Here is a 72,089-nt window from a genome sequence, read left to right as displayed (position 1 = left end):
CTGCTTACCTAAAAGGTAAACATGGCAAAGCAAATAGGAAAAAGAAAATACGCGTCATTATAAAACTGAGTACGAAATGTACTAGATAGGTAACACATTTGTTAGTTCGTAAAAAATTACATTTTGAAATCTCCTTAACTTATAATTCAAGAACAACTTATAAGAACAAACTCTTTCCAAACGCTTTAACTAATAATTCAAGAATAACTTTTAAGAACAAACTCTTTCCAAACAATTTAACTAATAATTGAAGAACAATTTTTAAGAACTCTTTCCAAACACGTTAACTAATAATTCAAGAATAACTCTGAAGAAGAAACTCTTTCCAAATAACTTGGATTAAAATAATCTTGAATAATAACTTGCGGCTTTGGCTCAAAACGGCCCACTTTTTTTGGCCAAAGCCCGATCAAGCGTTAACAATAATATGACTTGTCAGTCATGAATAAATCTCCTTTTCTCATATACAACTTTTTGAACATTCAAAGTTTATAAAAACCAATCAAACCATTCCTTATAACAATAATTTAATTTTTCAAAAAGGATAACAAAGCTTTCATATAAAAATAATTGATAAAATCATTCATTCTTTTCACTTCCAAGAGTGAATAATAAAATGTTCTAACCATTTAAACCAAATTTCTAAATCCATTCAACCATTAAATCAATAAACAACTTTTAATATATAAAACCATATTTTCAAAGATCTAGCTACGTAACTTACCTTGATCTTGCACAAAAGTATATTAGTATCTTCACTTAGTCTTATGCTTGAGCGTTCTCCTAACCAACCAGTAATATAGAAATCTAATAAGTAGCTTATCACATGAACATGATTTTAATCATGAATCTTTACATAACATATCATGAGCATAATATTTCTGAGTAAGAAATATGAAAATCTTTTTCTTAAATAAAAGAAAATTGAAACTTGAATAAGAATATAAAACTAGAATACATTAAGAAAATAATAAAAAACCTTGAAGTGAGAGAGTTTGGATTCTTCAAAGTTTTTGTGTGAAAACGATTGCTTAAATATGAGGTATTTAATACTATTTATAGGAGCAGAATAGGTAGTACTTATTTTTTTTAAAATTTTATATTTTATAACCTTCACCATAAATTAGGAGATTAACCAAGATTTGTACCCTTCATCATTAATTTGAAAATTTTTAGGAAATCAAAACACCCCCCCCCCTCTTTAACACAAGGTGGTCGGCCATATGGCTACTTTTTCTTTAAAAGTCCAACATAAATGATTAAAGTTTTAAACTTATCAAATAAAATTTGTGACTAGGATTTAAATCAAAATTTTAACAAATTTAATTTTGGCGTCATATTTCCACCAAAATAATTTTGAACGAGTGAAATTACTAAAATACCCTTTTCTAAAAATATTTATTTAAGAAAATAACTATTTAATTATTAAAACAAAGGATTTTTTAACTAGAATAATACAAACTTTTGCCCGTTCTCTCGCAATAATACAAATTGTTGATTATTTTAAATAATACATACTTTTGCCCAAAATTCCTCCAGTAGGACATGACTGGTTAGTCACTTGTTGGTGTAGATTTTACATGGCACTTATTTCTTCTTCTTCCTTGTTTGCTTTAGTTCTTATCCCTCCATTATTTTTCATTTCATTCTTCTCTCTTGCTGCCCCTCCACTGTCTTTCTCCCTTGCCCACCCTGACCCCACCCCCACCACTGCCCTTTTCCCCTAACAGAGCCGTCTCTTCCCCCCAGACAGCTGCCTCCCCTTCCCCCCTTGCCACCTACCCTTTGACCACCACCAAAACCAAAATCACACCTCATCCAGTCGAATCAACTCCCCTCCACCCCCGAAGTAATCCCTCACTCACCTAGAAACAACCGCAACACCCAAAACAACCCCTCACCTACCCGAAATCAGACCCCCCACCCATTTCCCGCCGCTAGTCCTATTCAATGGTCCGGGTTCAGGTCGGGCTGGGCTGATATTAAATGGGTTGGGCTTATGTGGACTATTAATTGGGTCGGGCCGGGTTTAAGTCGGCTGGGCTGACATAAAATGTAGATTAATATCCTTTGTTACTCATGGGCCTAATGGCAAACCTGGGACAACAATCTCGATACAATTATATTTAGTTTATGCTGTCAGCTAATAAAACTCTACAATTCACTAAGATTAAGGTTAAAAAAATTTCAAAAAAAAAAATGAAACTTTGCTAAAACGAAATCAAGATCGAAAAAAAGAATGGAGAAATTTTGCTGAAATGGAGTTCCTATCATCGATTACTCAAATTTTGAAATCTATTTATCCTTATTACTCTCTCTTCTCTAAGTTCACTCACATCTCCCACACCACCGCATCGCCGCGCCGCCACATCGTTGTTGGTTTCTAGAAGTTGTAAATATAGGGTTTATAGAGGAGAGAGAAATGGATGATTTTAGACATTTGTGTTTTACAAGAGAGAGAGAGAGAGAGAGAGAGAGATGAAGGAGCTTGAAGAAGGTGGACAAAGGCATGAATAACAAGCAATATGTGTAGCTGGTCATTGCATTTACTTCGTAAGTTTACAAAAGAGAGAGATTGAAAATAAGATGAGTAAACATGTATACATACCCATCATAAACCCTCAACAACCCATACTCAGCCCATTTACTTAACAACCCATTTAAAACCCACCTAACTTCAAAAATAAACAGCCCAACCCTTTTTAAGATGGGTTGGGCTCGGGCTACCAATGGGTACCCGGCCCATTGAACAAGTCCACCCGCCGCCCACCCTCGTAACAACCCTTCATCCACAGGACATTAGCTCCTATCTATAACCCACCGCCTTACCCCGAAATTGACCCCAATGATAAATAATGATGGTGATATTTTGCTTTGGCAGTTTATTGGGGCTGGTTTTGGGTTTTTGTTTTGTGGGTGATTTGGTTCGTGGTGGTGAGTGTGGCGTTGATAGGATTTGGTGGGTGGGTTCATGGTGGTTGTGGGTGGGTTTTGTGTATTTCAGGGGTGAGGGAGTGGAGGGGGTGGTTTTTAAGGCTGGTGTGGCTAGGATTGGTGGTTTTCGGGGGTGAGGTGGCTGGGTTGATGGTTTTCCGGGGTGAAGGATTGGAGGGGGTGGTTTTCGAGGGTGAACGAGTGGTGGGGGGTAGTTTTCGGGGGTGGGGGAGAGAGACGTGGTATTTTCGAGGGTGGGGGAGAGGAGCAGTGGTATTTTCGAGGGTGGAGGGGGGAAGACATGGTGTTGCCGGAGGTTGGAGTGGGGGAGAGTCCTGCGGTTTCATGGTGGGGTTTCAGTTGGTAGGGAGAGGGGAGAAGAGAGAAAGAGATTTCAAGTTTTTCAAAATTTTCTTTTACCTGTTTTATAGGTTAAAGGTGACATTGCCCTACTGGAGGAATTTTGGGCAACAGTTTGTATTATTTAAAAATAATCAAAAGTTTGTATTATTGCGAGAGAACGGACAAAAGTTTGTATTATTGTAGTTAAAAGATCCTAAAATAAATACTAAAAAATATAAGGTATTACAATTAAGTAGTGTTTATTTAGTTGGTACTAAAATTGACTAAATGGTACTCTCTACATTCCCATTTGTTCATCTTAATTTGACTTTCTTTCTCTCCAAAAAAAATCTAAAAAGGAAGAACAAATAAGAATAGAGAGAGTATTAAAAAGTTTTTGACTAGTAGTTGTATTCAAGAGAGTTAAGTACACAACTGGATACTAACTTTGCCAAAAGTTTTAGCTTGGGTACTTAAACCAAACTTATGTTACTTTTATTGTTAACTCCAATTAAATAATAAAGAAAGTACTTTTTTTCATTTCTCTTCCTAAAAAATATTATTATGTCTTTCTCTCTCCTTACCCTCAAAATCAGATCCACCACTCCACCTCTTCCTCCCCTTCCCCTAGTTTTTCTCTCTGCTTCGTTCCTACTTCCGTCGCTCCATCGTCTTCCTCTCCTTTTCCAAAAGAACCACCAAACCAAAATGACGGCGAAATCACAATCTCATCCTCATTTTCTTCTGAACTTGACCCCTCAACCTCCCCTATATTTGTTCCCCTTCTCTTACCAAAAAATTTGCAATCCACAAGGATCAACACTCCTTCTCGCCTTTTCTCATTCGCTTTCCTCTTCCTTGGGTCCACTAAATTGGAGTTCTAACTTTGATTATTGTTCCTCCTGGAAGGGGATTGTTTGTGATAACAAGGACAAGGTCACTCATTCATGGCTACCCTCAAGAGGGTTAACAGGCAGAATCTTGTCTTCGCTCACAAACCTTATAAGTCTTTCTAAGCTCAATTCATTTTACAATCACCTTTTAGGGTTTCTCCTAAATGGGATTTTCAGCTCATTGCATAGCCTTGACATAATTGATGTAATCTCTAATTCTTTGCATTGTGTGGTAATCTCTCAACATTTTTTTCCCTTAATTGATAGTTTTCGTTCGATCATTCGAGTTATTATAGATGTTTCAAGCAATCAAATCTATAGAGGGATAGAGCCTTCTTGGTTCTTCCAAGGTTCGAATTTATCAGTCTTAATGCGAGTGACAATAGCTTCACCGGACATATTCCTTCAGGCTTCAGCCATCTGTATTACTTGTCCTCTGCTCAGGAAACTTGATTTCTCTAGTAACGAATCTGGTCGACAAATTTATGTTGGCCTAGGGAGATGCTCGAAACTCAAAGTATTTCGAGTAGGTTACAATTTTTGTTTGGAGTACTTCTTGCTGACATTTATAGGCTAAGGTCACTTGTTGAGTTATCAACGCCTTCAATATATGATAGGTTGCACCATTGAAGAAGAAATTTTAAGACTTATAAACCTCAGTGAGTTAGGGTCGACTGTAGGGGAAGCGGAGCATGAGATTGTGATTTCGTCGTCGTTTTGGTTTGGTGGGTCTTACCGTAGAGGAGAGAAAGGCAGAGGAGCGGTGTAAGCAAGATTGGAGAAGAGAGAAAAACTAGGGGGAATACGAAGGAGGGAAGGGTGCGTGGGGGAGGTGGTGTGGTGGGTGGGTGGGAGGGGGCGGATTTGGTGTTTATGTGGGAGGAGAGAGAAAGAGATATTAAATTTGTGCAAAAATAATTTATTTTTTGTTATTTAATTGGAGTTTATAGGAAAAGTAACAAAAGTTTGGTTTGAGTATCCAAACTAAAACATTTTATAATTTAGTACCCAAATTGAAACTTTAATTGTAGCAAAGTTTAGTACACAGTTGCGTACTTAACTATATTCAAAAAGTATGTGTTTGGTTGTAGTTGGTACCCAAATTGGCCAAATAGTATCATATCACTCCATCTATCCTTAAAATGTTGCTACATTTGCTTTTTTACACAGACCAAGGACGGAGTGGGGGCCCAGTGTACATAGAGTGAATTAAGCAAAAGCAAGTGGGTTTTAATCTCTTCGATTAAAGTAATTACATTCACATTTCACAACAATTACACGGTTCTACCTTCAACGAACAAGATGAATCACAGTATGAAAAGAGGATTAAAATTAAATTATGGAAATAAATGAATTGACAACAAAAATACATAGAATTAGGAAAAAGAACAACATTTTTGCAATTAGGAAGAAGAAGAAACTCAGTGCTTAGAACCGTGAATGGGAACATAAAAAAATAAAATAGGATCTTCATTTCGAAGAAGAAACCCAGATCTTCAATCATCACTCCAAGAATTATTTCAACTTAAAAAAAAAAAGACAAATTTGTTTTATTATAAATATCGTAATAAACTCAAACCATTTCAACCCAAAATCATGTTTAATAAAACATCCCTAAAATCTCAACAACATACCAACCTTCAAAGGAAAACCATACCAAAATTCAAGCAAAAAAAGATAAATAATTAAAAAAAAAAGATTTAAGTTGAGTGGCCTCATATTATTTGGGACTTGCAAACCCTAGAAGTCGACAGATCTGACGAACTTTCTGATTATTTTTCATCAACAGTGGGTTGACCAACCATTATTATTCATGTTCTTCAACGAGGTTGAAATTAAACAGAGGAAGGAATGAAGAGATTGAAATAGAGGAAAAAAAATCAAACGCCACAAAAGTAGGAGAAATGGGTCTCAAAAGAAGAACCACAAGAAAGTCTATATTATTATTTTGGTATTTTTCTTATGGAATTTGAACTAGAAATAACAAGATCTGATTTTTTTGAAGGTGGAAGAGAGAGAAAAGGAGTTGCAGAAGTAGGAGAGAGAGAGAAGAAAATGGGCAGAGATAGAGGAGTAATAAGGGATTAGGGGTTTTGTTAGGAATATTTTATTATTGGAAAATTTCCTCAGGTATCCCTGAGGTTTGGCGTAATTCTTAAATTACACCTCATATTTGGAGAATTCCTCAGATATCCCTAAACTTTGGGTTTGGGCTCAAAATACCCTTATCATACACCGAAATTCAAGTGCATTAATTTTCTAAGGTACCCTTGAAACTTAAACTTCAAAATTCAATAATGGCGTATTTGTATATGAGTATTTCATTTGAAATGCTGAATTTGGACAATCAACATGTTTGGATGGACAAAGAATTTCAATTCTAGAATTACCCCAAATCCCACACAACCAAAAAAAGCCCATACAAGAAAGAATTTGAAATGACATTTGAAACCATGTCATTTGAAATCACAGCACACTACACTACTGTGCTGCACTACTACTCTCTTTCTTTTCTCCTCAAAACGTTTTTTTTTTTCCTTTTTGGTGAACTTCTAATTAATTTTTGTAAATGACATACTCATACTTTCTCTCTCCTTAGCCATAAACGTATGGGTTCCTTGTCCACTCTCTCTCCTCTACCTCACCACCATGGCACCATATTCCATTTTGTATAGTTTGATGAATGATAAACAGAGCAACCATGATTTTTACTTCATCTTTCTCATTCTTAATTTTTTCCTTTATTTTTTTATAATGATAAACAGAGCTTTGTTATAGTTGTTTTTCATTTTAATTTTTGTAGCTATTTTTTCATAACTCTGGTGAAAAACTCGCTTGTAGTGATGAAGTGTGTAATTAGAATTCTAAAGTCTATCCAAACATGCAATGAATTTGAAATAATGGATTTAGAATTTCTGAATTTCTCAAGCAATTGATTTGGAATTCAATATTGGAATTTATAATACCTAAATTCAAATCCAAAAATTCGAATGAAATCAACATTCCCAAACACTACCTAAGGGTATTTTGAGAATTAAGCCAAACCTCAAGGGTACCTCAGAAAATTTTCCTTTATTATTTTATGTATCATTAGTAAATAGAATAAGGACAAAAGTGATGGCAAACTTGTAAATAAAGTGTGAGACCTATGTATTATATATGGAAATATCTGTAAATGTAGCAACTAAATTGAGGCACACCTAAATGGTAAAAATGTACCAATTAGTAAAAGACGGAGGGAGTACTTACTCGTGGTCTTGGATAGATACCAATCATGTCTCCACTAGATAGATGTCGCATGCCTATCACAATTCACAACTCTTCCCCTCTTAAGCCTGTTCTCTTCGACATAAAACAACTGAACTGAATTGAACTGAGATTGCAACTGAACTAAATTGAACTGATTGCAACTGAACTGAACTGAATTAAATTATAACTAATAGAAATGATAATTGGAGCTCAACTGAACTGAATTGAACTGCACGAAACTGAACTGAAAATAAGTTGGGGAGAACAAGCTCTTAGGCCATGTTCTTTTGAACTTATTGTGGCCGAATTGAACTGAATTGAAATAATAATAATAATAATAATAATAATAATAATAATAATAATAATAATAATAATGAATTGAATTGAAAATAAGATAAAAAAAAAGAGCCTTAAATCAACCTTAAAAAAAAAAGAAAAAAAAAGAAAGGGTGTTAGCGGTTACATTCACAATTCACAACTCCCGTCCAAGGCTAAAAAGTAGAAACCAAATTGCTAGAAATATTAACGAAAGTTGCTACTTGCTAGTATAGATATAGTACTAGTGTAAAAACATATCTACACAGAGAAATGAAGACAATCGGAGTGGTGGGTGCCGGGCAAATGGGGTCTGGAATCGCCCAACTTGGCATTGTTCATGGATTTCACGTTTGGCTTTTGGATTCCGACTCTAACGCTCTTACTAGGGCTACCAAATCTATATCCATTTCTCTCCAACGTTTTCTTTCCAAAGGCCAACTTTCCCAGGTTATTTGTGCCACTTTAATACTTTCATTTCTTCATATTGGATTTATTTCTATCTCAAATTATCTGGGTTTAGGACATGTTCTTTTGTATTCAAGTAATGAAAATTTAGTTTGGATAGCTGGAACATACTTGTAATATGCTGGTAAATGAAGAAAGGCTTTTAACTTTTAAAGATTGTGTTGATGAGAAGTAAAAAATAGGGTGCGCTATCTTTACTTGAATTTTGCTGAACTGAATGTGTTACACTCGATTGGACCCGATTGTTACTGAAATTACCTTATATATAATCTTTATTGTACGTGATCAGCTGTGAAACTTATTATTTTCTTATAGGTGAAGAGATTGAAATAGGCTGCGGTTGAATTTTTTCAATTTGCTGTATCTGTTTTCTTTCTCCCTCAATTTGAGCAATATACAAACATTCTTACTCGGGAGGTATTATATCGACATGGGTGTGACAGTGCTATATGGCAAGTCATAGATTGCACAAGCCAATACTAGTTTAACTTAAGGCAAAGTTATGTTGAGTAGTTGTTGGATCAGTTCTCCTTTATGGTGTTGATTGTTGGCTAGTTAAGTAAGCACAAGTCCGAAATCTAACGGTCATGGGGTTGAGGATGCTTTGTTGGATGTCTTACTACACTAGAAGATAGAGGAAAAGAAGGAAGTGATGAAAGACCTTGCGGAAGCGGGTCTGATTGATTTAATGGTAAAATAGGGAAACAACGCTTAGTGGTTCAGACATGTTAAGAAATAACACTTGGATGTGCTAGGTACAAATGCGAGAAAATCATCTAAAGATATGGTAGAAGAGTTATACTCAAGAAGAATTGTTGTGAAGTGATCTGATAGGATATAATGCACATAGAGCTTATTTAGGACTTTAAAGAGTGAAATATCCGAGATCACAACACTGAAATTTATAGCAATATAGGACTAGAACAGAGGGAGGAGAATCAGCAGGATGGAGAGATTCTATTGTCTTTCTCAACCAGAAATTACAGTCAGCTTTCCCTCTATATACTCACATGATCATTAGTGGACCAAAAAGAAAATAATGGCTAGCCACTGGAAATTCAGTGTACTTGGGGAATTCAGAAACGGCAGGAAATAGAATCATAGTGCTAGAATGACAGCTAATCGGAACTATGATATTGATGACTAAGAAAGAAGGAAAAATACTAAAGTAGAATTGCTTTTATTCCTCTATAGACTTGACCCTTGGAAGGAAGTTAATAGTTATGGTGTTCTACTAGAAATAGATATCTTCATAATCATCTATGGGGGCTATGTCTCCCCTCTCTTTCGCAACCTTTTCCTCTGCTTTTGTCTTCGTGTGCGCCTCTAGTTTATTTTAGCATTTTTATTTGACTATGCTACCTCATCTATCTCTATTTTGCTTTTTATGTATCAGTACAGTCTATTACTAGTACTTTTACTACTTTATATCTTTCCTAATATGTTTTCTTATTAGTACTTGAACTCTGAGATCAAATAAACTAAAACAAGCTATCATCTTTGTCTAGAATTTATAGCGGTCTTTTAGATATAGTTCTTTTACCATTTCACACTAGATATGGTTGAGGTTCTCTATGTCTAGACCCCCTTAGTCCCTATCCATAGCTGGCATATTGCTTGTGCTTGATGTCCTTGTTGTGTTTGTGATACGTAATGAGTTGTTTAGGTAAGGAAACTCAAGGATTGAAACATTTTCTTAAGTCCTAAGATAGATGGGATATAAATTAAGGTATCGAATCTAAGAAATCTCTGAAACTAGTGTATGGACAGATTGGTTTTGAGTGGTTTAGGGTGATTAAAGTGTAGCTATCTCAAGGATATGAGACCTTCTTCTCTAAAGAACTAAGCAAAAGCTTAACTTACAAACACCACAGTCAAATCACTTTCACCTTCAAAGATGGCTCATGGATCTTATACTTACCTCAATTTTTCAATTGAAGTGCAACATTGGAGCATGGCACAAGAAATTAGGATAGATGAGAGATATAGAGAGATAAAATGGGATCCCATGTGCTAAGAGATAGAAACAGAGAATATATCGCCAAAGATGTAAACGTTGCAATTAGTATGCAACTTCATAAAATAGGAAATGTAGCAAGTAAAAAAAAGGAGGAAGTATATAACCAGTTTTCCAGTAGTGTAATCCCTTTCCAACTTGATATATTAGGATCTAGGAATTATAAACTAAAATACTGGTAAATCTCTTAGGATTTCCATGCAAGCAACCTAGAAAGGCTAGAATCAAATAAATCCTATGTGTGCTAACTTGGTGTGCAAGCAACAAAGTCTTGCGCACTCTAGTACTTAGCACAGTGTATTGTACTAAAAACTCGTTTATCGACCCCCCAACATGTACAGCCCTCACTCACCTAGGAAGGTTGGATTAAAAAACCATGTGGATCCTAAAAAAAATTCTTAATTGATAAGTAAGACAACATCATCCACCGTGTCATGAGAAAGAGGTCCTCACATCATTTTGGCATAAGAAATGTTTAGCCTTGTCAGAGGCTTTTCCTTTAGTTGTGATTTGGTATCTGTAGAAAGTTTGAAAGAGCCAAGGGTCTGTTTATAAGATAGGCCTATGCCTTCTGTTGTGTGCACCAGTCTTAGTGATTGTGTTCCCTTGTGGTTTATTATGCTCCTTTTATTTTTTCACAAATCTTAATCTTCTTGCCTCATGGTAGGATGTTATCAGTGATGCACTGAAACGGCTACACTGTACCATGAGTTTGGAGGATTTTCATTCTGCAGATTTTGTAATTGAAGCAGTTGCTGAATCAGAAGTGGCTAAAAAAAAGCTATTTGCTGAGCTGGACAAGAAAACCAAATCGTCAGCTATCCTAGCATCGAACACCAGTTCAATCTCCATTACGCGGCTTGCTTCTGTAACAAGTCGACCATCCCAGGTCTGCATTAGGATGTTTTTGTCATTTCTCACATTTGTAACTGCACTGAAAAGTTCACCCCTCTGTATCTCGTTACATCTTTTATAAAACTAAGAGTTACATCAGGGCTCCTTGATATTTGAATGACTGAGGAGCACTTCTAGGTGTGCACTGAAGAATCATGAAAGTGGATAGCATGTCTACCAGTTTTTGAATATTCAGAATCTAGCTTAAAAATTAATTCCTCTCCATTAGCATGGTTATTTGTCCTTCTTAGCTGTTTTTACATTGGTTTGTGGATTGCTTAGATAAAATATATCATGTTGCACGCACAACCTTCGTTTGCTTACCTCGGGAAGATGTTGCATTTTATGCTCTAAACTTATAGATGAAGGCTCCATGTAAAAGCTATGCTGTGGAAAGGGAAGGGAGCTTGAATATAAATCAATACGTATGATATGTTCAATAGCTCAATTATAAAGTTATAGTTGACAATACTGCTAATGTCAATTGTGAATCATGAATTTGAAATTGTCTAGCGTGAATTGTTAATTTCTCGCATTGCTCTGTGGGTTCCTACGTAGCATACAAAAAAGGTGGCTACGGGAAGGGGGGGCAGCGGTTACTGCCAGGGTATTAGTGCATGTGAAGCCTAACCCCCCCCCCCCCCCCCCCCCCCCCCCCCCCGAAGGCCCTGACCCAGCTCTCGCAAGAGCAAACCTGCTCTTACCTGGGCAGGACCTCCCCAAGGAAGGTGGAGATGGTATCAATTGAGCTAAGCTCTTTTGGTATTACCTTTGGTACTTAGTTCCATATCATTTGACGTGTCTTGTTCGTATAAGACAGAGTACTTGAGAAAACGTAGCCACATCAATGTATAAGATATGAGTTTGGGATTTTTGTGTAGTAGCCTGTGAATTTGATATTGAAGCTGGTTCAGTGCAAGTGATTTGCTGCGCTGTAGATTCGTAGTTTCTGACAATGATTCATTTTTCCCTATATATATGTATATGGCGGACTAAAAGGTCACAACAATGAAGTATTAATAAACTAAACAAAGATACAAGGGAGCTCAACGATTCTAGCTTGACCAGCTATGCTATTGGCCATAAAAGCAAGAGATCTAGGAACTCTTTTAATAGCTACGGAAGGATGTGCTAAGATTTTGATCTACTTAACAATCACAACTGCTTTCATTCTGAGAACTAGTATTTCTCTAAAACTGGACCTACGGCAAGCAATTAGAGAAGATCAAGTTCTTGTGATTACCCCTCCCTGGAGCCTGGACCATTTAATAGCCTTCAGCAAGGCTCTAGCTTCCACTTCAGATGCAGACACTGCCTTGACGGGCAGAGCCTTCCCTTTCCTTACACCCTTCTGGCTCCTGCATAGGAGCAAGTTGTACCCATGCTACCCTGGCCTCTAATCATCGCCCTCTTCTCCTGTGCCTTTTTCATCAACTATCCATGGTAATAATTGACATCCTTCTACCAGATTGTAAGCCTCCTATATTCACCTGGAGGAAGAATTAGGATTCGTTAGTTAATACTCCTTTTTTTTTCTCTCTCTCCCATTTGTCTTTATATTTGAACTATCAGGCAAATGGGGTTGCTTAACACATACATTAATCTCGTTCAACATCCTTCTTAGGTCAGCCGGACCATTTCTGAACGTCTTGCTGTTCAGCCAGATCATTTCTGAACATCTTGTTGTTCCTATGGATGAAGATAACCTGCAATGATCCCAGCAGCATAACCAGTTGATTCTCCTGTTCATCACCCATCTTGCAAGCATATTGTTGTTCCTATGGATCAAAGTTAACTTGCAATGATGCCAGTAGCATGACCATTTTATTTTCCCGTTCATCACCCATATTGCAAGCTAACTTCCCTCAGACCATGACCCAGTCTTTGATGGAACATGTATATGTCTCTCAACTATTGAGTGCAGCCTCTCACACTTCCAAACACTCTGAACCTGACTATGCAGCCAAAAACATGAACTTGGGGGTTTGACATCAATTTCCAGAAAAGGGGTCTCAGGATCCCAATGTGCCCTTCTTTTGATAAAGTTTATCTCTTGCACGGTTACACCCAAGGTGTCGATCACACAACCTAAAAAGATGATCCTGAGATTTGACCTTGATCCAGAAGGTTCCACATTCATCCTTCTCTGATAAGACTACCTTTTACGGCCTGGGCTGTATAGGTAAGTCTCCAGGAGAAATTTGCTAACTTCATCCAATGATTACTATTTCTTTTCCAATATTTTCCCCTTCTGCATTTCTGCTGAGAGAAAACAATATATTGGCTTAGTTGTGTATTCTTCACGGCTTCAATGCTCCCAGAGGTAACCATTCTCCGCATCAAAAAGGGGATAGTGATAGTTCTGTAAGCTGAACTTCGTTGGAATCGGGTCCTTATCCACTGAAACATTTTTTCCTTCTGCCTCGAAAGATAAGGTCACTTACCTTTTGAGGCTTTTGAGACTCATAGTGCCTCCCTTGCTTCATCACCATTCTCTCCCCTCACTCTCATCTCATCTCATCTATGGTAAATGTTAGTTTGCCTATCACTACCGATGTCCTCCGAACAGCTCCTCTAATTTGAATCTGCTTGGAATAAGCCCTTAAAAAACAATGAAGCATTGGCCACAGATTTTCCTTCCATAGCTGCTGGCAGAGGGCTGAGCACTTCATTTTCCATCCCCTGCGTAATAAGGATTTCTGATCTTGCCAAAGTCTCCTGGCTTGCCTCATTATTAAGGCCGAATGGAGCAATTCAAGGCTCTTATTCCCTAACCTTCCAGCTGATCTCAAGGCAAGTACCACAATCCTGAGAAGAAGAGGCCCACCAGAATTTCAGAATTATGGAATTTATTGTATCAGTCGTTCTTCGAGACACCTTATATATTGACCTTAGGCGTGAACCGATAGCAGCAAAAATAGAATTTATTTAGGTAGTGTTTGGAAACTTGTATTTCATTTCAAATAATGGAATTGAAATCTGGAATTTAAAGTTTGTATTTCAATTCCTAATCATTGTTTTGTAAAAGGGGTTTGATAGAGGAAAGAGAAATAGAGGTTTAATGGAGGAGAGAGAAAAAGTGTGGGTTTACTAAAGGAGAGAGAAATAAATATTAGAAAAAGAATGAGTGGAGTTGGGATAGAGATACTCATGAAGTTAGGATATGTATGAGGAGAGAATTTCAAATGACAAGGTAATAGCTTGAATTTCAAATTTTACTAATATAGGCTTTTGATAAGAATTTGGACAAATTCCATAATTTCAAATTCCATGCCATCCAAACAATAGATTTCATCCAAATTCAGGATTTGAAATGAAATCTTGCTATCCAAACATAGCATTAGATTAATCTTCCAGCTTTAGATAAATCCAGCACTTCATAACACTCTGGCCATGATTTTATCAATAAAAAAGAAATTTAGAACACTGTCAAATTTACTGATACCCAACTGCACCGGAATATCAATTAAATTTGTATATATTGATATGCTTTTATTCTGTCTTCGCATTATGCAAAAACAATTTTTTTGTTGATTGCAAAGTTGAATTTGTTATAGTTTGTTACGTACGGATCATTCTGAAGATTTTGTTATACTAAAGAGTGATAACAAATTTGCAGGTCATTGGCATGCATTTCATGAACCCTCCTCCTATCATGAAGTTGGTTGAGATTATAAGGGGTGCAGACACATCAGATGAGACTTTCAATGCAACAAAAACTTTGGCAGAGAGGTGATTCATTGAAAGACCTCTGAATTGTTCGACTTCCGACTCTTGTTTATATAATGCATATTTTTCACTTGTGATATCTGTGGTAGCATCTTTTTGCTATTCTTTCTTGTCCGTAGTCTCACTTCTATGTTTCCTAATCGATTAGTTATCCTTGTCTTTCCTGCACACCTTTTTCTTTATTTAAAACTTGATTGCTATGGATTACTCATTTGTTGCATTATTGATTACTCAGGTTTGGTAAAACAGTGGTTTGCTCTCAGGATTACTCAGGATTCATTGTGAACCGAATCCTGATGCCAATGATCAATGAAGCATTTTTCACATTATATACTGGTGTAGCAACCAAGGAAGACATTGACGCAGGAATGAAGCTCGGGACAAACCAGCCAATGGGTCCACTCGAGCTTGCAGATTTCATTGGCTTAGATGTTTGTTTGTCAATACTGAAAGTCCTTCAGGCAGGTCTTGGGGACATTAAGTATGCCCCCTGCCCTCTTCTCGTTCAGTATGTTGATGCTAATCGTCTTGGGAGAAAGTCAGGTGTTGGGGTGTATGACTACCGTGATGTACCAAAATCTACCAAGCGAATAGCAAGACTTTGAATTGTCTTTGTTGTCTGTCAGCGAATGAGGTAAGTCGCCTTTTGTATATTGAAGTATGAAAAGTGAACATATTAAGTATAAGATGTCAGGATCCTCTATAATAGACCATGTTTGAGGATGCTTAAAGATAACGCTTATTGACTACAATTATCAGTGTATTATCAACTTTTGGTTGGTTGCTTGCCCTTGCGGCTTTGTCATAATGCCATGGATACTGAAAAATATGCTGGACCCTTGAAGATGCAAATCAGATGAAGCATCTAGCTAAACAACATATAGAAAGGAAAACGAAACAGAGAGACCCACTTGTTTCTGAAAAGGCCTGTGGGTTTTTTTTCCTTTTCTATCTAATCTTTTCCCATGTTTAGAGGATTCGGATACATTAATGAGTTTTTTGCATGGACCTCATTCACACTAAGGGGGCGTTTGGTTGCAACGGGGTAAAGGGAATGGAATCAAGAAAGGGAGAGGAGAGGAAAGGAAAAGAAAACCCTTAGGTTTAGAGTGGTGTTTGGTTAAGATAATGTTAATTCTCTTTCTTCCTCCTCTTACCCTTCTTCCACCCTAGCACCACCACTCCTCCCTCTGTTGCTATTCCCTACGCCGCCTCTCCCTACCCCAGTAACACCACCTCGGCGGCGTTCTTGTTCCCGCGACGGTTCTCCCCTCCCCTGCGCCGTCACGTCGTCCCCCTCCCCTCCCTGCACCGCCGAGTTCTCCCCCTCCCCTGCGTGTCACGTTGTTTCCCCTACCGTCGCGTTCTCCCCTCCCTTCCCTGCACCGTCGCGGTCTATCCCTCCCTCCCCCTGCGGCGTCGCGGTCTATCCTTCCCTCCCCCTGTTGCGTCGCGGTCTCTCCTTCCCTCCCTCTGCGCCGTTGCAGGTCTCCCCCTCCCCTCCCCTACAGCACCGCGTTCTCTCCCTCCCCTCCCCTGCGTCGTTTAGGTGTTGGATGGTTGGGGTGTTTCTGGCGGCTGGCTGGTTGCGGTGGAGGGAACGGGTTGCGGTGGTAGGGTGCGCAGATGGTGGTGGTTGGGTGGTCGGGTGTGGTTGAATGGTTGGGTCAATGGGTGGTTGGGGTGGTCAAAGAGAAGGTCAATTAGAAGTCAAAGAAAGGGTAAGTGAAACCCTTGGGGGGTAGGGGAATGAAAGTAGAGGACTTTGGGGGTAAGGAGAGGGTAAAGGGTTTCATTGATTTAAGCAAACAAACAACAAGTAAGAGAATCAAGTCTCTTGATTCCCTTACCCTTTCCACAATACCCCCAACCAAACGCCCCCTAATATTATTGTGGACCAAAGTCACTTAATTAACATAGTGATCCTTTTTTTTTTTTTTTTCACATAGTAACATTTTGAAATCTTAAGTTACACTATACCGTTACTATCTACCATAGTGATCGATTTTTTAATATAGTCGCTCTTTCTTTAATTAGTTTATTATAATAAAATTTTCATTTTATGACATAGTAACCTTTTTTTCACATACTCAAACTTCACCATTCATATCTACTCATCTTTTATATCTATTTTTTTTAATATAGTGATATTTTCTTCATAAATCGTATGAATTAGCATTAGGTCCACACTAATTTAGTGTGGATCAAGTCCATATAAGTTTTGTACTACATAAATAGTATGTAAAGAAAATTTTGATAAACAAATTACTAACCCTCCTGCTTTTTATTACTTTACCCATTTTGACTTTTGATACTATTCACATACATGACTTTGATTATCTCTTGTGACTTAAACATAAGGAAAATTATAGTCATATGAGATCTCGTTAGATTCATCACAATGTGTATTGTCCAAATATCGACTCTTTGTAATTTTTAGTTATTGATAATTAGAGATATTAAGGTAGTGCATCGGTAAATGTACCTCAAAGAGAAACGGGTAAACTAATAAAAATCGAAGAAAGTATTAGGTAGAATTGAAGGAGGGTGATTTGGGGGAAAAAGACAGTTTCTGTACATATGTGAGACTTCTAAACCTTTCTCACTAAAATTTAATGGTTTACTGTGTGACGCTAGGGGTGTTAATGAGCTAGGGTGGCTCGCAAACTATTCGAGTTCGGCTCGGTCAAAGCTCGGTCAAAGTTCGGCTCGGGAGGGCTCGGCTCGAGTTCGGGATCGGCTCGAGAACTTAACGAGCCGAGCTGAGCCTCCCTAAGTTCGGCTCGAGAGTTCGTGAACTAGCTCGAAAGTATTTTAGATATTTTTTATATAAGATATTAATATCCCACATCGACATAGAAGGTGAACAACAACCTTATTTTCATTATAAAATCTTACTACCTTTCACTAAACTTCATTTTGAATTATGTCTTATTTGTATTATTGGACTATTTATAAAGTATTTAATTAACTAGTTTAATTATTTTAAAATATTTATATAAACATTTATTTTAAAATATTTATATAAACATTGAATACATCATATCTAAAAAAAATATTACAAAAGGTGGCACTAAGTCAACAACTAACTACATATTACAAAAGAAAAAAATAAATTTGCATACCCCTTGCAAAAAAAAAAAAAAAAAAAAAAAAAAATTGCATGCTAGAGCGGTACAGCTATATCATACGAAATTGCAAGTGTCCCACATCGGTGAAGTGCAGCTTGTGATTGCAAGATTTGTTATATGAAATTTCTAAAGTCCCACATTGGTGAGGAAGGAAAGGAAAGAGTGAACCTTTTGCATTAAAAGGGCATGTGGATAAAGAGCGACAAACTTCAATGGAAGTTGGGCCTATTTACTAAATGGGCATTACCTGACTTTCATATTAGTTTAATCTTAGCAAAAGTATGTTGGGCTATATTTTTATCAAAAGCCTAATGAATAAATTTTTTGCCGATTTTTTTTTTAATATCTGAAATTATTTGTTTTCGAGCTGAATTCGATTTTTAGGCTCGACGAGCTTCGAGCTCGAGCCGAGCTCAATCTCAAACATTTTCGAGCCGAGCGGAGCCTGGACATGTTCGGTCTCGGTTCGGCTCGTTAACACCCCTATGTGATGCTATTAATACTCCCTCCATTTCATTTTAATAGTTACACTTTGATATTTTACACTATTCACAAATTTCACTTTGACCATCATTTGTGATTTATACGCAAATGAAAATATAGTTATGTGGAATCTTTTTAGATTCATCATAACATGTATTTTATTAATATGTACTTTTTATAATTTTTTCAAATACAAAACTAATGATATATGTCGTCAAAGTTTTGCCTTGATATACGTGAAAAGTATAAATATGTAGATTAAAATGAAACATAGGAGTAGTAAATAGTAACTTCAAATCTACCTATCTTCAAATAGTACGAGCTTTGCCTATTTTATATTGGATAAAACTAATTATTGCTCATATCAACAAAATAAGTGGGCATGTTAAATCAAAGATATACCGTATGGAAATGAAAAAAATATCGTCTTAATATAGTTAACAAATGGTAGTTATATGTTGATTTTCATATAATCATATTATGTTACTTTTTGAATTTAATATACAATATTCATGACCCAATATACTACTTTTTGGCTGGCAAAATTGATATGGACAATTAACTTATCAAACATCTCTCAAAATGCATTACTACTTTTTAAAAGAAAAGTTTGTTCTTCATCTTCATTTTTTTCCCTCTTATTCGAAAACGGAATGATGTTCTCAAACAGCTGGCTATAATTAATTGCTGATAAACTGTAGTAACAAGAAAAGTTCATGGATTAAAGTTTCAGTTTTTCTTTCTTACTTAAAAAAAAAAAATGCTCTGTTGTGACATTCAGAACAATTGCCTGACTTCCTGATTACCAAGTGCAATATCTCATATGAACTGCCAAAATAATGGCACTGTGTCAATTTCAATAAATCTAGGACATTTATGATTCCGATGTGGTACAAATATACAATCTAAACTACGTCAACCAATCAAAACAGGAATGATTGCCCAAACTCTTCCAGCTTTGCACCAATGTTGGGGTGCAACCAAATTTTTTATCATACACCCGGATATACTCAAAACTATTTTTTTTGCTCATTGCTGATTTGAAATCATTCAAATGAGCAAAATGTACTTAAAAAAAAATGAGAATTCTAAATGAGCAGAAAAATAGTCTAGGAAGTACGGTACGTATGGTAGATCCTGGTGTATGATGAATGAACTTGTGGTGCAACTGCCGAAAAGTTTTCTGGTGCCAACAAACTAATGGTGGAGAAAATATAGCGTGATTTGCACTAGTACATTTATCCTATCTCGCTACATGAAAAGCACATGCAAAGCTGTCTGCACAAAGTCTTAAATGTATATAGTATATAGCCCACCACAAATGTAAGGTTAGCCTTCTGCTTCAAGACAAAATGATCACTGTAAGAATAAATGACACTACTTCCGTGCATTTCCATCAAATCCTATCCTAAACTCATTCTGTCCATGTATTTCAGAAATTAAAGATGAAGTTGTGTTGATACCTCTGAGCTAAATGACTTCTTTAACAATGTGCGCTTGTTCCGATTGTGAAGTAACAAATCAGTTGTATTACGGATTGACGACTTCTTTAATCCCGATTACAGTGTATCTTCTAATAATTGTAGAAGGCTTGGTTGCATATATCTAAAGCCTGTACCGTGTCACGAGCTAATGTTATTCTTGGACTGGGTAGCTGTGTCAGACACGGGGATATGTGTGTATGTGTCTAAGTGTCTGACTCAACTATTTTTTTTTAAAAGTTTCATGATTTTAGCCTATAAATAAGTACCGAAATGTCCATGTTCATGTCCATGTTGAGTGTCGCGGGTTTGATTTACTTGAGGTAAAATAAAGAGTTCGAACCACATAGGTTACTAGAGCAAATCTTTTGTGACTAAAGTGAATCAAAAGGACCTTCCTTATTGATATTATTGGTCGACATAAATCATAAAAACAGCCTCTATAGTCTTGACTCATGATACATTTAGCCCTACAACTCTACCCCACTTAAGAGCTGGAATTATTGATAGATGACCTTTTTTGTGGGGTTGATAGTGATGGAAATGGGATCCAACGCAATGAGCAATTGGGCAATTTGATGAAGAGAAAAAGCAGGAGTAGAGTAGAAGATTATAATACAAAGAATAGAGCTAAAAGTTGGAACTTTTGACAGGCAGAAAGAATCAGGTTTTAAAGGAGAGACAATTTCAGAGATACTTTGGGAAGACATAGTATATACTAGGCATAATGAAGTTCTTATTCCAGTGTCCTTGTTGTTCATGTTTCTGCTTCATGAAGCCACAAAAAGGAAAGCCGAAGGAAGTGAAAGGTGGTAATGCTGAAGTTGCACCTGCGAAGCCGAAAGAAAAGAAAGGCGGTAATGCTGAAGCAGCACCAGCAGCAGCACCAGCAGCAGCACCAGCAGCAGCACCAGCAGCAGTAGCACCAGCAGCACCAGCAGCTGCAGTAGCACCCGCAGCACCAGCAGCAGCAAGTTAATTGTAATTTCAGCGAATCAGTTGGCTTGAAATCTTTGTGATTAAGGCAATGTGTAAGTGATGATGTTTCATTGTACTATGATATTCTCCATTGATCTGAAATGCAGGTCCATATTTGCTGCTAATAGTACATGTTTCTATTTTTATCTTCTGGATGGTGTCACTTTGAGTCCTTGCAGCTGAGATTCCCAGCTATTAGATCTTGCTGTAAGGTCCATAATTAGGCGCAGTACAGATCTAGGGGCAATAATTTCTCAGATGCAAGTTGGATTGGGTTACACTATATTAATTCTCTTGAGAAGCTGTTTCTTTTTTCTCTTTAAAAAAAAAATGGGGATTTCTTATTGAAGTATATTGTTGTTTCATGACACAGCTATTTCCTTCTACTTGAAGTACGATTTTCTTTTTTTGGTTTGGGGGTGGGGGGGTTTGCCTAACCAAGTAGCACGGGTACGGATACGAATACGGGTACGGGTACCGATACGGATATGGGGACGGGGACGGTACGGGTACAGAAAACGGCAAAATAAATTTTTTGAAAACGAGTACGACTCGGATTCGGAAAAAAAAATTAATAAACAGTTTTTTGACCCGATACCTCCGAGTTTTCAAAAAAATCACCTAGTATTCCCCAAGTTTTCAAAATACACAGGATACCTATAAGTTTCAAACTAATACACTCAGATGCCCTTAATGACCAACGGCGTTAACCGCCGTCGTTAGTCATTAACTCTAATTTTCTGTTTTAAACCTTAATTAATCGTCTAATACTAACCTTAATCCTAACCCTTACGTTTAACCCTAACCCTAACCCATCCTCCCACCACTCACTACCCCACCCTCCTACCACCTCACCACCTAATCCCCCACTCTCCCACCACCCTTGACGCCCTTCCCTATCCCTACCCCCCACTCCGCGCTCCCCACTCCCCACCCAGTTTAGTTCAGCAGGCCAACTCTCCCTCACCATCACGCCCCCCTCCTCGATTTCAGAACAACCTCATGCCCTCCCCCATCCCTGCGCCCTCCCACAGCACCACCCCCTTCCATTTTCGCACCCCACCCCTCCCCCTGTGCCGTGTACAATCCCCAACCACTGTATTTTCTTCTTCCTACTGTATTTTTGCAATCTTTGTACCTTGTGTTTTGCAAAAATTGGAGGAGGGTGGTGCTACTGGGGTGGGGGAGGGGTGCGAAAATGGACGAGGATGGTACTGTGGTGGCGCGAGGGCGGTGGGAAGAGGTGAGATTTCGAAAATCGAATGGGTGGTGGAGGGGGTTGGCGAGGTTGTGTGGGTGGGAGAGGGAGGGTGGGGGCTGGCGAGGTTGCGGGGGTGGGGGAGGGAAGGTGGGGGCTGGCGAGGTTGCAGGGGTGGGGGGCTGCGGTGGGGTGGGGGTAGGGGTAGTTGGGTTAGGGTTAGGGTTAGGTTTGAAATTAGGGGTTAGGGTTAGGATAGGATTAGAAGTTAGATGTTAGGGTTTAGTTAGGTTAGTTAGGTTAATTAGGACTTATTAGGGTTTAATGAGGTTTAAGACTAACATCGTTAACCCCCATTAGTCATTAAGGGCATTTGAGTGTATTATTATAAAACATAGAGGTACCTCGTGAATTTTAAAAATATGGAGGGTACCAGGTGAATTTTTTGAAAACTCGGAGTACTTGATGAAAAAATCGATAAATAAATTTAAATAAATGATATTATACATTTAATGAATAATATTAAATTTGAATTTTGATAAATTAAATGGAAATTATAAACTTATTAATTTACAGTATTTCAGTCATAATTAAAATTAGATTATTAAAAAATAATATTCCATACTTATAACTCAACACATTATACTCTTAAATAGACTAGAGTAGAGTGTACTCTTTTAAAAAAAAGGACTATAGAGATGACAAAATTGACAACTGTCTTCCCCAAAATAAAAAAAAAACTGAAGAAAAGAAACAAGGTGGATGACACCTGTAAAGTGTAAACAACATACTCCCTTTTTCTTATACCGTATTGTAACATCCATACAAACTTGGAAACATCATAATAGTCTTTATGCGTGTCACGGAAACGTACTTAAGTCAAATGAAGATGTCACATGGAACAAGTGCTAAGTTACAACAAAATTACTTCAGATCAAGTAGTTAAAGTTGTTTTAATTACAACACTACCAACCTTTAACTTTAAAAATCCATTCGAAAGTACATATACAATTAATACAGATAATAAATTACTCTCTATAGAGATGGAGATCAACTAAGAGGCAAACATACAAAAGACCCCACAAAGTAATGTCGTTTAACACGACCATAGTAATCAAGGAAGCAATCACCATACTTTTTTGGTTCTTCCTGCAATCAATTACAATCCTGCCTCCACCAGGACAACTTTAAGGACAAATATCAACAACAGCTGAGTACAAAAGTCCACCTCTAAATTTATTTTTAGTGGCTTAAACCTTATGTATGCAAATTATGCTAAAATCAATATGCTTTACAAGTAGAGTGCTTACTATAATATCAGGATTACTATCCTTGCACAATTGATTTAAAATAAGAATTTATATCATGAAGATCACCACTTAGGTCATTCAAAACCCCTTTAGGTCAATAGCATTTAAATACTTAGGTGAAGCAAACACGAATATACATGGACTCCTTACACAAAGAGCCGACTGTCTCTAAACTAATGGAAGTTGTCACCCCCACCGTTTTAAATTTTTATGCTAGCAAGCCGTAATTAGAATATGTCCCATTTTTATTATTTGCTGGACTTCACCCACCTAACGAGGGTTCGGAAGGAGATCACCCATCCTCCAAGAGCTTTTGTTGTTGTTCATACCGTACCCTAATTGGTCTCGGCCTTTACACACTTGTTTCCGTAATTTATTTACACAAATAGTTTACATGTATATTTTATCAATACCGTACCACTCATATTCCAAAGAAAAAATATTCATCCACGGAGATGAAAAAGAATCACGGCTACTGTACTATAGTATTGCTATTGATTGCAAGACTTGCATCTTCTCTTGAAATTTTTAGTTTAACATTAACAATATCACATATTAGTTAGGTATACAAAATGTAAGGAAATAATCAAATCTTTACTGCTGGTGAAAACTTATAAGCTCTTAGTATGCTCTTTTAAAATTTATTAAAAAGATTGAATTGATTTGAACATATGAAACTTTCGTCGGAAAAATTCCAGCACAAACGATGAGTTTAAAAGGCACATAACTTCATGCTCAAAACTCCATATTGGGAAACTTCAAAGCCAATCCTCAAGAATATTTCGTTATGAACATTATCTTGTGAAACAGGAAAGGGCTAAAAATCAAGTTTTGGGGGCTTAAAATGCAATTTACAGTAATTGGTCACACCAAAACCGAGAACAATATTCATCAATTCGCCCCAATTCAAAGAGATTTCTTTTCTAAGAGGATTCCTTCGTAAAATTCAAATAGGAGTAAAGATCTTCCTAACATGACAACAATTCTATTATTTTATAAACATGCATGCATTTACTTATATACTTATAAACATATTTCAAAACCACGCATTAACCAAATCTTCAATTTTTACTATATCGTGTGACTTTCTTCCTTTCTTGGATGGATGAATAACAAATGTTGCTCATAAGTCAAAAAAAATTACATGCAACTATAACCATGGTTCAAAATTTTACATGCATGTATTAATCTCATCAATTTGGTTTATAAAATTATATTTTTGATACAATCCATCATCTTTTCACCAAAATAAAGAAGGTGTAATAGAAAGAGAGTGTTCTTATGTACCTTAATTCCTCCTAGTTCTTACTTGAACCTTTCTCCTATCTTCTTTAATCTTCAAAGACTTAAATACTCAAGTACCTACACAAATTCATCAATACATGTCATCATTTTTATGATCTGAACTTAAATCCTAACTTGAAACATACTCTTTTACTCCTATTGGCCTTCTTACCTTTTTATGCGGATGGTTTACTTTAGATGTTCTTATATTCCTTCAAAAAGCTTTACACCAAGTCTTCTTTTTATGGAAAAATTACATACAAACACTAGATTAAATTTCCTCAGTGATTTAGAAGAATGAACATGGAAGATAAAGAGAAGACGGGAAAAAAAAGAGAGAGGGAGGGATTACCTCAGTCCTCCTGGCGTGCAGCAGCAAGGAGAGGAGAGAGAGTGGGTAATTCCCAAATAGTAAAATTAAAAAGTTTTGAGAGTTGTGTTGTCAACCTAGAGATGTTTACTACATATTTCAATCCTCAAATTTGACTTTTCTCTTAATTTTTAATGGGATAATCTCTTTTCTTTGAGATGATGTCTAGCAGCCCCTAACCCAACTTTATTCCATGTTTGGGCTCTAATAACCCCTTCATAACCCAGCTAAAGGATACATGCATATTCCTAACCCACATATGGAAGGGCTCAATATATTTTTTTTAGATTTTTCTTTCCTTAATCCATGGGCCTTATAGGGTGTATAGTCAAAGGTTTCAAATCTGAAATAAGACTTGGTTTTTCATCAATGTTGTCTTCTAAATTTCCTTCTAAAGTTTAGTTATTCCTCCTATTTCTTCCTAGGAAAATTAGCTACTTCGTAACTTAGGTAGTCCTTCACTCTTCTTTGGCCTACCATGATCATACAATAACTTTAATCCTAACCGAACCATTTTATAGTCATAGTTGACATGCAAGTAGATTTCTTATTCAAAAACAATTTCTACAATGAACATATTAACAATACCTACATGTAATATTTTTGTACTCACATATAGAGTGATTAAAGGGTTTTCTCTAATCTATTGGTTTCGAGCCGTTACACGCTACCCCACTTAAGATAGTTTCGTCCCCAAAACTTGAAATGATAATATTGAAGTCTAACCTTAACTTTCTTCGTGAAATAGTGCAGGATAACGATCTTTCATGTCTGCCTCTTTTTTCCATGTTACTTCCTCAGTGTTGTGGTTTCTCCATAGGATTTTGAGCAATGGTAATTGATTTTCCCTGTAGCTCTTTAACTCGTCGATCTAAAACACGCACGGGTTGCTCTTTGTAGCTTAAATTTTCCTCAATTTGCAGAGGTTGATGCCGTAATATGTGGTAGGGGTCATAGACATATTCTCGGAGTTGTGAAATATGGAACACATTATGCACCTTGGCTAACTCAGGTGGTAGAGCTAGTTCATAAGCCACTTCTCTAACTCTTCTCATAATCTCATATGGCCCCATAAATTTGGGACTTAACTCACCTTATATTCCGAATCTCTTTACTACACGATATGGAGACTTTCGTAAATACTTTATCTCCTTCCTTGAACTCCAACTTTTTTCGTCACCCATCCGCATACTTCTTTTGTGCTCGCATATTGAGTTGTTTTCATCTTTTCCTTAATCATCCGAGTTTGTCCTATGGTTTCTTGAATCATCTCTGGTCCCACAATCGCCCCCTTCCCAAGGTCATCCCAACATACTGGTATTTGACATCGGTGTCCATATAAGGCCTCCTATGGGGTGATATCAATGGTAGCTTGGTAGCTGTTGTTATACGAGAATTTGACAAGCGTCAGCCGGTCTTCCCAAGTTCCATGAAATTCCATTACACAAGCTCTAAGCATATCTTCAAGTACCTGAATGGTCCTCTCAGTCTGTCCATCTGTAACTGGATGGAACAATGTGCTGAATTTTAACTTCGAACCAAACGCCTCCTGTAACCTTTCCCAAATATTCGAGAGGAAAGAAGTATCTCTATCTAATATTATGGTCCTGGGTACTCCATGAAGCTAAATTATTTCTCTAACATTCGCCTCAGCCATTTGCTTCATGCTCCACGTGGTTTTCATTGCGATAAACCGTCTAGTCTTTGTGAGTCGATCAATAATCACCCATATCGAATCATTTTCTTTTCTAGATCTAGGTAGACCAACTACAAAATCCAAATAGACTGGCTTCCACTTCCATTAAGGTATTGACAACGGTTGTAGAAGGCCTGCCATCTTACCTCGGTCAAACTTTGCTAGATGGTATGTTAAGCGACAAACTTAGAAACATCTCTTTTGAGCCCCCTCCACCGGAAATATTCTTTGAGATCATGAAGTAACTTGTCCCTCCCTGAGTGTACCGAATAAGGGCTACTATAAGCCTCCTGTAAGATCTTTTCCTTCAATGCTGAATCCTCAGGTATACACCATCGTCTCTTCAACCTTATGCTTCCATCTTCACCCAAGTAAAATTCGTTAGGCTCCCCCATTTCAATCTTAGTTCGTATCCCTGTCAGAAACTCATCTCGATCCTTTTTCTCCTTGATTTTTTCAAATAGTGATGGTTGTGTAGTTAATACGTTCAGACGCTCTTGCGGAACAGGAACACCCCTCTTGACAACATACAGATTCATCCTTCGAAACTCCTCATACAACTAATGGGGTACATTTTGCAAAGAATTTACCACTCTTCTAGGCCTGAGACTCAAGGCATCTGTCACTTTATTTGCTTTACCGGGGTGATACTGAATCTTTATGTCGTAATCTTTCATTAATTCCAACCATCTCCGTTGTCTCATGTTAAGCTCTTTTTGGGTGAAGATGTATTTCAGACTTTTATGATCCGTGAATATCTTGCAAGGAACCCTATAAATATAACGTCTCCATAATTTTAACAAACACCACTGCTGCCAACTCTAAATCATGCACATGATAGTTCTTTTCGCGCGATCTCAATTGTCTGGATGCATATGCTATCACCTTTCCATTCTGCATGAGTACGCAACCAACCTTTCCAATGATGTGTTACTATAGACCTCATACGGTTCTATGTTGTCGGGTAGGGTCATAACGGGTGCACTTGTCAATCGTCGTTTTAAATCTTGAAAAGCTTCTTCACATTTTGATGTCCATTGGAACTTGACATTCTTCCGTATTAGACTGGTTATGGGTAACTAGTCCTATGAAACTACCGACTTCAGTCATAGAGGTGGGTGCTGGCCATTCCATAATTACCTTGATCGTCTCGGGGTCCACGGTAATTCCTCTCCCAGACACTACATGGCCCAAAAACATAACTTGGTCCAACAAAAACTCACACACTTGCTAAACTTTGCATAGAGTTTCTGTTTTCGTAAAGTTTCCTGAACAATCCTCAAGTGTTCCTCCTGCTCGGAGTGACTCTTCGAATACACCAAAATATCATTAATGCAAACTATCACAAACTGGTCCAGGTATGGCTTAAAGTATCTTTGCAATCCATAAAGGTTGTTAGGGCATTAGTTAACCCAAATGGCATCACTACAAATTCATAATGTCCATATCTAGTCCTTAATGCGGTCTTCGATATGTCTTTCTCCATAATTCTCATCTGATGGTACCCTGACCTAACATCTATTTTTAAAAACACTTCCACTCCCTTAAGCTGATCAAACAAGTCATCAATTTGGGGTAAGGGGAATCTATTCTTATTGGTAGTCTTATTAATCTCACGGTTTTCAATACATAATCTCATGGTCCCATTCTTTTTCCTAACAAACTATACAAGTGCCCTCAAGGTGATCATGCGTTAGGCCTTATGTATCCCTTCGAAAGCAGTTCCTCAAGTTGGGTGTTTAAATCGGCCATTTCTGTTGGGGCCATACGATACAGGGCCCTAGATATAGGAGTTGCTCCTGGCATTAAGTCTATATGGAAATCTACTACTCTTTGAGGGAGTAACCCGGGCAACTCATCAGGAAATATGCCGCAGAAATCCCTAACTATCAGTATATCCTCTAGTTTCATCATAATTTTGGTGGTGTACACCAGTTGACACAAATAACCGACATGCCCCCCTTTTAACTCCTTGATCATCTTTAGAGCAGACACTATTTGTACCTTAGGTCTTACTTTAACCTCTTCATATTTTAGTTGTGTTCATAGGGGTGTTGTAAGTTGTACGGTCCGCTTAGTACACTCTATAACCGCCTTATGATCCCTCAGCCAATCCATCCCTAGTATCATATTTGTAGACCCCTTATTCAAACTGAACAAAATTTGCCATAAATTCCTTCTCAGAAATCTTGACAGGATAATTATTATACATAATGTCACACCGGGACTGGGTTCCATCCAGGACACCTATTAATAAATTTACTATGGACGGGGAAGGAATATTTTTGAATTTTGTTTACAAATGAAGCACAGATGAATGAATTGGCAGCTCTAGAGTCAAACAACACATGAGCATTTATAGAGCATACAGGAAATGTGCCAGAAATAACATTACCTCTAGTTGTAGGAGTCTTTAGATCCGCTTGAGAGCTTTCAGACATAACAAATACTTTGCCAGGGGCTCTCCCGGAATTCCCCTGATTTTCCTAATCGAATCCCATATTCCTACCTTGGAAACCCTCAAGGCTTCCCTTGGTTTGGTTGCACCCAACAAATCCTGTTTGCCTCCCCGAGCCTTCACCACTCCTAAAACTCTAAGGACAATCTCTAAGTCTGTGACCCGACTTCTTGCACCTAAAACATACCTCCTTATCTTAACAACTTCCCCCAATGGTCTTTTCCACACTTAAAACAAGTTTTTCCCTTCTTTGGTGCCTTTTTGCTGACTCTCACATTTTTGTTGCTGCTCCAAGCCACTCCTCACCCGCTTATTTCCTCAATTATTTAATTTTCCTCCATTTCTCCTCCTATTTGACTCTGCCTCCTTTTGATCAATCCGTTCGTGTTCCAGAGCCTGATCATATAATTATTGGTAGTTGGTGTAGTACCCCACTCTCTTATAATCAAGGACAACAGAAGGATTTCGATTTATTAAACGACAACCTGCCTGCATACAATCTCCCCAAAATTTTAAAGGTACGTTAGCCTGAAATCGCAAGGCACGTGCTACATTTAAAATATGTTGATGTTTCCTGTCAACCCTCCCATTTTGTTGTGGAGTTTAAGTAAAAGAAGTTTAAAAAATAATGCCTTGTTGCACAAAATATAGTTTCAGGCAATTAAACACTACAAGAAAAGACGATATCAACGACAGCTAAAAACCGTCGCTAGACCATCAATGACGGTCAACAATCGCTGACAGACATTCATTGCAAATATGGTCACTGATTTAGGAATCAACGACCGTCAAGCCGTCGGTACCGTTATCAACGACGATTTTCTTACTTATCAGCGACCGTTTATTATACCAACGTTGAGGATATGCCACCAACCGTTTAGAGCTGTCGATGAATCAACGACTGCTTTAAGTAATCGTTAAATCAACGACGGTTTAAAACAACCCTTGATTTAACGTCGGCTTTGACCAGTCGTTGATTCTTTTAACGTCTGCTTAAAACGGTCGTTGATTCAAGCCTTTTATAACGCAGGGTGAAGCCTTACAATCTGCACAGAGGAAGAAACTTGAGAATAGAAAAGAATGAGGCATAACAATTGAATACTCAGTCAATTAGAGAATTCAACTCACTGAAATTATTTCAACCAAGAAGAAAAGGATGGAAGAACAAATAAATATCACAAAGCAAAATTGTAGACAAATTTTTTTTTTGCCATTCCACAGAAATGGTCAGAGTACTTTGTAAACTAATTTACACAAAAACTCCCTTAAAATCAGAAGACGCAAGATTGAAGATGACCACAAAGCTTCAAAGTCACATTTCTTTAGATATTCTATATTCTACTCTCGTAAATTACAAAAATGTTTGAAGTAGGGACTAACTTCCCTTGATGGCTGGCTTGCTGCATCATCAGATAAATAACGAGCTTGTGTATGTATAACCTGCCAAAATTGAAATCACCTGATGAGTTAATCGCAAAATTCAAATCATCAATAAATCGATAACAAATCACATTCAAGCACATAACCGAATTTGGGAATTATGACAACACAAGTTAAAATGAGCATAAAAAGTTAATGAGAAAGAACGTAAAATAAGCAAAAATGTTGTCAAATGAACATAAAAATGTGAAATGTGGCAAGTACTAATGTTAACAACTTCATAACAGAGGTTCTTATATGAGGGTAATGTTAATTATAGTATCATTTCATTAATTGAACCACAAGGCTACATAATATTCTACTACCGGGTAAGAACAGAGATAGCTCCATGATTCAAGCTCCAGCTAGCGACAAACTTGAAGCAACTAGAAATATCATTCAAGTTGTCAAATCAAACATAATACAACAATACATTACAATCATTCGATCGGTAACGAATGATTCCACAAGAATAACAAAAAGAACATGAAACGAATAACAACTGCATGATCAAACGAATACATTAGCCACCACTAGCAGCTGATAAGCCGCAAACAGAAGCCGTAGTAGCGCGCAACTAACCACCACAACCAGAGCCGGCTATGAGCCTGTGCAATCAGGCCTACATCACAGGGCCCCATAAATTTGAGGGCCAAATATTCTGGTGCCCTTCTTTTCTTGGTAAAGAAAAAACGCAAATCACTACCCCCCTCTAGTTACCGAAGTAGGGAGCTCTTTCTCTCTCTTCTATCAAAGCAATTGACTGTGAATATACTCCGCAATTTTCTCTTCCTCTAATTATACTTGCAATTCCCATAAAATTTGAAGCTTTCCATACTTTCTTCTCGAATATCTAAGTTTTTCATTAATTTTCTTGTTTTAACAAAGTTTCCATTAAACTTTCTCATTTTCCTCTCCTAATCAACGTGTATGAAGCACTTGGATTACTGTCAAAGTGTTAATGGAAGATATAATTTTAGGTTCTTCTTCATCGAATCACTACCAATCAACCAAATTTTTTACCGCCTATATGTTGCCATTCGATTTCACTATTTTTTCAAAGACCAACAATATCATTTTTTTCAAATCTTTTTTTAAGTGGAAAAGAAATCAGCTTGTGTATGTTTCATGTTTCTACGTACTTCCCACAACTAGAGGTATTCTCCAATTCTAAACTAGCAGTTCAACGTGATAGAGACATTGAGCGTGAGGTTCTTCTAATTTCAATACCATAAAACAGAGTATTTATCAATTTGTAGATTATACATATGCACTAATCACTTGAAACATAAGTAACGATAATTTGTTTGAATTTTGGATTCGAAGAAGAATGAAATAAGTTGACAACAAGAACAAGTGAGTAAATATAATCTAAAATTATAGGAACAAATGAATTAACAAAAGAGATATAAATTTAGTGTATTTTCTCTAAGTAACGATAATTTGTTTGAATCACAATTCAAAGTGGGAGATATGGATACAAGAGAAAGAAAAGAATTTCTTGGTGAGATGGTCAGGTGGTGTTGTCGATGAAGAACATAGATAAGAAGACATAAAACATTGCAGAGTTCGGCGAATCGAGCTTCGATTTCACAATCTCACTGTTCAAATTTGCAGGCTTTGATTCCTCCATTTTTACAGCCGATGGACTCATGGATTTCCCACCTAAACCCTGAAAAAATAAACAATTAAAAAATTTCTAAAAAAAGAAATCAAAACTAAACGTAAACAAACATGATAAAATAACAACCAGAAAATCAAATTAGTGAAAAAACAAAAACACACTACAATTTCAACTCAAGAACAAGAGTAGATCTCTTCGATTTCTTCGTCGACAATGTGACAGATTTTCAGATCAGTACCTCCAAAAAAATCGAAAATTGTAAACCCTAGATTTCGATAAATAGAGAAAAAAGAAGAAGAACAAAAAAAGATAAAAACTTGAAATCAAAATCTCTTACCTTAGATTCTTAGAGATGGAGTTGAAGAAACCCTTTTTTTAGATTCTCTTTTTTTTTTCCTGTTTCACTTTCTCTCTCCTCATTCTCTATCTCTTCAATAAGCGTCCGATACTCCGGTGGATTGAGAGGGAGGAGGAAGGAGCAGATCTGAAGAGGAGAGAGATGAGGAATTAAGGTTGTCCGGTTGAGTAAGGAGAGGGAGGAATGAGGAGAGAGCGGAGTGAGAAAAGGCAACTTTATTTTGTCTTTTTTTTTTGTCATCAGCGACCGTTTAACACAATCGCTTAAATTGAAATAATCTAAAAATCTAAAATAATAAAAACAACGACTGTTTTGAACGGTCGCTGATCAACAACGATTGTTTATCCGTCGCTGACCACTCTAAAAGCAGTCGGTGGCAACAACAGTTTTAAACAGTCGCTGAGTATAAGAATAAGACCGTTTTTGGAACCGTTGAACTGAAGCCGTCGTTGTTTTGGCCTTTTCTTGTAGTGAACTTCAGTGCCATCATCACTGTGCACATGTTTGATTTTCGGTTCAAATTGACGATCAATCAACACCACAAAATGCATAAATATAGTCTCAACTTCGAATTTATTATATAATAAATAGGTCCAAACAATGCAAGAAAAAACATCTACTATTGTTAAAAAATAGGAAGCACCACAACTTGATAGCCCCCCCCATAAATCACAATGAATTAATTCAAATATCCTACTAGCTCTACTATTACTCTAAGGAAAACTAGTTCGAGGTTGATGGGCACGAAAACAAATGTCGCACCCATCTTTATTGCAATTACTAGTACTAGAAAGACTCATATAGGGTAAATAACGTAAAACTTTCTTCGAAGGGTGACCCAAACATTTATGCCAAATATCAACAGATGCCATGTCCAAAACATTGATCTTCACCTTGGGAACGCCCCGAAAAAAGAAAAATCCATCTTCCCGTTCACTCGCTCCAATCAGCGTCCTCGTTCTGCAGTTCTGTAATACACATAATGTTTTAGTGAAGTGAATAATACAATTCGTGGAATCATATAACTGCGGAATAGAAATAAGATTTCAATCAAGATTAGGGACAAATAAAATCAAATATTATAGAGTTTTAGATTTCGAGAAAGAATCACATCTCCCTCATGGGTAGCTTCTGCAGAACTACCATCCGACAAACTCACCGGACATCCTTTAATTTTGAGCGCATCACACAACAACGAGAATTTTTCTATCACATGATGTGTAGCACATGTATTAACAATCCACAAAGACTCGCCGTTCAACCGATCTTTTGGTTTAGGCAAGTTCACTGAGTCTAAGAGATCCTGCCACTGTTTTGTAGTGATGCCTGCGAGTCCCACACTTACTACATCACGCGGAAGAGGAGTCGATGCCCCCCCTTGACAGGTCCGACGAGCCGCCACCAGCCACGACTTTGTTTGCGCGTGGTTGGTACGCCTCCTTATTACCGCCGCGACCAGATCTACCACCACGGGCCACTACACCACCACGTCGACCACGGGGTCGGTCCCCCCACTACTCAGGGTACCCAATCAATTCAAAACATCCCGAAACAATGTGTCCTTCCAGTTGACAGTTAGTGCAAACCACAGAGTCATTAAAAGAACGAGTTTTTGTTTAGATTCTACCTTGAACACCATATTCTCACTCGACAAAAGGCAAGGAGGTCGCGCTAGCTCCCCGCAAACGTTCTCCTTGAGAAATTATTTGACAAGCGTGAGCCACAGTAGGCAAAGGGGTTTGCGTAAGAAGATGAGATCGAACAGGTTCATATGCATAATCAAGGCCAATCAGGAAACGATGCAAACGATCATCTAAGCGTTGTTGTTCAAGAAATTGCATGACATCGCAATATGCGCTCCCAGTCGCGCATGTGGGCGCCACTTCCAACGAGGACAACTCATCCCACAATCAAGTCAAACGACAAAAATACTCGGCCAAAGATTCATCTTTTTCCTGCTTACAATCACTAAGCTACAATTTAAGTTGACAGATGCGGGTTCAATTAGAAACATAATACCTCTCCTTCTGATGAGACCATAATCATAAGCGTAGTCAAAATAAGACGCTGATCAACGCAGAGAAATAGAATTCAACAACCACGAACACAACATCGATTGAACCGTGCGCCAATCGTCTTAACTTTTCTGCCATAGTAGGCTTAGGAATAGTCCAATCCAAGTTTCCTTTTTTGATCAAAGACATGCGAATCGCGCGTGCCCATTCATCGAAATTATCATCCTTTAACTGAATCAGAGTGATAATGTTGCCAGGATTATCGTTTGAGCGTAGATAGTAGGCTGGGTCGGGTTTTGGGGGGGGGGGGTTTGATCGAATCTTTCTGTCATAATTACGCGTCTAGATCCACGTGAATAAGTTCTAAGGGGAGAATCTATGATGATGGAGTAAAGGGGAGTGGAGAAAATGAAAGGAATCGAAGCTTAGGGTAAAAGCAATCTCGGTTTGTGGTGCAATTAACTCGAAAATTGGCGAGTCTGGGTTCGAGCAAAGAAGACGAGAAAAAAAATCGAAGGTTAGGGTAGGAATTAAGTGGTTAGGGTAGGAACTTGAAAATTAACTTTTTTTTTTGAATTTCTTTCATAATCTCTTCCATTTTCTTGCAAGATCTATTGTAAAATGTGTTTTTCTCTCTTTATCTTTTTTTATTTGGATTTTGATGTTAGTTTTATTGAAAAAAATAATGTGTTGGTGGTTATTGTGGTTGTGATCAAGTGGCGATGGTCAAGTGGTGGTGGTGATTAGGCTGAGTGTGGATAGTGGGTGTAGGTAAGGGTGGAATTCGCGAGGATAAGAAATGGGAAAGTAAGTCAGGGAACAAAAATGTAACTCAGTGGTGGTGGTTGTGACGGTGATATTGGTGGTAGTGACATCAATGCTCTATTTCTGATGATGGTAGTGGTGATTTATTTACTGATAGGGATGAAGTTAAAATTTGGGATAAGTAACTAACTTGGTTAAGTAAGGGACACATGTCCCTTTTGCTTTTTCTTCTGTTTTTTAAATACCATGTAAACTCTTTAGTTGCAAGTATAAAGAAATGAAGGAATTACGTTTTTATCTAATGTTCGGGGAAGTATATTTTTCTTTGGCTTTTTGGGGGATATTCAAAGAGAGAGAAAGTTATATATTATTAGTGTAATAAAGTTTTTGACAAATAGTAGTCATTTTACTTCCCTCGTCTTTTTTTAACACAAACTAGAGATTATGTTAATAAAACAGTAGCTTACAACATAGCATCGTAGCAAAACCTAAACTGGAAAACAAGTTAGCAAAATTATCCAGTTGATAAAAGTTTAGGAAATAACTTAAGTAGAACTTGCTAATGTCTAAGCCATTGGAGGACCAGCTCCTGCATGTATTCCTGCAAAACGCACTGTGGTGGAGCAGTGTGAGTGACCTTGTCCATCTCCATATCCATACCAAACCTAGCCAGTTTGTGGGCTATCATGTTGGCATCCCTTTTCGCGTGAAGAAATATAACCACCCAGTTGGTTTTCAAAAGCTTAACTATATCACATATAATCGCGTTGAGCTGATGATGTGGAATTTTCTCAGCTCTATCCATCATAATTTTGAAAGCTTGGGCGTCAGTTTCAACCTCCAATCTGCTGATGTTATGATCTTTAGCCAGTGACAAGCCTTCTCTAATAGTTGCTAACTCAGCTGCTGCAGGATTAATGGCATCAAACTTGATTGAGAAGCCCATGAACCAAGACCCATGTGTTCTCCTTATAATGCCACCTCCACTCGCCTTATTATTTGTTTTTCAAGCACCATCAGTACTCAGCTTCAGGTAACCATGAACTGGTGGCTTCCAAAAAGTAGTTTGATTGATCTTTGGCTTAGTCACGTTCTGTTTTAGGAAAGCATAATTGTTATGCAAATGGTCAATAAGAAAATGGTTATATTGAGTAGAAGATCTTGACATGGCTCCATCAAAAACCGCTTTGTTCCTATTCTTCCAAATATGCCATATAGCAATAACAAAGATTTCAAGCCAACCTTTTGGTTGCATGAAGTTAAACAGAGTCCATTCATTCCAGTCACTATTAAAAAAACTTGCTACATCCACCTGTTTGGCTAAGTTTAAAAACTGAAAAATGCGCTTCCAAAGGATGCTTGCATGAAAACAATTTTTGAAGAGATGGAGGTGAGTTTCAATTTGATTGTAACATCATTGGCATTGAGGATTAAAATGATGAATTTTCTTTTGTAAATTTTCAGCAGTAGGAAGAATTTCATGAACAACATTCCACAACAACATTTTATATTTAAAAGGCACCACTAGTAGAAAAAGGACGATTTGCGTCCCCTCAATTGCGTCGCACTTAAACGGAAACGACGCACAGTTAGGATTTGCATCGCATGTGGGGAGCTGTGCGACGCAAATCACAAAAATATGCGTCCCACCCTCCTCACATGCGACGCAAATTAACAATGTGCGTCGTTTGTTGCGAAGGTGCGACACATATTCCACGCACCAGTTGGAGAGATTGGTTCCTGATGTGCGTCGCACAGTATAAATGTGCGTTGCAAAAGGCTAATGTGCGTCGGACCCCTTGGCCCATCCGACGCACATCAGCCCAAAAGAACTCTCTATAACCTCTCCTTCTCCTTTTAATTTTCCCAAACCCTAAAAATACTCTCAACCTAAACTTGGCCGCGTCTCTCTCTCTCTCTCCCCCTCTCCCTCTCTCTCTCTTTCCCTCTCTTTCACTCGCCGAAATTTAACGTTCGTCGAAATTCTTTTCGTTTCATTTCATTCGTTTTCCTTCTCTCGTTTCACTCGTCGAAATTTTCCCACAATTCGTTCGTCGAAATTCTTTTCGTTTCATTCGTTTCATTCGTTTACAGATCTGAAGGGGTTTCGTTTCATTCGAACTATTGGCCGTTGTGAAGGGGTTTCGTTTCACCTCAAACTCAAACGCAATCGAAGGTATTCTTTCTTTTTCTTTATATCTGATTTTTTTTATTTATTTTTATGGCATTTACCTTCTCTCGTTTTCAGATCTGGTGAAACGAAGAACACCAAATATAAATAAAACTGAAGGGATTCTTAAGTCTTAACGCGGATGAATAGCCAAAGCAAATGGTCGTACGCCATTTAGCCACCTTTTATTTTTATATTTATATTGGGACTGCAAAATCACATTCCTCCTCTGTTTCTCCTTTATTTGTTGCTCAAAACTAAAGCCTCAAGGAATCGAAAAAGAAGAAAGGAAAAAAAATAAAAAATAAAAATGCCGCTGATATTCACATGAGACTTACATATAACATATCCGAAAAGTCACCAAATTCTAGAATTCTTTTTGTGTTTGCTGACCAAAGACTCTTCTCCTCTTCAATTTCTGGTTGAATTCCAAAATCTCAACAAAATCTCTTTTTTCTCATTTGTTTTGTGTTTCTTATATTCTTTGATAACTTCAAGTTGGGGTTTTTATTTCAGTGATTTGGGTTTTATCAGGAAGATCTCACAAAAATGGCAGGTCGTTACGATCCCAACCCTTTTGAGGAAGAAGAAGTTAATCCCTTTTCTGTAAGTTCCTTCACTTATATAACCTTTCACCCTTTTTCTTTTTCTTCTTTTGATTTCGGTTATTTCGTTCTTCCCAGATCTGGTGAGTGAATATTTTTTGATTTCGGTTATTTGGTTTTTTTTACAGATTTTGTTTATTTTGATTTCGTTCTTTCATCTCACTCCCTCTCTTTTGGTTTTGATTTTGATTTCGATTTTTTTTTGTCTTAATTTGGGTTATTTTACAGATTTTGTATAACTGTTTATTCTGGGTTTTTTCAGTTCAATCCCAGATCTGGAGAATTCTTCCTCAAACGCCGAAGTTGATGACGTGAGAGATCAAATATAGAGACGATGGTTGATTATTTAATTTTAATTTAAGCAAATATGTATACAATTTGTAATTTGAAGCAATAAAACGAATATAATTGTTTGTATACAATTTGATTTTAAGGGAATTCGCACATTCAACTGAATGCAAGAAATCGTGTATATAAATAAGATTAGTTGAACTCTTACTGTGATCGTAACCGGTGCCGCTGTTCTTAGTCTCGATATGTAATTTTATTTGATTGATTTTTTGTAATTTATGTATTCTTTTTATGTAATTATTTCTCTTTCTTTATTTTCTGTAATTTATTATAATAAATCTACGATTTTTTTTTGTGAAGAAATCAAAATCTTTATTGCGTTTGTAACAACCTCATTCTTAGTTCATAAAATTATTATTTTTCCTCAAAAAAAAAAAAAAAGAATTTTTTTTTTAAAAAATTTGCAATTTGCGTCGCACGTAGCCCAAGGTGCGACGCAAATCACTCATCTGCGTCGCACCCTAGGCGATGTGCGACGCACATTACCCTTTGAGCTTGGTGTTGGGCTAGGTAGCCATTTGCGTCGCACCGTATACAACGTGCGACGCAAATAGCTAACTAATCTGCGTCGTTTTCGCATACGACGCAGATCGTTTCTGAGTCATTTGCGTCGAGGGCTTTGGCGTCGCACCATAGTCCGACGCAAATAGGCGCCTCACATCCGACGCAAATTGCCTTTTCTGTACTAGTGCACATTGATTTTCCAAAGTTTAGACCAAAGACTAGGAATGGGCAAAATGGAATGAACACTATGCTCAGTACTATGATAAGCAAATTTAATATCAAAGAGACCATCTTTAGAAAAAGCCCATCTTATTCCATCATGTACCACAACAATTTTGGGGAGAGGGATAGCTTTGATTGAAATTACAATTTCATGAGGAAGCAAAGAAACAATGGAATCCAAATGCCAAGACCCATTACGAATAATGTGAGCAACTCTCCAATGAGCCTTAGAATCTGGGATAATAATGTCTCGATGTTTGTATAGAGGTTAATCACCAACCCAGTGATGATACCATAGAGAAATGTCTTCCCCATCCCCAACATTATAGACTAGCCCCTGATTTAAAAGCTCCCTCCCTTTCAAAATGTCCCTCCAAATACCGGACTGAGATTGATTAGGCATAACATCTAGAAAGTTAGAACCTTTACAATATTTTGCCTTCAAAATTTGAACCCAAAGTTTAGAGGGTTGAGTGAGAAATTTCCACCTCAGTTTAGCCATAAAACAGGTATTCCATCTTCTTAAATCCCTAATTCCAACCCCCCCTGCCATCATGGGATTACAGACTTGATTCCACGAGGTTCTAGAAATATTGTGTCTTTGACCTACCTTGTTCCACAAGAAACGTTTAATATCTTTTTGTAGATCATCAAGAACACTTATAGGAACAATGTTTGTTTGCATATCATAAAGAGGGTAGGTATTAAGAACAGATTTAATTAGAGTACATCTGCCTGCCATGTTTAAGAGCTTTGCCTGCCATTCCCGAATTCTATCCTTAGTTTTATCTAAAAGGCCTAAGTAATCAGTTTTCCTAAGTTTATTAGGGGATATTTTGATCCCCAAATAATTCCCAAAGTCCGAGGAAACACGAAGATTACAGTGACCAGAAATAGATTGTCTGACATTATGATCCATCTTTCTTGGAACAATAATTGTTGATTTTGAGGCATTAAGAAATAATCCTGAAAGCTCTCCAAAATCTTTCAAAACCCCTAGAATCACATCCAAGTTTGCCCATGACGCTTTCCCAAAAAGAAAAACATCATCAGCATAGAAAAGGTGAGAGAGACCAATATCTTTAGCAATCATCAGGGGTTTCCATAATTTGAGATTAAGCTTTTCCTGGATTAATTGGCTAAGTCTTTCCATGCATAAAATAGAAATATAGGGGGAAAGAGGATCACCCTGGCGAATTCCCCTTGATGGAAGAAAATCACTTGTTATTTCACCATTCCACAAAACAGAAATTGAAGGAGAAGTGATAACACTCATGATGATATTAACAAGCTTAACAGGAAACCTAAAACCAAGTAAAGTTTCTCTAATAAAGGCCCATTCCAGGCTATCAAAAGCTTTAGTGAGATCAATTGTAAGAGCCATGACATTCCTACCCCTTTTAGCTACTTCTTTAATAATAATGATATTCTAAACTAGTGTATGTGATGTTTTGGGCTTAATTTTACTTTACTAACCAAAAAAAATAAAATTATATTTTCATCAATGGTCTTGTCCATAACGAAGCTAGTTTGTAAAGGATTTATCAACTTGGGCATGAGGCCACGAATTCTAGAAGCAATGGACTTAGTTAAGAGTTTGAGAATAGTATTACAAAGACCTATTGGACGAAAATCATTAATAGAAGAAGGGGCCTCTTTTTTAGGAATGAGACAAAGGTAAGACTTGTTAATGGCTTCCGGCACTATACCCTCATCTAGACATTTATTTAAAAAGGAGACTAAATGATCATTGAGAGTGCTCCAGAATTGCTGGTAAAAAATGGGCTGGATACCATCTGGTCCCGGACTTTTCAGGGGGGCCATGGATTTGACTATGATACCTATTTACTCATTAGAAAAAAGAATTTATCAACTCATGACTATCCTCATGCAAAATAAATACTTGAGAAACAAAGGAAGAGATGCGTTTACTAAAGGTATGCTTTGTAGAAAAGATGTTAATGAAGGTATTTCTAGCCAAGTTTTTCAAAAGCAAGTCATCATAAATCCAGTTTCCATCCGAATCTTGAAGCGCATGAATTTTTCCTTTAGATTTTTTAATCTTAGCCAAAACATGGAAATAGCGGGTATTATAATCCCCGAATTTCCGCCAGTAAATCCCCGCTTTTTGAGCCCAGATTCTTCTTTCAATGTGATGAATGTTATTTAAGTCCAAAAGAAGATCTTTTTCCAGCTGAATTAAAAAATCCGAATTACGAAATGAAAGAGAGATTTGAATCCCATTAAGTCTTGCATGAATTCTCTTTTTTTTTGCAAAGCAAGATTACCAAACACATGCCCATCCCAGGATCGAATTTTACTTAGGAATTTTTTTCTTCCGGATAAGAAATCCACCCTAGGCTGTAACCAATTATTAACAAAAAAATCTTTAAAATCAGGATGTGCCCTAACCAAGCTTCTTTACAAGTTAAATTTTTAAAGGAGGAGTTGGAAGTGTTTAAGTTAATAGAGAGAGGACAATGATCAGAATAAGTTCTTGGTAGATGACTTACCTGCGTTCCCGGAAATTCTGTGATCCAAGTATGGTTAGCCAATGCCCTATCCAAACGCTCCCCAATCAAAGCAGTACCCTCTCTTGCATTTGTCCATGTAAAAGAATTACCATCAAACCCAAGATCCACCAGACATGTAGCGTCCATAAAGGAGTTGAGGTCTCTGCATTGTGTAGAGCGAAATGCTCTACCACCAGATTTTTCACCTTGACTCCTAACTTCTTTTACTTCCCTCGTCAAGTGTAATAAAGTTTTACCTTTTACGCCAATTTTCCTGAGTTGGGCATTTCTGCTTTTGACGCCAATTTACGAATTTGCCCTGGACATTGGATAGTTGGGCATATATCCATTAGCCGTTTATCATTGCTGACTCATCAAATGATGGAGGATCATTGTCAAAATCAAACAACATTTACTTTCAAGTTTCCTTGGCTTACTTCATAGCGCTGGTCTAAATAAATGTATATATATGTATATATGTTGGATTCCAAATTAGCTAACAATAGGACACATATTTTTCATATAACACGAATATATCTCAATGCTTTCTTTCATGGCTTCCTATCTCCCACATAGGAGACTAATGTTCAAATCTTGGTGGAAGCAAAATTTCAATATTGTTGGAGGGGGGAGTTTGGGACTTGTTGGGCCTTTAGGTGAATGATCTGTGCGAGGGTAGTTTAGGGGAAATTCATCAAAAAAATAATGATAAGATTAGCATAGCAATATATGATATTTTATAAAATAATTTTATGAAATCGAAACTTATTGAAAGTAATAGAATTATATTGGAACCGATATGAATCAATTTTAAACTTATTCGACTTGAATCATACTTGAAAGTTAAGCTAATAACACCCTCTTATTTTGGCCCCACTCATATACAAAGTTTATGTCCCTCACTAAATTTAAATTCGCTAAATTAAGTATATTGAAATATCTAAATTAAATGTAAATCCACGTATGTGAATCGAGTTTAAAATCCATTGTCATTCAGCCATAAAAAAAGAATAACCAAAGATATTTTGCCTGAGTGGCCAAGATTGAGGTGCTGAGAATGATAGGTTACATATGTTCGACTCCCCCTCCCGTTCTCTATACTTTATACGACATTCGTGACTCATGGATAAAAAAAAAAAAAAAAAAAAGTTGCTTCACGAATTAAATTAATGCACGGCTCAGAATTTGACCAATATGCATAACATTTAAGTTGCATGGACCTCGCATCCTCAGACATATCCAACCACCCACACACATAAATATTGTAGATCATGTGATAATACCCAAAACATAATTCAATCTTTAGTTGTAGCCTACAAGTAAACTAAAATATGAGGAAAAACAACCGCAACAGTGGAGCTGCGACACCGCTATTGATGGCAGGAGACGACGGTTGGTCCGGCCGGACAGAGAACAACGAGCAAAAATGGTTGGAGAAGGTGGTGGATATGAAAGAGGCCAAAGAGCAGATTTTATTCTCACTGCCCATGATTCTTATCAACATCTGTTACTATCTAATTCCACTAGTCTCAGTTATGTTTGCTGGTCATCTTGGTCAGCTACAACTTGCTGGCGCTAATCTAGCAAATTCTTGGGCTACTGTCACTGGTTTCGCTTTCATGGTCAGACTCTTTTCTCTCTTATTCTTCCTACTTTGCTTCTATAATTTTCCTTTTAATTTTCTTTTTCTTCTTGGCAATACAATTCTATATTTCTATTAATAACCAACTAGAAAAATTACACCTTATTATTTTTTTTTTTTTGGGAAAAATTGCATTTTTCCATTCATTAACTAATATTGTTAAACATATTATAATCCGAGAGTAGTTATTTGAGGGGAGGGGGAAAATCCTAGTTACAACACTATCTCCATCCATGGTCCTACACGATTTTGCCATCTGGTCCGCCACTCGGTTGAACTGTCTGCTACAATGTTTAACATCAATGCACCAAAACCAGCTTACAAAATATGCAGAAAATGTCCCTTGCAATTGTTGTAAATCCTACGTGGTACAACCAAATCTTTTTTTTAGACAAATGTGGTACAGCTAGCCAAATTTTTCTTCACCAGCTGAATTTTTTTTTTTTTTTAACCCACCTTCTGCGAAGGGTTGCCTACTTGCCCGGCCAAGGGACCTTAACAAAACAAGGCATTAAGCACAAGTGCACAACTATCTGATGTGAAATAAATTTTGTATTGGAAGACAATTACTATATGGCATATGCAACCTTAAAAACAACCATTCAGAACACATTGGCCAAACAAACACATTGGCCAAACAATAAATATATAAACAATGAACAAACTGCGAGGACTGGTAGGTTTTACAGTACACAGATAACCCTACACTAATGTACTTTCTCTTTTTCCCTTTCCCCACTTAGCTTCTAATAGAAATTCATAATAGCAAACTTATATTTCTTCCGTTTCTTAATAATTGCAATAGTATTTCGATTATTCATCAATTAACATTGACATACGTTATCAATAATGTTTTTGGATGAGTGTCAATCCAATACGTATCTTTCAAATATCAAATTTTATAACTGATTGATAATTAGAGATGTTGATAATCAGAATTGTGTATCGACAAGCATAAAAGTCAAACGACTGTAAGTATTATAATACAAAGGAAGTATTTAATCGACTATGTGATTGTAGAAAATCAAACTTGACTCTACTTTCAAGTAGTTTTATTAAAGAATAATTTATCTCACGATAAATATAACTTCAGAATAAAATGTTTATTAAAAAGTAGTATTAGGATTACCTTTGGAATTGTGAGAATGTAATTAACACTGTAAAATATACTTTCCTGGACAATATATTTTCTCTTCATCTTTGGAATTAACAATTTAATTTCTTCTCCTACAGTGATTAACACCATGGACCAGAACTTACGGTCAGGGTCCACTAGGCTACTAGTTAGTGCAAAAAAATGCAAAATGATTTTTTTTTTTTGACTTTTGAGGGGTAAAATGATTTTTATTTATTTACTGAGGATATTTTATCTTACTAAAAAAATATACTTTCAAAAATTAAAAATAATCTTACTAAGAATAAAAATCTTCGGGATCCTTATCAAACAAAATAAATATCTTCTGAAAGTCGGTTATTTGCGTCATCTGAAAAAAAAAGTCGGTAACTAATTATGACCTGTGAGGCTGTGATTCTGTGAATTGCATAAGCTGCACCTATATTCTTAAGTACTCCATATATATACCTAACAACTTTACATCATTAATATCAACGGTAATTTTAGTTTCTTTTGTACCCAAAAAAAAAAAAAAAAATCAGCGGTAATTTTAATATATGCAGCTAGCTTGTTAACTTCATACTTATTATCAACTTTACATAAATTTATTAATGGTAATATTGGTATATGCAGTTATAATACCTAGCAATTATACATTTTTTCCTGTAGTATCATCAATTAGTTTGATATTTTTGACAAAATTACTGTCAATCTTTTGAAACCTTGAAGTTAACTTTTGCTGGAAAACACCACACTTATAACGATATTATAAAATACTTTTTATGATTGATTTATTTATATATATTTTACATGATAACTAAAGAGTACATTTTTGGAGAGAAGGTTTCACATTAGTGTTAACGTGAGACTGCTGATGTCATGCTGACATCACTCGCGGGCATCAAACCGGCAGTAGTTATAGTTAAGCGCTTACACCTATTAGTTATGCTAATCTTATATGTTATAATTATAATCTTTCTTATTTTCTAGAATAAAACTATTAGGCATAAAACCGGAACAAAAAAAAGTCATAACTAATGTAAAAACAATATTAACTAAATATCCAAATATCATAACTATTTATCAGAAACAATAACTAATGGCCAGAATCACAACTATCGAACCATAAAACCATAATTAAAGGCCGAAGCTGAGAATTGGAGGAAAAACATACTTGTCTCACGTTAGTGTTAACGTGAGATGTTCTTTTATACGACTTTGTGATAACTAAATTCTAGTTTTGACATTGTAGTAGTTTGATCTCCATATATGTTATAGGAGTTTGTCTTATAAAAGATCGCCTACTTTTTAATTAAAATTAGGCAATGATAAGCTTAATATTAACAAGAAAATTTGTCTAATAAAGACTACATTAATTTCTTCTGTGAATACATTAAAATTAAATATCTCTTTTAATAATTTTTGTACGTTATTAGATCTTGATCACGTAATACTCCAAAAGATAGCGTTGCTAGGCAGGTGGAACTTGTAATATGCTGCGGTGGTAAGGTCCGACTAGACTATTAGAATAGCTATGCGACTACCTAATAACCCATATGTTTCTAAGAGATTGCCTCAATTTCATTTTTAGTTTTTCTTCAGAAGTAGCCCTATTTCATACTTAGATGACATGCTTCTTACAATTTCTTTTTACTAGGGATCAAATTTTATGGGACTCATTTGAGGATTTTCCCTTATCCCTCCTCAAGTGAGTCTCCTTTATCTTACCTTAAAAAAATTTCTTTCTACTTTTTCTTCGATCCTACCTGTTCAGGGACAATTTCACACCAAGACTAATTAATTTGCTTGGAGAGGGGGTTGATAATTAACTTGCGAAAATGGAAACTAATTGCACGAAATAAATTAAAGTTGCAAGAAATAAAAGGATGAATATAGCAAGTTTTACGTGGAAAACCCTTTGTAAATGAGGGAAAAACCACTGGAGGATTGATATTATGCAAATTCACTGAGTTGCTTGAGTTTGCAAGAGAGTACAAGTATTAGCTAGAGTGAGAGACTAGAGAGTAGTGAGTGAGTTACAATATTCAAACTAACAAACTATTTATACTAGAATCCACAAAATGATGTTGGAGTATAGCCGTTTTTGTCCTCACTTCCTATTGACCAAGATCCTATATTTTTGGGAGGAGATGAGAACGTTGGTTTGTAGCAGTTAGAGGCCTCCCCATATCTCTCTCCATATCGCGCATATCTCACTAAGAAATAGGGGACCTCAACTATTTTGCCACGTCCTTGCCAATTGAATGCTGCCACTTGGTTGAGCATAATAACACATCTTCAGCATGCATCTTGGTGCCACGCAGGAATAATCCGATCCTAACAATAACCCCAAATTTTTGCTATTTGAGCGGAAAACCAAAGAAGGAAAAATTTCAAGATTTAAAAGAAAACTGCCTTGGAGAAGGCGCGCAATTATGACGGTTACTTGCATGGCTTGATTGGACATATAACTTCTTCGTTCTTCTATAAATGTAGGACATCGTTTCAAGCTAAAGTTCTTCGGGTTTCTTGCACAATTCAACTTTTCTCTTCACCTACGTAAACTCTCATCTTCCCTTCTGATTTCCGTTGCGTTTTTTCGATCCCTTCAAGTTATTTTCCGATTTTGTATGATTTCGCCTTTGTTGTACGTTTCTTTCTTCAAGTCAAACCCTAGGTCTTCTTTAAGAAACAATTCCTCCCATGAGGGAGCAAATATCTTTGGCACCTTAGAAAATTTAGAGGATAAGAATCTTTACCGTAGCGTGCTAACTGCGGCCGATTTGCAAACCGTCAAGAAGAATTACGGTTTTCCACTAGGTGTTGTGATAAGGTTGCCAATTGATCAAGAAAGGATGAACTAGGTTTGCCCGGGTTCGTTAGTTTTCTATGACTACCATTTCGCCAAATTAGGACACAAATTCCCTTTTTCATCCTTTATCTGTTAGTTTTTTGCTGCAACTGACATGACACCTTGCCAACTTCTTCTGGGCATGGAGGGTTTTGTCGATTGTAGAAACTCTAAGCAAGAATTTGAGTATTTATTTTTTCAGTAGATTATCTAGCGTTTACCTACCAATTCAAAACTTTTGGACAAGGGAGATTTACTCGCAAAACTATCGAAACTCTGAGCGCGAACAATTAGCTGGGTTTGCAAATATAATTTTGGCTACTTTTGGCGCTGGAGACAGAACCTTTCACATAATTCCTTCGCATCCTAGCGATAACTCGCCTGTAAAAGCAGATTCCTTTAACTCTCTAAGAAGAAGAAGCACCATAACTTGCTCAACCAAAAACATGTCTTCTGGTATGCATGCATTTTTCCGCCGCCTTTTAAACTTTCATTATACAATGCTCCCTTATAAGTTGCTTATTCTCCTTTATTGTTGGTAGAAACTTCTGCATCCTAGCGCACTACTTCAATTTCGAACTTTTAACTGATTTCCAGACTGCGCAATAGAAGTGGGGTTTTCACGACTCCTCCTGCATATTCTGCAGCGATCCGCACTCCTATTCCTCAGCCTTTTCGCTCAATCGCAACGCCTGCAGCTTCTACTTTGGCTGGGCGATTCTTCAGGACTTTCAATCTATTCCTTCTGAAGCGACTCCAATACGACCAAGCGCCAAAAAACTTGTGGTTTCGTGCTACCAAGTTGCGCCATGAGACCATGACACCTGCTGCTATCGCATCTTTGTCTGTCCAGGTTTGTCTTACCTCCTTCGTCAATCATCTCCTTACTCTCACACATACTGACCTCTGGCGCATTTTTATTTTTAGTACTTGGCAAGCTTTCATTGCTACGCACCAGAACTTATCCGAATTGACCACTAAAGTTGACATGCTTGCCAAGGAGAAGAAGAAGATGAGGCAAGATGCCAACGTTGGTTGGAACAGCTGAAGATGGAGACAGAAGACGTGCAACATTTGAAGGGAGAGGTAGAAAAGGTCGTTGAGGAGACTGAGGCGAAATGTAATGAGTTTCTTGACAACACTGGCATGCAAGTCTAGTTAGCCAGGAGAAAAGCTATGGAGGAGTATGCTACTGGCAAGCATTTGGAGTGGGATCATGCTGCAAAGAGGTTGGCCTATGAGAGGCTAAGAAGAGCCAAAACATGAATGCTACAACTACGTTGGCAGATGTCGTTGATGATGCGTCTACTCATGCTGCAACTTCTTGTAACGCCCCGAGAATTCATAACCTTAATTACTCATGATTGACAGTGGAAACAGATCTTAAGTTGTGGGTCATGGGCCCATAAATAAAATAATAGCCTTAAAATGGTCTCTAAAAGTATATATACATACTCTCAACTAGAGTAATAATGATTACTCATAATACATTCTAAATATCCCAAATATATGTAGAGTCACTTCAACGTAATCCCTAATATCACCCTTGCATATGCTTTGCCATACCTAAAACAGAAAACAAAACGTCATGAGCCGAGGCTCAGTAACATACTACTCTAACAACGTAAATTCATTTCAACTCATTTTATTTGAAAATAGGGAGAGGAGAATATCGCAAACATCATTTCATAAACATATAACTTGATAATAGAAAACCAACAATTTTGAGATATTATCCTTTATAATCTTACATCATTTTTAATGGTAACTTGGCAAGTACAACATCATAACATCATAATCATTAATCCGAAAGGCGGTCACAACAAAGGTGATACTTGCGGTGCCCATAACATTAATCCGAAAGGCGGTCACAACAAAGGTGACACTTGCGGTGCCCATAACATATACATATCCGAAAGGCGGTCACAACAAAGGTGACACTTGCGGTGCCCATATCCGAAAGGTGGTCACAACAAAGGTGACACTTGCGGTGCCCATAAAGTACTGCTAAGAACTGTCTTTCACTTTCATTTATCATGTTTCGTTATTTTTATATTTATGTGATAAACATCTCTTAAGCATCATGAAAAACCAATTCATCAGCATCATAAACATCATTTAGCAAAACATTTCATATCCTGCAATCCATAAACACATATCATCAAAACATTATGTAAAAGCGTCATAAAACATAGTTGGAAGGGGAGTGCGGGTGTTAGCAGTAGACGTTACCTCGAGTCGCGATCATTATATTTGATAGCCGGAGGAGGCTTGTAATGTCCCTTTTTCCTTTCTAATCTATTTAAGAATTAATAAAGGACGACTTATTAATATATTTAATTCTAGATCTTTAAGCTCTACGATCCATTTTCATCATGTGCCCATTATAGGAACGACTTTAATATAACTTAATAGTGAGTTTCTAAAATTAATAGTTATGAAACCCCATTATCACCATTTATTACTTAAACTATAATTCTTGACTTTATTAACTTGGTCACTAACTTATGTAAAACTATTTATTTAGTAACAACCACTACTTATAAGATTCATGAAAATTCATGTTTAATGACTTGAAGGTATGATTATAGAACTTTCACACTTTAGTTAGACTTTTAATAGTAAAGTGATATCTAACTCATTGTTAAACTCTAACTTGTATTAGTGATATTTCATACTAACTGATACTCATGTATAAGTGACTTATTTAATTTACAACTTAAGAAGTGATAGTCATATCATTAAGCTAAAAGTGGGACTATAGTCATTTAAGCTTACTAACATTATACTTATAATCCAAGTGTACTTAATTAGTACTTATAATACATAAACTTAAGTAATAACTATGTGAGCATGAAACTATAATTTTATTAATCAAAAACACCATTCGAGTAGTTAAGGTGTAGTAATAATGACTATGTCAATCTCTTTTAAACTATAATTAGGTTGTATGATTATTTTATGAAGTAAAATGGACCTTAGAACAATATAAACTTACAGAGGGTCTAACTCTTTACTCCGAACTCCGAATCAGATGATTTTTGGGTTTAAATTCAATAATTTTTCACGATCTACAACTTTCATGAAGGAAGTATATGCAGATTCTGACTTTAAGAAAACGATATTGGGGAAAAACAATACGACAACCTAAAATTAAAGGAGAAAGAGAGTGGGTATTTAGGGCCATTCATGGGTACTCAAAATGAATAAGACACATCAATGGAAATTCAGATTTTTATTTGATGGTGTAAATGGAGGTTTTGGTTATAGTTTGAAATTTTCGAGTGGATGAAAAATGGTGAAATTAACCCACTATTTATAGTAATTTTAGGAAGAAAAACTCCATTAAACTAATGAAGACTTAATGGTGAATAATACTTGGGGAGCAAGGTCTTCTAGAAGCCTTGGGGAGCAAGGACATGAAGCTTGAGGAAGAAGATGAGTTGTGTGGTCATGGTGATTTTCCATTTTTAGGAAAATATTAAAACTATATACTATATTATAATAAGTATTGCCACAACAAACATTGCTTCTAAAGTAATTAAAGTAACCATCTTTTGGAAAATAATCTTAACCATGATAGTTATGAAAAAGTTTAGGACACAATTAAGCTAATAAACATAATTAGTAAATAATAAAATTAGTTAAAAGTTCGGGGTATTACACTTCTGTTGTTGCTTCCCACTCCCAGCCTATTAATGTTGATGGTGAAAAGCCCTAGAATGATGTTGTTTAATATTTATGGCTTTTGCCTAGGATTTAAAACAGTATTTTACTTTGTGTTTGCTTTACTTGCTCATGGGAGCAAGATTTAAGATATTAGTGTGTTTACGTATTTGCTCATAGGAGCGACTTGAACTTATACGCTTATTCTGCTTGCTAGGAGTAGAATGTTAGGGACTGATTTCCTGCTTCCCCTAAGGGAGGTAGTTTTTATGAAATTTGCTTACTTTGCTTTCCACCATTCCCTTTTTTGAGAATAGCTTATGTTTTGCGATTTTGTCTCATGCATGCATGTTGTAGCAAACGAAAACATTGATTCGTTTTGAAGTTGCTTTTTGATACCGTTTGTTTTGCAACTACTATGTTATGGTCTTTTAGACAATTGGCATAACTCGCAAGAATGTGATAGTTTGTCTCGTGATATTTTGAATGAATTGCATGTTTTATTAATGAATTATTCGAAAATTACAAGTAATAAATGGGAAGAATAACTTGCTTACAAAAAACACTCTTCAAAAGTAATGGTGAGGTGCTTCAGTTAGGGACCCTGATCTAGCCAATCTTGCGTTTTGCTCCTCAAGTTGCCATTTGGAAGTTGCTTGACCTTTGATTGCACATATTCGGTTAAAATTTAGTCCAAATTGCCTCCTTCGTAGATGCATCCTTGTTTACCCAAAGGGTTGCTTGTAAATTTGCCAAGGAGGTTGTTGTTGAGAATGTTCCTGAAAATGTTGAGGGACTTCACATAGGAAGGGATTTCGCCTGGGAAGTTGCTGAAGAAGTTGCCTACAAAGTTATTGGAGAAGTTGCCAAGAAAGTTGCTGGCCGGAGAAGTTGCCAGGTCTTCCAAAACGCGTGTTAGAGATTTTCTTTTATCTTTTAGTTCCGAAAATCTGATTTTACGGGATAAAATATGATTTTAACTAAAAAAAATATCTTTGAAAATATTTATTTTATTGAAATAAAAAAATTAATTATCAATGAATAAGAAATGGGCTTTTTAAAGAGTTGGGGTTGAAATATTCCTTATGGGCGTTAATATACGATTTTAACACTTTTCGAAATAATTTCGGGATGGCTCTCGGACTGCTCTGTCCTTGGATCAGACCAATTAAGACCACGACATGTTACATCATCGGATGCTTAAATGGGGAGACACGATTATATGTCTAAACCTTACTTTCTCTCTTAGCGCCATTTTAACCATCACCTTGATCATGCCCTATTATCTTGGGATAACTTCATTATGAGGATTACTTTCGCATAAAAACAAACTACCTTGTTCCTTGATTCCAACTGTCTTTAGAAGAAGCCAACTATAATGAATTGTACTAGTGTGAGTAAGTTTGACTAACACTTTTTGTTGACCTGTTGACTTTTGCTTCTTTGACTTATGTTGACAATTTTCTTGAGTCGATATAATAAAAGGGTATATCCATTCACCTACGGGATTACTAGAAATTTATGCACGCTATACGTGCCTCACTTTTTTTAAACATAATTTATAACTTTTTTGGGCATAAAAAAAGGTAAAATTTGAACAATAGACATGTTGATTAAGCCTATATCACTTGACCAAATCCGACTTTTATTATTTATTTTATTTATACTTTCTTTAAGATTTTTAAAATTAAAACTGATAAACGATAAAAGAATATTACGTAGATTTATTAAGGATTTGTTATATTTTTTTCAACAAAGTATTTTGTTTTGATTAAATCATTTCACTTTGTTAATTGATTGTATTTTCCTTTTTGATTTACTATTTGATTGTGTATTGATTGATTAAATATTTGATTGATATCATTTTCTTTGTTAATTTTTTTAATGCTATATTTGAGTTTGATTTTCTTTCATCTTTTTCTATTATATGATAGAGATAAGACCAATTTGGAGTAATAGTTGCGGGTGTTCATAAACAAGTAGTAGATGCAGGTGTTCATAATATGCCATCTCTCTCTAATCCTTGAGTTACACGCCGATTCTCCCGTGGTTTTCTCCCCATCCAGAGGGTTTTCATGTAAAATTGCATTGTGTTATTTCTTTATTTCTGCATTATATTTCGCCCATTTATTTTGCTCTTATTGCGAATTCAGAGGGGAGAGAAAGGTACTTGTGTGCGAGGAGGAAGCAAGATCGCTCGACATTAATGGTGATGCAGGGCCATGACAGGAGAAGATAAATCGAGGGAAAATCGAAGCGAAGAGAGTAAAGATAGGGTGAAAGTGTCAGGTGTTGGGAGTAATGGAAACCCTAAGACTAAATAATATCTCTATCATTCTATTTGAGACTCGAGAGAATGAGAGTTGAGAGTAGCGAGCCACTGAAGTAGAAGAATTTTTTTTTTACTTTTACCGGGTGATCAGGTACTCGCATAGCTATAACAAGAGACCTATTACTTGATGTGCTTCTTTCCCCTTCTCCCAGATCAAATACCCTAAATTGGAAATTTTAGAATGATTAAATATTTACATGGTCTTTTTTATTGCGGGGCAATGGATTGGGTTTCTATGAAGACCCCTAGTAATAATTATGAGTGCTTTTTGGGCGCAACATGTTATACCATAACTATTTATTGTGTAACAAAATCTCATACGTAGAAAATGACATAGACTACAAAAAAAAGGACATGGACTATGCCAATAATAACGTGAATTTAATATCATTTTGTCATTTCTTTTATGTCATTTGAGTTTCTTTACAAAAGAAGCAGCGATTTTTTATTGTTACACCACAAGTTATACTGTAACCATTTACACCCAAGAATTTGTGAATAACTACACGAGAGAAAGTAAAAAAGCAATCTCGATCATTTGAAGTCCATTTCATCCCAAAATTTAGACTAAATCATATAAAGAAAGGTTCTTTCACTAATATTAATCTTATTTCAATAATTATTGGGAGTAGAGAACCGCATTCTTCTTTGTAATTACTGAATTCATCATGTGATTCTTAGTCTTTAGACTTCATTAATGAGCTCCTTTTCATCTGCAAACTTGTAGGTTGGTCTGAGTGGTTCGCTTGAGACATTATGTGGGCAAGGATTTGGTGCAAAATTGTACGAAATGCTAGGAATTTATCTCCAAACATCATGTATAGTCTCGTTGAGTTTCTCCATAATCATATCCATAATATGGTGGTTTACAGAACCCATCCTATTATTACTACATCAAAGCCCTAACGTATCGAAAGAAGCAGCCATCTACATGAGATTTCTAATACCAGGAATTTTTGCTTATGGAATTTTACAAAACATCTTAAGGTTCCTCCAAACACAATCTGTAGTTTTACCCTTAGTTATATTGTCAATCGTGTCATTGCTCTTACATTGTGGCCTCAGTTATTTGTTGGTTCATTGCACTAGTCTTGGTTATAATGGAGCAGCATTGGCTACTTCAATGTCATTTTGGTTATCAGTTATAATTTTGCTGATCTACGTGAGTAATGCTAAAAAATTTGAGCACACTTGGAGAGGGTTATCCAAGGAATCATTTTCTTATGTTTTCATCAACATGAAATTGGCATTGCCTTCTGCTGCTATGGTTTGGTAAGTACATTTTTCTTGCATTGTCAATTTTAACAAGTATTGTTTTTGGCAAATATTTTAAACAAGTATTCCCCCATAATCAGAGAAGACATATATAGTTGATTCATTGATGTGGTGTGTTTCTTTTTAATTTTGTTTTGCTTGTGATATTCTTTGTTGAGGTGCCTTAAATTGGTGAAGGGTCCAATGATAGTGTATGGTGTTTAACTAGTTCCAATTTGTTTTGTCCTTATATTTTGGGATAGCTTGTTCATGTATTTAGGAAATACTAATAAGTTATGTGCTATATAATTTTTCCAAAAAAGCCTAATATTTTTTTCTCCCTCTGCTTGTAACTAGCCAACACATTGTTGATGAATCATATATATCTAAATGTCGATGTATATAACTTTTTTCCTTGTTTGCTTTGCTCATAATATGTTCCTCTCAGTTTGGAGTACTGGGCATTTGAGATCCTGGTGTTGTTGGCTGGCCTCATGCCAAATTCTGAAAGAAATACTTCTCTTATTGCAATGTGGTAAGATTTACTTTTTTTTTCTTCATATGGACTCATATTATGTTAGTGAATATTATTCAAAGGTGATGTACTGAAAACATATACCTCGAGTCATGATATCTTTTTTTAAATATTAGCTAAAAGATAGCAAGATATGTGAGAAGTACAAAAGTCAAAATGTTATAAAAAAGAACAGAAAAAGTAAGCTATGTCCTAATATCTCATAAAAATATATGCTAATCCCGAACTTATTTTTTAACAGTGTTAATACGGAAGCAATTGCCTATATGTCTGCTTATGGCTTAAGTGCTGCAGCAAGGTATTTATAATTTATGTAACAGTTTTTTTTATTTTAACTTTTGACTTATTTAGATAAATAAACCTTTGATTTTCATCTCCATATGATAGCACAAGAGTTTCAAATGAGCTTGGAGCTGGGAAAGTAAATGAAGCAAAGCATGCAATGGGAGTAACATTAAAGCTATCAATTCTCCTAGCAGCTATTGTTCTTCTTGCTCTAGGATTAGGACATAATATTTGGGCAGGCTTGTTTAGTGGAAGTGCCACTATTATCAAAGCATATGCTTCGATGACTTTTTTACTTAGTATTTCAACATTCCTCGACACGGTTCAAGGCATTTTATCAGGTGCAACATTACCATATAATCAGATACATTGGCGCTATTGCAATTTTTCTTTGTGGTTGATCATTTATTATGTTGTTTGGGCATGAAACAGGGGTATGCAGGGGAATCGGTTGGCAGCACTTGGCTATGTACATAAATTTGGGAACATTTTATCTCATTGGTATGCCCATTGCATGCTTACTCGCCTTCAAGTTTCATTTTTATGTCAAGGTAATAATTTTGATCATGTCAATTTACATTTTATATTAGGATTGGGATTATTTGTGACAAACTATTTTATGCAATACATTCATTAGAGCAAACCATTTTATAATATTATGTAGGAACTTAGATGCGTAATGCGGAAAACCAAGTATCATATACTTGAACATCTATCCCAAGATCATTGCATAAACTAACATGAATCAAATAATATATAACATTATATATCTTTGATGCGTGAATCCTCAAATGTACTAACTTCCAAGTGAGATCTTATGAGAATGTCAAGCGCCGTTCCTCTAGTATTGGTCCACGAATAACACTTGGATCACCACGTATGCTAGTACGGAAGAGAGAAAAACACTCTATTACTTTTGAGGTGAGGGCCGAAATGAGTGTGAAAAGACTAAGGGAAAAATCAGATTTTTCACTCTAGAAGTTGGAAAAAGTATGTAGTACTTTGTAACCCCTATATCATTATATAAGGCGGTTACAAAAGAGGTGTTTCATGAGGTTCTATTTTGCCTCATAATGTCATACATTATGAGCCTAATAAACTCATGAGTTACAACTCTTCCCACCCATTATAAAACCGCCTAACCCATTTCACAAATGGATTTGGGTAAATATCCAAGTGTCATTACTTGTGTGACCTCATAGGACTCAATGATACTAGTAGTTGGCCCCAATCATATTAGTCCAACAAACCACAGCAAAACGTTGTGATCATCTAATATTATTGAAGATATTATCTCCATAATTTATCCTAATATTATTTAGTTTATTACACTTGATCGAGGACAAAATTCTTTAATCTCCCACTTGTCTAAGAACAAGTGTGTAACCTTCAAACTTCTTATGTCGCTTAATGTCTAACTTGATGATATGATAACATCATATGTCCATCATACCAATATTCAAGTCGTTCCTTGAAATCTGAGTTCGAACTGTCGAAACAAATGATTAACTCCTTAATCCATTTGAGCACGGCCATACATTTACCAGTTCTTGCTCTTCAAGGGGCTAAGACACCAATCCTAACTCTTAGGAGGACTTATCAAATCTTGTATGACCAAAGCTCCCACTCAATTCATAGCAGTTCTGATCGCTGCTTCTATAACCTCCTTTTACGGCACAACGTTTTGTAGTGTCAAAAACATACTAATCCTTAAGTAAGAACAATGTCATACTCATGTCAAAGGAATCCACTAAACATATTAATAAGAGTCTCATAAACCTTTTAGAGAACCCCCACTAGGTCTGCCCAGCGTGTATCAACTATACAAGCCTATGCAAATGACTAGACATCTCCATGTCCCTATAGCCCATGAAACTGCGCTATCAATCAACTTGCAATCTAGTCCATGAAACTGAATCATTTACGTTCAACTTAATGATTCGAACTAGGGACTAAGGTATATTATAACTCCTGTTCACTTGATAGAGTTCCATTTGTCAAATCACGTATTTGACAATCCTATCAAACGTTATAAAATACTTTGAACGTTTTATTTAATACTAAACCAAGATTAAATAAGAACAAAACTTTTATTGATAAACATAAACATAACATATCAAAGCGAGTAATTATAATTGTGGACTAATTAAAAGTAAATAGTACACAATTAAACCCACTCTCCTATATGCTTAAGCCCTATAGCCCTAGTATGACTCTCATGCTTGGGCCGTGGCAATGGTTTAGTCAAAGGATCAGCAACATTGCTATCTGTATTAACCTTGCAAACTATTACATCCTTTCTCTCAACGATTTCTCGAATGAGATGAAATTTTCTAAGTACATGTTTACATCTTTGATGTGATCTTGGTTCCTTAGATTGAGCTATGGCACCATTGTTATCACAATGTAAAACAATACCATCTCCAACACTAGGTACTACTCCTAGCTCCAGAATGAACTTCTTCATCCAAACGGCTTCCTTTGCTGCAGCAATATACTCAGCTTCCATTGTAGAATCAGCGACAGTGCTTTGCTTTGAACTTTTCCAGCTCACTGCCCCTCCATTTAGACAAAAGATGAAACCTGATTGGGATCGGAAATCATCTTTGTCAGTTTGGAAACTTGCATCTGTGTAACCCTCAACAATTAACTTACTTTCACCTCCATACACTAAGAAATTATCCTTAGTCCTTCTCAAGTACTTTAGGATATTCTTAGCTGCAATTCAGTGTGCATCACCTGGATTTGATTGGAATTTGCTACACATGCTCAAGGCATATGAAACATCTGGACGAGTACAAATCATAGAGTACATAATGGACCCTATAGCTGATGCATAAGGAACATTACTCATTCGCTTAATCTCACATCATGTCCAGAAGGACACCGAGTCTTGCTAAGCGACACGCCATGTTGCATGAGTAGGAAACCTCTCTTAGAGTTTTCCATGTTGAACTTAGTGACGATCTTGTCTATATAAGTTCGTTGGCTAAGCGCGATCATCCTCTTAGACCTATCTCTATAGATCTTGATCCCCAAAATGTACTCAGCGTTTCCAAGGTCTTTCATAGAGAAACAACTTTTTAACCATTCCTTGACTGACTCAAGCATGGAATGTCGTTTCCTGTGAGAAATATATCATCTACATACAAGACCAAGAAGACTATGTTGCTCCCACTTTCCTTCTTGTAAACACAATACTCTTCTCCGTTTTTCTTTGAGAAAACCAAACTGTTTGATTGTCTCATCAAAACGAAGATTCCAATTTCGAGATGCTTGCTTCAATCCATAAATGGATTTTTGAAGCTTACATACGCTCCTAGGATTTTCTGGATCCACAAAACCCTCCGGCTGTGTCATATACACATCCTCTTTCAAGAACCCATTCAAGAAAGCGATTTTGACATCCATTTGTCAAATCTCGTAATTAAGCATGGCTACCGGTTGAAAAGGTTTCGTCATAGTCTATACCATGAACTTGCTTGAACCCTTTTTCAACCAACCTTGCTTTGTAAACCTGAATATTACCATCATTGTCTGTTTTCACTTTGAAAACCCATTTGCAACCAATAGGTGTAATCCCATCGGGCAAATCTACCAAGTTCCATACTTGATGCCATTTAGGACCTCATGGCTTCAAGCCATTTTTCGAAGTCTTCACTCATCAAAGCTTGCTTGTAAGTAGTAGGTTCCTCAAATTCTAAAATCATTATCTCAGAATTTTCGGTTAACAAAAAATCAACAAACCTCTTGGTTGGTATTCTTGTTCTACTAGACTTACGAGGGGTGCAACAGGAGAAATTTTCTTCTCAACAATTTGAGAATTTTGCACGAATTAGATTCGAGTGGGACAATAGGATTCGTGTACGGATGCACGTCCTCCAACACTTGGTCAGTTATGGGAGAAGATTCTCCAAAGGAGGAACTACTTCAGCCCAACATTGGCTCTTGTGTCTGTCTCTAACATAGGATGAACTATGTCCATTTGTTGCTCTTCTCGAACTTCTTCGAGAAATACATTACTCCCACTTGCCTTTTTGGAAATAAAATCTTTTTCCAAAAAGACACCACGACGAGCAACAAACACTTTCCCTCAGTGCGATTGTAGAAGTAATAGCCCTTGGTTTCTTGGGATAACCCACGAAGAAAACTTATCTATTTAGGGGCGAGTTTGTCTGAAAGTAAACGCTTTACATAAACCTCACATCCCCAAATACGTAGAAAAGACAAGCTTGGAACTTTTCCACTCCATATCTCATATGGTGTCTGTTCTACTGCCTTTGATGGAGTTCTATTAAGTGTGAAAGTAGCAGTTTCGAGAGCATATCCCAGAAGGATATTGGAAGATCAGCAAAACTCATCATAGACCGAACCATATCAAGTAGAGTTCGGTTCCTCCTTTCGAAACACCATTCAACTGAGGTGTTCAGGCGGAGTGAGTTGTGAAAGAATTCCACAACCTTCAAGTGATCACTAAACTCTTGGCTCAAATATTCACCACCACGATCGGATCGCATGCTTTGATTGTTTTGCCAAGCTGGTTTTGGACTTCATTCTGGAATTCTTTGAACTTTTCAAATGATTTCGACTTATGCTTCATTAAATAGACATATCCATATCTACTTAAATCGTCCGTAAAAGTAATGAAGTATCCAAACCCTCCCCTAGCTTTTGTGCTCATTGGTCCACATACATCAGTATGTATTAGGCCCAATAGATCACTGGCTCTTTCACCCTTTCCAGTAAAAGGTGACTTTGTCATTTACCCATTAAACATGATTCACACACATCAAATGGCTCAAAGTCAAAGGATGTTAGAAGTCCATCTTTATGTAACTTCTGAATGCGTTTCGCGTTTATGTGTCCTAAACGACAATGCCATAAGTAAGTAGGATTAGTATCGCTTGATCTATGTTTTTTGCTGTCTATGTTAAGGACATCTTTGTCTAAGTCTAGGAAATATAGACCATTAGACCTTTTAGCAGTGGCATAAAACATTGAATTCAAATAAACAGAGAAACAACCTTTCTCAATTGTAAATGAAAACCCTTCATTATCCAAAAAGGGATAGACATAATGTTTTTGGTAATAGCAGGAACATAATAACAGTTATTAAGCTCTAATATTAATCCGAAAGGAAAAGATAGACTATAAGTCCCAACTGCAACGGCCGCAACTCTTGCACCATTTCCAACTCGCAGTTCCACCTCTCCTTCAGCCAAGGTTCTACTCCTTCTTAGTCCCTACACATTCGAAGTAATGTGAGAAACACAACCGATATCAAATACCCAAGAAGTAGAGGTTGCTAAATTAATGTCAATGACATAGATACCTGAAGAAGAAGCCCCAGACTTCTTATCCTTCAAGTACTTCGGGCATTACGCTTCCAATGACCTATTTATCACAATAGAAGCACTTGGCATTTGCGGCCACCTTTGCTTTGCCTTTACCTGTGGCTTAACAGCAATCTTAGTGGCAAACTGGCAACTTGCTTGCCCTTATCTTGCTTTTTCTTGCCAGCCCATTCCTTCTTAAAACCCTTTCCCTTTTGAACCATAAGAACTTCCTTCTTAGGTCAACAGGATGTTTTGCTCGCAGTCATAAGCATCCCATGTAACTCAGCAAGGGTTTTCGACACCCCATTCATATTGAAGTTCGAAACGTATTGAACCCATCATGAAGTGAGTGTAGAATGATGTCAGTAGCCAACTCTTGGCTATAAGGAAAGCCCAACCTCTCCATGGCTTCGAAATAACCAATCATTTCGAAGATGAGTGGCGACCGGCTTGCCTCAACTAACGCAACTCAAGAATAGCCTTGTGAGTTTCATACCTCTCTATCCGAGCTTGTTGTTGAAACATGGTTTTCAACTGTCGGATAATGCTATAGGCATCCAAGCTTGCAAATCCTCTTTTGAAGGCTTGGTTCCATATCCGCTAGCATAAGGCAAGTAACAATTACTGACCTTTCTACAACGGCCTTATGGGCCTCTTTATCAGCATCAGTAGAGGTAGTAGTTAAAACTGGGATCGGGGTTTCAAGAACATCCTCTCGACCTTCGGACCTAAGAACAATTCTTAGATTCCTTTCCCAATCAAGGAAGTTGTTCCCGTTCAATTATCCTTCTCAAGGATTGAACGTAAGTTAAAAGGTGAATTATTGTTGTTACCAGACATGATATCTACATGAAGATGCAAAAAGTATAAGTATGTTTATCATAATAGCTTTTAACAAATTTTAAACACTTTAAAATATAAGCTATGCACTTGACCAATTTTAACGTGTCCCTTTTTTTTTTGAATCAAGTGGTTCTAAGATCCTATCAAACATGATTTATAAGTGGACTTTGGCCTCAACTTAAAACCAAGTTTTAAAGGTAAGTAAACTCTTTTACTAATTACAACATTTGTAATTCTTAGTTAATGGGTGTTTGCTAAGGTGATTACGCTCCCAGGTAAGGAAGTTACCCACAATGTTGGGGAGAGCCTTCCTAATCCTAGACAGGCTTGTCACCCAAACACAAAACCCAAAAACTTTGCTACAAAATCCAAAACCGTTTTGATGATTTTGTTGGGCCAAACCAAACTAAACTTGCAAATTTCGGAAATTTACTCTACTTAGCCCAAGATTGAAAGTAATACTCTGCTTTGGCAGAACCTATTACTAACGATCAAGTTTTAGTAGGTGTTTATTTGGAATAGCAAAAACCCAATATTTTATTTAAGGGACCTAAGTAAATTATTATGTTGATTTAATTACTAGTGAAATTTAAATAATTAAATCACAAGCATAATAAACTTAGAAAGCATTTAAAGCAATATTTAAATGCATAAAATAAAATGTGATCCTAGTATGGCCCCTAAACCTAAAGACTACTCTTTATGGCTCCCTTGTTGAATCACCATGGATCTCCATCCTTGTGCTTCATAGGATAAGATTGAATCACCATTCTTCTTATTAATACTTGAATAAATATTTTTGGAATTATAAACTAAAATATTACAAAAATCTAACGATGCGTAGATCGTATTTAGATTACAAAAATACATTAACTATAAGCAGATCATATTTTCTATCCATGTTTTGGGCCATACTAGTCACAGCATGCATTCATAATATTATATATATAAAACATGCATTTTAGTCAACTATTAAAATAAATTATCATGTTTTAACAACTTTAAAACATAATAATACCATGAAGATTTAATCTCACATTAATTCTTATGGTTGGTACCTTAAGACAAAATTTAATCATATTAGAATTTCGTCTTACAAAGGCTTTAAAATATTAATCTAATAAATTTAATCACATTAAACTTAAAGATAAAAGTTAAAGCAATTCTAGCCACCACATATAATTTAATCACATTAAAAAAAAACTTAACATGATTACACATAAATAGGCATGGAAGAATTAATCAACTATTAATACTAACAACCTAACATGTAATTAACATCATAAAAATAAGGAAAAATTGTTTTAATTAAGTCAACCTTTGCGTGGTCTTCCAATTTCAAGTCTAACTTTTGATTATTCCTAGTCAAGTCAACTTTGTAGCACCATTAACTTTAATTAGGTTAAATGACCGGTAACCTGATAAATTGGTAAATAAAAAAATTTACCAATTAACCCACCCATTAACCCACCCAAAACTAAAAACCCACCCATTAACCCACCCAAAATTGAAAACCCACGCATTAACCCACCCAAAAAATGAAAACCACCCATTAACCCACAATAACACCATCCCTACCCCACCCACAACAACAACAGCCCAACCACCCCCTCCCTTTCCTCCTTCGAATCCTGCGCCACCCCGTCTCCTGCCGGAAAATGGCTCCCCCTCCCCGTCCCCTTCGAATCCCGCGGCTCCTCCTCCCCCTCCCTGCCGGAAAATCTCTCCCCCTCCCCGTCCTCCTTTGAATCCCACACCTCCCCTCCCTTGCCGGAAAATGTCTCTCCCTCCCCTTCCCCCTTCGAATCTCGCGCCCCCCATCCCTCGCCGGAAAATCGCTTCCCCTCCATCACCCCTCCGACTGCGCATCCACCATCTTACCCCTTCGAATTGAATCTCGCGTCTCCCCACCTTCGTTTCTGCCCAGAAAGAAACCGATGCGGCTGATCTGAAGGACTACGCGGCTGCGGACTTCCGGCGAAAGTGAGGGAGGACGACAGAGACGAGTGCGCCGGCGAGAGTGATGTGGGGGGAGGGGCGGAGTTGCGTGGGGATGAGGAAGGGTGGGGGCGGAGGTGGTGGGGGGAGGCGAAGGGTGGGGGTTGGGGTGGGGGTGCTGCTGATGGAAAGGAAACAGGGGCAGGGGAGGGGAAGAGTGGGGGTGGGGGACGTTGTTGATGGGGGTGCAGGGGAGGGGAGGGAAGGGGTTGGGGGTGGGTGGGGGTGGTCTAAGGAAGAGGGAAGAGAAAGATGGCAGGAGGAGGGATTAGTAGAAAATAAAAAAAAAATTACAAACCAGTCATTTGGCAACACGTGGCACATGTAACCTGTTAAATAGGTCACAAACAGGTTAAAACTCAATAGAAGAAAATAGCCCTACAAGCCTAACTTGACTAGGAATAATCAAAAGTTAGACCTGAAATTGGAATACCACGCAAAGGTTGACTTATTTAAAACAATTTTTCCTAACAATAATAATAACAATAGTAGTTACTAACTCTTTAGTAAACCCCTTTAAAATTAACTAGTCAATTATCACATATAATTAACTAATAAAATTAAAGCTCATTATTTTAATTCAATCATGACTTAAATATGAAATTAATCACCATTAATTAATCAATTTCCAATATTGGAATATACTCAAAAAAAAAACTTTTTTTTTTTTAGAAAAAAGGAAGCTGCCAAGGCAGCAGTGCATCACCACTGCCACCTCAGCAGCGGCCCACCACCGCGCGAACCAGCCTCGGCAGAACCAGCCACTGCGTCGCTGGCAACAACGACCACCACCGAAAACCGGCGACAGCCTGTGCTGGGCAGCGCAGGACGCGCGGCAAGCATCAACAGCCCAGCGCACGAAGCTAAGCCCGCGCGAGCCACCATGACGCCGGCCACAGTCTGGCGGCACGCCTGCCACCATGTCGGTCGAATTCCGGCGGCCCTTCCCCCTTTCCCTCTCAATTATCAACAACTCTTGTGCATAATTGAAGGAAGTTACAACAAATTGATTTGGGGAAAAACTTAGGGTTCATATCAATTTTGTTTAACAAAAGCCAAAAAAAAAAAAAATTAAATAAACTAATACACAAAATCTGATATTTTGTGATGTGAGTTTTGAATTTGAGTATAATATATATTTATATATTCATAAAAATCAAATTTTTATGTTTCCAATCAATTAATATTACAATGTTGATCATGCAAATAAACTCATATATAAAGCCTTCCCTTAATTGAATTAAAAAATGAAATAAAACATGCATCAACATGTTTACATGATCATAGTAATTTATGTAAGAGGCTAACTGATACCACTGTAGGAACTTAGATGCGTAATGCGGAAAACCAAGTATCATATACTTGAACATCTATCCCAAAATCATTGCATAAACTAACATGAATCAAATAATATATAACATTATATACCTTTGATGCGTGAATCCTCAAATGTACTAACTTCCAAGTGAGATCTTGTGAGAACGTCAAGCGTCGTTCCTCTACTATTGGTTCACGAATAAGACTTGGATCACCACGTATGCTAGTACGGAAGAGAGACAAACACTCTCTTACTTTTGAGGTGAGGGCCGAAATGAGTGTGAAAAGACTAAGGGAAAAATCAGATTTTTCACTCTAGAAGTTGTAAAAAGTATGTACTCCTTTGCAACCCCTATATCATTATATAAGGTGGTTACAAAAGAGGTGTTTCATGAGGTTTTATTTTGCCTCATAATGTCATACATTATGAGCCTAATAAACTCATGAGTTACAACTCTTCCCACCCATTATAAACCGCCCAACCCATTTCACAAATGGATTTGGGTAAATATCCAAGTGTCATTACTTGTGTGACCTCATAGGACTCAATGATACTAGTAGTTGGCCCCAATCATATTAGTCCAACAAACCACAATTATCTTCTAGCAAAACGTTGTGATCATCTAATATTATTGAATATATTATCTCCATAATTTATCCTAATATTATATAGTTTATTACACTTGATCGAGGACAAAATCCTTCATATTATACACTTCTCTTATTGATTTTTTTTTTTTTTTGATATTGCCTTTAAGATTAAGACTTAAGAGTGATATATACTAACTTAACCCCTGCTTCAAATTCATATGGTTCTAAATTGCCTACACACAATAGGAATTATTATACTTTTGCCATGACTTGAGAACATGGTATAGAAATAAACATCTAATAATCAAATTATATAATTTGTATCTAAAGATGTTGTCTTACAAAGTAAATGGTATCAGATTATTTTTGACAAAAATAAATAATTATAAGGCAAGTTCGCTATAAAATATTAATTTTATTACAATCTTGTTTATATGCTAACATTGTTTATGTTATTTTGATTCAGGGTCTTTGGATTGGCTTGATTTGCGGCCTCATCGCTCAATCTAGTTCGCTTTTTTTGATTACTCGACTTCATGAATGGACAAAACTTGAGCCCTCCGCTAGTGCCAATGAAAGATTTGTATAGTCTAAGCTTTGATGATAGGAAGGTTATGTATCAACCTAAAAAATATTTAGTACAACAATGTCAAATATAGACCATTAATTTTTAATATTCTAAAGCATGAGTTATCTAAAAATAATTCTACCTTTGGTAAAGAAATTCGCAAGACTCAAACTTTGGTTTTTTTTGTGGTGCTAAACTTGCACACAGTATTCTTGTTTAGTACTACCTCCGGTCTTTATTAATTTATCCGTGTTTCTTTTTATGATGATTCTTATTAGTAAATTCATTTCTTTTGTTTCTATTTTTGGAATGAGACCATTAACTTTCCATCACACATACATTCAACTTTAACATAAAATAATAATGTCTCTTTCCTTTTATATCCCACAACATTGTTTCTCCTAAAACTTTGTGCAAAAGAAACGGGTAAACTATTAAAGATCGGATGGAGTATTACTCTATCACTAGTACAATAAATGCTTATTGCCGCGGTCATTAAGTGGCCGATTGCGGCAGTTTTGGCTGCGCAACAATTAAGGGGGCAGCAATAGGTAATTAAACTATTGGTGCTGTTTTTAACCGCAACAATATTACAACGTACTAGAAAACCGCAGCAATATGGTTATTTTTTATTAAAAAATACAACGTATTGCTGCGGTTTCTAGCATAAACCGCAGCAATATATTTAACGTATTGTTGCGGTTGTATCCCAAGACCACTGCAATAGGTACACGTAAAAAACAAAAAAAAAATTAGTTTTTTTTGGCATAGTAAAATTGACTCTAATAACTTATATATTGTTATACTACAATTTTTTAATTTCACGGGAGAAAGATTCAAAACTAATACATAATAATAAATTACAAATCAGCAACAACTTGAAGCAATCAAAATTCTCGATCTAAAAATGAAAAAAGAAAATGTTCAATATTCAGAAATTTGAGAAAACTACCATGTTAAAATTCTAATTAAAATCTAAAAATTCAGTAAGAACCCAAATTGAAATCTAAGTAAAATCTAAAACAGATCTTGAGAGCCGGTGTGTTTCGGTGGCTGTAATAGGCGGCGTGTTTCGGTGGCTGCGATGGGTGGCGTCAACCCGACGTGAGCGGTTGCTGCGATGGGCGGCGTGTTACAGGTGAGGAACACCAACAATCCGGCGAGTTCTAGTGCGGCGACGCCACGAACGTCTCTCGTCGTTTCTCATGGGGTCTCGGCATGCCCATAATCGCAAATCTTTCCACTGGTAACTTTGTCCACGCTTCTTATCTCCTTCATCCGGCGAACTTCATTTCCTCTTCATTTCCCCTTACTCTCCTTCTCTCTCATCCATTTCTTCCGAAACCATCCCCACCTTCTCTTTTTCTCGCATCACCTCCTTCCTCACCTCCCACGGCCTCGCGCTCTCCGCGCCGTTGTTGTTGAAGTCCACGACGTGGAGGCCGCCTTTCACATTAGTGTCTCCAATGGAGCTTCCCAGTTTCAGGCAACAAACAGGAGAAGAGAGAGGATGAGAGGGTTTAGAGGAAGAGAGAAGATGAGGGGAGGAGAAGGAGAGAGGCGTGAAACTGATGAGGGGAGGAGAGAGAGTGAGATGAGGCGTTAAACTGCTGAGAGAAAGAGGAGTGAAACCCTAGAAAGGTCTTCTTATATTAATTTTAAAAGCCTATTACTGCGGGTTTTAGTAAGAACCGCAGCAATAGGTCCAAATAATATTTTTTTATATTATTTTATTATATTGCTGCGATTTTTGCCATAAATCGCAGCAATATGTTTGGTCATATAGTCAAAAAATTTCAAAAAATTTCTGTTGAAATCATTTTGTTGTGATTTTTGGCCGAAACCGCAACAATATGGTTATTTGATATTTTTTCTTTTTTTTACATGATATATTGCTGCGTATGGGTAAAACCACAGCAATATCACCGCAACAATAAGCAATTATTCTACTAGTGTATCAAACTTTGTATTACAAAAGCTTAGAAAACGGCAGAGAGAGGGGACATCTCTTATATACAAAGAGAGCTAATGAAACCTAGAGCCTTAGCTGTACACAAAGACAAGACTGGCTAGTATCTATCTAGGATCAATAAGAAAGGTTATTACATGAAAGTTAGTATATCTAGCTAACTATGCACTACATCAGCAACAACACATGAAGAGTTTTTTATTTTTTGTCCCATATTGAAAGAATAGAAGGGAAGAGTAAGGTTTATTACATTACTCTTCCTCTACCCTTTAAATTGAGTAGCAATGAGGTTTTTAGTGGGTATGTGGTGATGTGTGGTTACCACACACGAGAGCGCACCGCCTGGTTCGGGTCAAGGGTCATGGGCCTTGGACCTTTGGGAATAAACTTAACTTAACTATATTTGTCAGCATTTAATGATCGTTTTTATCAGTGTTAAGTTACCGTTTTTTTTTTTCCTAACCTCTCTCTTAATACTATGGTTTTTCCCTAATTTCTCTCCTGATCTGCTGCCATTATCTTTCCTATTTATTGACCATTTTCCCCACGATTTCAGCCATGTTATGATCTCGTTTAGTTTTCCTCTCCTAATAAATACTAGCTGTCTGGTATTCATTGGGATAAAAAAACGCACAATCACTTCTTCTCTTCTCTTTCTTTCTCCTCTATTATTTAGGGCAATATTCAAGATCGTTCTCAATTTGCTTTTCTGTCAACACCGAAAACGAAAAAACCGTATATCCCTGGAGGTTGATTGCTGTGAGTCTGTGTGTTGTTGCGGGGCAAATTCAACTTTAAGGCAGTTATCTTTTCATAACACAGTTGTCAAATTAATTTGTTTTAGTTGTTACCAGTTTACATTCCTACGTGTACATGAAACAAAACAGCATATCTTCCACATTTTAGCTCACAATTCTCAATATCCTTCCCCTAAGGTGGAGCTGGTGAAACAAGCCCCAAAACAGGATGAAAAATGATTATGATACTGCTCACTGAGAGAGACTTAGTCATTAATTCTACCAATTGCAGAAACGACTTGATGTTTAGCACATTCAAAAGACCATGTTGAATGTGTGCTCTCAAATAGTGGCAATCCAACTTTTAAGTGCTTAGTAAAAAGCTGGACTATAAGCAAGGTGATTGGTAGAATTGTTATAACAAAAGAGTTCAATATGCTTAGGTATATTAAAGCCAAGATCTTCAAGAATTTGAACTAGCTAAATAATATCTCCCTAGTAGTGTGAGACATACATCTATACTCAACTTATGTAGAGGATTTAGAGGCAATTTTTTTGTTTTTTTTTTTTGTCTTCCAAGACACTAGTGTATTCCCAGGAAAAACACAACAACCAGTAAGAGATTTGGCTTGTAAAGATTATCCTCATTTCTTCCAAACTCCTTCTGTCAGTAGTAAGGTTCTGTAATGAGCATCCATTCATTTGTTTTCAGTAGTTTGCTTACAGAAATCAAATTATGTTTCAAAAAAAAAAATCATAAACAGAACATCAAGCAGATCAATCCTCTAAGTTATTCTTAACATTCCGTACATCTTTCACAACCTTCATACGTCCATCAAGTTACCCTACTCTATGTTCTTAGTATGATTCTTAAATTTGTAAGAGTGGTTTTATTTCCTATCATATGGTCACTTGCTGCAGAATTTATGAGCCAAGTATGACAATTATGATCTCTAACATAGTTAGCAGCATTAGAGTGAACTCCTTTACCAACAAAGTTGCTTTGAGAAGTGTTCTTTGAGGCACTTTGCTCTCCCCATTGCCTTCTAAACTTCCTTAACAACATAAAAATAAATTTGCTGTCAGTTCTAGCAACATTACCTTTCATATGGGAAGAACTGTCCAGATGACTATTCCCAACATAGCTCATGATTAGCCACATCCTTACTGTATATACATAATCGTGTATGCCCAACATATTATCCAATGATGAACAAACCTTCGTCCTAATTGGCTCGGACCAAAGAAAGAGCAATCCAACAAGCTGAGTCCAAAACCGTCTTTAAGGACATAAATTCTATTTATTTATTCAAAGCCCAATTAATTATTCTTCATAATTAATTGTATTTTTAATAAATATTTTCTAAATCAAAAGATACTACAAAAATTAGATTTTTATTCTTATAGATAATCAATTTATGAATCCAAAAGATATTACTTAATGTAAGATAGAAAGAATATTTTAATTTCAAATAACCAAATTAAATTCCATCAGATATGCGGTTGCAGCCGGATGCGTCACACGCACCCGAATGCAAGCGTGCAAGATCGAGACAGTCAGCAAAATACAAAATCGCAAAAATCAAATGTGCTAATGCAGGAAGCTTGCGCGAGGCGCACAACGGTGCGTGGAGCGCCTGCTCCGTGTGCCAAGCATACATGTGTTCTTTTATCCTCCACCAATTTTCAAAATTGTTTTCCTATAAATAGCCTCGTGTTCTACTTAGTTTTCATACTTTTTCTATACTTTTCTACACACTTTCTTACACCCGCATAATACTCTCAAAGACTTGAAATATATTCCAAAACACAATCAAATATATAATTCATGCTCTTCTATAATCTACGTCTCTCATCTATTTTTATAATTATATCTACTATATTATATTTATATGCATGTCAATATGTTTAATGCTTTCATCACCATTCACATACTTATTTTTGCTAATCAAGACCTAAATAAATATTATAACGCTTAACAAGATAATTTGGAAAATTGATTTAGGATCCCTCTAATTTGATTGCATAAATAACATATCTCTAAAATTTAGTCTGTTGTATTTAATGAACTAGGATAATTTAATTCTTGATCATATTATTCGTGTCCTTTTTCCCGAACTCTATCTTTGATTCATTGAACAATTATGAAGTCATGACGGGAAACCTACATTAGATTAGTCCTTTAATCGTCTCTACATGTTTCCAATATCCAATTAGGTTTATGAGTCTTCCTTAAAATACTTGTTCACGACTTGTTTTTTAAAATGTATTTCAAAAACTAAAAACTTTTACAATGAGGTAGTCAAATTCATGCTCATCCCGCATGACAATAAAATTATGCCTACACTTAAATTTTTCCATCCCTTTGGATGCTTAAACCATTCAGGATACCCATTTATCTGAAAGCATTCCTTCTTCAGCTGACCTTTCATCCCACAATGATCACGTTTCTCCCTTATTTTATTAGCCTTTCTCGCCTCATTTTCTTGGAATCTTTCTTCTGAAAGTATTCAAGTGGACCAAAGTCTCTCACTTGTCTGTTTGCAGCCACAACACTCATTTCTTGGACTGTGCTATTTCCTTCTCCAACAACCTATTTTTGTCTTTCAACTTGCATTATTAAGTTGTAAGCTTTTTTCACAAGTAACAAAGGGTCCATACTCAGGAACTTTATCTTCACCTGGTTGTATATTGTAGGAATATATAGATGCAAATAGCGAAATTTTGACAATCTCCTAATATATATCATACAATCGCAAACATAATCAAACACATGAATAATTCAATATAGGGATTAAATATCAAAACTTTGTAGCGTGATTTCCCTGTTGTATGCGAACTTTGAAGATCCGAGAGACCCAAGTGTTGCTCCTCTAATAAGTCCAGAGGCAACCAGTTGAACACCAACGTTTGCTGATATGTCTATTTTATATAGAGATTCTAACTCCGTCCCTCATTCATTATTGGTCTTAATTGCACTTTTCGGAGCCATTTTTACTACTAATGTGCTCCTTGTAATGTGTTTGTATTTTCAGATTGATCATTGTAGGAATTTGCACGTTTTAGTGCATTTCCTACTCATTTATATCACTACAAGAGATGATGTACTTTCGAGAGCACGATCATTGAGTTGGAAGAGTTTTGAAGCAAAGCGAATAATAAAAGAAGTAGAAAAATGACTCCAGTCCACTCTTTTGATTATATCTCAAGTTATACAAATCCAAATAGAGTGATTTCAACTGTATTAGATTCTACATTTCAAGAGCTTTCCAACA

At 36.6% G+C, this 72,089-nt stretch overlaps 2 protein-coding genes and 2 long non-coding RNA genes across 8 annotated transcripts; 3 read left to right on the top strand and 1 right to left on the bottom strand.

The window, feature by feature from the left end:
* Window positions 1-7,944: 7,944 nt before the first annotated feature.
* LOC104908613 (uncharacterized) lies at window positions 7,945-15,624 on the top strand. The gene is made up of 4 exons (XM_010697738.4): window positions 7,945-8,183; window positions 10,886-11,107; window positions 14,732-14,844; window positions 15,077-15,624. Exons 1-4 carry the CDS (start codon window positions 8,007-8,009, stop codon window positions 15,444-15,446), a joined length of 882 nt encoding a protein of 293 aa, XP_010696040.1. The 5' UTR covers window positions 7,945-8,006; the 3' UTR covers window positions 15,447-15,624.
* A 21,879-nt stretch (window positions 15,625-37,503) lies between these two features.
* Window positions 37,504-38,859, top strand: LOC104891500 (uncharacterized). The gene is made up of 3 exons (XR_008968842.1): window positions 37,504-38,002; window positions 38,098-38,187; window positions 38,449-38,859. It is a non-coding gene; the product is annotated as an uncharacterized LOC104891500 (long non-coding RNA).
* Window positions 38,860-42,973: 4,114 nt separating this feature from the next.
* Window positions 42,974-66,376, top strand: LOC104891501 (protein DETOXIFICATION 19-like). 5 transcript variants are annotated; one of them, XM_048642793.1, is made up of 8 exons: window positions 43,262-43,398; window positions 53,203-53,472; window positions 54,109-54,653; window positions 55,084-55,170; window positions 55,412-55,468; window positions 55,558-55,796; window positions 55,888-56,006; window positions 66,007-66,376. In XM_048642793.1, the coding sequence occupies exons 3-8, from the start codon at window positions 54,172-54,174 to the stop codon at window positions 66,127-66,129; spliced, it is 1,107 nt and encodes a 368-aa protein (XP_048498750.1). In that variant the 5' UTR covers window positions 43,262-43,398; window positions 53,203-53,472; window positions 54,109-54,171; the 3' UTR covers window positions 66,130-66,376. The 5 variants fall into 5 exon arrangements, with proteins under 5 accessions (XP_010696043.1, XP_010696041.1, XP_048498750.1 ...); XM_048642794.2 differs by lacking the exon at window positions 43,262-43,398 and adding an exon at window positions 52,855-53,126; XM_010697741.4 differs by lacking the exon at window positions 53,203-53,472 and having other exon boundaries at window positions 42,974-43,398; window positions 55,888-55,956.
* On the bottom strand, window positions 49,054-50,647 carry LOC125496878 (uncharacterized). The gene is made up of 3 exons (XR_007273257.2): window positions 50,382-50,647; window positions 49,616-49,681; window positions 49,054-49,521 (listed from the first exon to the last, which is right to left on the bottom strand). It is a non-coding gene; the product is annotated as an uncharacterized LOC125496878 (long non-coding RNA).
* Window positions 66,377-72,089: the final 5,713 nt, after the last annotated feature.

Source organism: Beta vulgaris, chromosome 4 (assembly GCF_026745355.1).
Source record: "Beta vulgaris subsp. vulgaris cultivar EL10 chromosome 4, EL10.2, whole genome shotgun sequence".
NCBI lineage: Eukaryota > Viridiplantae > Streptophyta > Magnoliopsida > Caryophyllales > Amaranthaceae > Beta > Beta vulgaris.
This window is presented reverse-complemented; position numbering and strand designations above follow the sequence as displayed.

Coding starts and splice junctions, on each gene's coding strand:
- LOC104891501 (XM_010697739.4), top strand. CDS start 43,108: ATGAGGAAAAACAACCGCAACAGTGGAGCTGCGACACCGCTATTGATG. Junction 54,654..55,083: donor CCTTCTGCTGCTATGGTTTG/GTAAGTACATTT, acceptor TGTTCCTCTCAG/TTTGGAGTACTGGGCATTTG. Junction 55,171..55,411: donor ACTTCTCTTATTGCAATGTG/GTAAGATTTACT, acceptor ATTTTTTAACAG/TGTTAATACGGAAGCAATTG.
- LOC104908613 (XM_010697738.4), top strand. CDS start 8,007: ATGAAGACAATCGGAGTGGTGGGTGCCGGGCAAATGGGGTCTGGAATC. Junction 11,108..14,731: donor TAACAAGTCGACCATCCCAG/GTCTGCATTAGG, acceptor ACAAATTTGCAG/GTCATTGGCATGCATTTCAT. Junction 14,845..15,076: donor ACAAAAACTTTGGCAGAGAG/GTGATTCATTGA, acceptor TTGATTACTCAG/GTTTGGTAAAACAGTGGTTT.